Genomic DNA, 56,970 nt, shown 5'->3' with positions numbered 1-56,970 from the left:
CTCTCGGGGCCGGGCACAGCCCTGGGGGTGGCAGTGCCGGGGCTGCAGCAGGGACAGGCCATGGGCACTGCTGGGGCAGCGCTGACGCCTCAGGCCAGGCCCTGGGGGCTCCAGGCTCCTTGCCCAGGCTCTCTCAAGAGCACGGCCAGGCCAATGCTCAGCACAGAAACCCCCGTGAGCAGCCCCAGGCTGGCCGTGGGCAGGCTGGGGGCAAACAGCATGGCTGGGGCTCTGCAAGGGCCCTGGGGCAGATGGGAAGGAGCAGCAGAGCAGGGGCTGATCCATCCCCAGTGCACTGCACAGCCCAGGGCAGCGTCCCAGAGCCTCCTCATGCAGCTGCCAACAACATCCCCCCTCTGCAGCCCTGGCCTCTCCCCCAGCTCACACAGGTGCCCCATCCTTGCAGGCACAGACACGGCAGCACTGGCTCAGCAGCCCCTGTTTGCATTGCACACAGCAGGGGCAGCACCCCCATGCTGTTGCTGTGGGGACATGAACCTGAGGGAGCACAAATGCCATCAGCCCCTGGGGCCAGCAAGGGCTGGGCGACACCAGGGAAACCACTCAGCTTTGTCCTGGCCTCTGCACTCAGCCAGAAAGTTTGTTCCCATCAGCTGGGAGTTTCCTGTGCCACTGCAGACGCTGTTGCTCAGAGCCAGGGCTGCCTGGCAGCCACCCCCAAACTGCCCTGAGCATTTCCTTGGCTTCACCTTTGCTTTCTTTCCTCTTCCTGATCCAGATTTCTTCCTATTTCCCATCACTGTCCCCTCCCCTGCAAACAGCCCATCCCTGTTTGCCCTTTCCTCTCTGGCCCCACTCTCCATTGCAGTTCCTGACTTGGCCCCATGGGAACGTCCCTTGGGCAGCAGGATCATCCTACAAGTGCTGCAGGAATTGTCTGCAGGCTCCTGCAGTGCCTGCTGCTGCTCCCTTGCCAGAGGCACCCCAGGCCAGGGGGGCACATTGGGGCTGCTGTGTCTGGCTCTGGGGCTCCCTGTTCTGGGCAGTGAGGAGGGGCTGCAGAGGCTCTGCAGGACTGATAGGATGGGCTTTGGGGCTGCCAGGAGAAGCTGAGGGACCTGGGCTGCTGGAGCTGCTGAAGAGGAGGCCCAGGGCTCCTCCTGCACCTGCTCCAAGGGTGGTTCCAGAGAATCACAGAATCAGCAAGGTTGGAAAAAACCTTGGAGATCATCAAGTCCAACCTGAGCCCTGACACCACCTTGTCTCCCTGAGCCTCCTCTTTTCCAGGATAAACAACCCCAGCTCCCTCAGCCGCTCCTCACAGGACTTGTGTTCCAGACCCCTCCCCAGCCTTGTTGCCCTTCTCTGGACACGCTCCAGCCCCTCCATGGCCTTCCTAAATTGGGGGCCCAGAACTGGACACAGCACTCAAGGTGTGGCCTCACCAGTGCTCAGTACAGGGGAAAAATCCCTGCCCTGCTCCTGCTGGCCACACCATTCCTGATCCAGGCCAGGAGCCATTGGCCTTCTTGCCCACCTGGGCACACTGCTGCCTCATGTCCAGCCTGCTGTCCATCAGTGTCCCCAGGTCCCTTTCTGCCTGGCTGCTCTCCAGCCCCTCTGTCCCCAGCCTGTAGCGCTGCAGGAGTTGTTGTGGCCAAAGTGCAGGACCCAGCACTTGGTCTTGTTCAATCTCACCTTGTTGGATTTGGGCCCTGGATCCAGCCTGTCCAGGTCCCTCTGCAGAGCCCTCCTACCCTCCAGCAGATCCACACTCACACCCAGCTTGGTGTCATCTGCAGATTTGCTGATGCTGGACTCAGTCCCCTCATGCAGATCATCAGTGCAGAGATTGAAATCCACGCTGGCTGGCTCTGATCCCTGGGCCATCCTGTGGGTGCCCTGTGATGGCACTCAAGGTGATCTGTTCCATAACCTTGCCGGGCACCCAGGTCAGGCTGACAGGCCTGGAGTTCCCCAGCTCCTCCTTCCAGCCCTTCTTGGGGACGGGCTCACATTGGCACCTCCAGTGCTCTGGGACCTCCCTGCTGAGCCAGGACTGATGGTAAATGATGGAGAGCAGCTTGGGGAGCTCATCCACAGCTCCCTCATCCCCCTGGGAAGGATCCCATCTGCTCCCAGAGACACCTGTGAGCATCTGAGTGGCTCAGCAGGTCCCCAGCTGCTTCCTCCTGGATTATAGGGGGGCTGTTCTGCTCCCTGTGCCCATCTACAGCTCAGGAAAACACTTGTCCTGAGGACTACCTGTCTTATTGTTGAAAATTGAAATACACAAGCTGTTAATCAGCTCAGCCTTTTCCTTATCTTTAGTTACTCTGTTCCCCACTGCATCCACTATCGAGTAGAGATTCTCCTTATTCCTCCTTTTGCTATTAGTTTATTTATAAAAACTTTTCTTTATTACTTTTTACAGAAGTGGCCAGGTGAAGCTCGAATTGAGCTTTCATCTCTCTACTTTTCTTTCTGCATGACCCAACAACATCCTTAAACACTTCCTGAGTTGCCTGACCTATTTTTTCTGAGTTCCCACAAAAAGCTCATGCCCAGACAGGACAGTCATTTTCCTCTCTGGTTAAACTTTGTCACAGAGGCACAGTCTGCTCCTTCCCCTTTAAGTTTTCTTTCTTGAGGTGTGTCCATCCTTCCTGGACACCTTTTTTTTAAGGGCTGTTTCCCTTTAAAAAATCAGTACCTGATTCAGTACTCTCCTAATCTGCATCCTGAATAGGACAAGGTCTGCCCTTCCTGATTCCAGGGTAGACATTTTGTTTGTGCTCTTCCTTCATTCACAGGATATTGAAAACAATTATTTCATGGTGGCTGTGCCCCAGGCAGCCTCCAACCACCACATCTCCCACCAGCCCTTCTCTGTTTGTGAACAGCAGCAGACAGAGCTTTCCTTGGAAGTGGGATTGTTACCAAAAATGCAGTAAAATAAAAACTCCTTAACACCAATGTAGCATTAAGAAGCAGCATTCTTTATTTGGCCAGATGCACAGGGGGATAGCTCCTCCCAAAGCTGTGCATGCTGAGTACAGGAAAGTTTCTGTTTACATTCTGTATTTTGCATACATATTCATTGATTGTCCCGGACTAAACATACATATGTGTGGAGTTGGCCCAGCTGTGACTCAGACTCAACTGGATTTTACTCCAAAAGCACTGAGCGTGAGCTTCAAGCCCTGAGAATCATTTGTTTAACTTGGGGTGAGCTTGAGAGTTCCCCCAGAAGCCTTTGGTGTTGTTATGCTAAGTTGTCCCAGTTCTGCCCCCCTATTGGTTACCTGTTTGCCCTAGATGGTTGTTGTTCTAGAGTGTTCCACCCCCAAGTGTATATATTGTTGTTTCCCCTTTGTCTCAGGTCTTTGGATCCTGTCCCTCGTACTGTGGTCGTCTTCTCCACATTTGTTGTTTTTCACCCTGTTATTAAAGTTCTTTTTAGACAACTCCATCGAATCCGCTCCTTTTCATTTTCGCCACCCTTGCCCTGAAGTCAGAGAACCAGAGAGGTTTGTCATAGCTGCACTCACTGTGATGCATATGATAATCATTTCCCCAGAATCATTAACTCATTTCCCCTCCCCTTTATCCATGTGTTCTTCTGTCCTGGGGGTCTCTCTGGTGGTCCCTGGTGCTCGTGGACCCCAATGTTCCAGTGGGCCTGGCTGAGCTGGCAGGACACTGAGGCTGGTGAATTTCAGTTCCCCTTCTCACACAATGGGCATTGTGGGGTTTCCATAGGCCTGGGGTTTTGGAGAACAAGCTTCAGGTGTCAGCTCAGCTGGTGTAGGCAATTTATCATCTGGTAACATGAGGTCACAGAGTGGGCTATGACACCACAGAGTGGGGGATGTGAGGTCACTGAGCAGCTATGGCATCATAGGCTGTCTCTGTGACATCACATGGCCAGGTGTGACATCACAGGGCAGAGGACTGACATCACAGAGCAGAGGACTGACATCACAGAGCAGACTATGACATCACAGAGTCGGCTGTGACATCAGAGACCGCTGTGTGACATTAGAAAATGGGTTGTGACATCACAGAGCAGGCTGTGACATCACAGGGGGAGGGGTGGCTGTGTGACATCACAGGAGGGCTGTGTGACTTCACAGAGTGGGTTGTGGCATCAAAGACCAGCATAGTGATATCAGAGAATAAGCTATGACATCACAGAGCAGGCTGTGACATCACAGGAGGGCTGTGTCAGGTCACTGGGTTGGTCACTCTGCCCCAGACCCCACTCACAGATTTCCCCCGAGAAGTCCAAAGCTGTTCATGCCCAGCAGGGTCCCTGTCCCCTGGTATCCCCCTGGTCCACCTGGAGCTGCAGCCTCCCCCAAGGATGTTCCACAGGAGCCACCCCAAAACCTGACTCAGGGACAAGGGGCTGGGCTGTGTGACCAGGACAGCAAGGACGGGGATTATCCAGGCCACTGTGGCCTGGGTTGGTTTCCCAGGGCAGGAAAGATGTCTGGCAGCTGGAGCAGGGTCTGGGAAGGGCCTCCAAGGTGGGGCTGGAGCCCTTGGGCTGTGAGCAGAGGCTGAGGGAGCTGGGCTTGTCCAGCCCAGAGCAGGGAAGGCTGAGGGGCTCCTCATCCCAGCCTGGCAGTGCCAGCGAGGAGGGGATGGAGAACTCAGAGCCAGGCTCTTCACTGGGGGGCCTGGGGGGAGACAAAAGCCAATGGGTGGAAGGGGAAAAAGAGGGGAGATCAGCCAGGACAGGAGGAGATGAAATGAGTCAGGCTGGTTTCAGCATTTCCTCAACACACCAAAAGCAGCCTGACCCCCTTCTCTGTCCACCACTGAAAGCTTAAAAAAATGGGAATTGTTCAGGCTGTTTTATCCCCACTCGAGGATGGGCATCCTGATACAAGAGTTTAAGTGTGTTTATATCTATCACAGAACCATATTTTTCTAAAATTAATTTTAGTATGGAAATCACTTGTGGATGGTGGACATGTCAGAGGCTTCTGGGACGTTGCACATGGCTCAGGGAAGAGCGTGATTGTTACTGAATTGTGTCCTGTTCAACCATGGTCTGTTGGCCATGAAGAGAAACTTCCTGTGCCTCTGAGTCCCACCAGTTCCTGACCCCCAAAGGACACAAACCTGGTGAGTTCTGGTTCCCACTCCAGCGGTGGCACCTGCACCTCCCTCCGTACCCAGAGCAGAGCTCCCTTGTCCCAGAAAGTCCCTGGCAGTGCAGGGATGAAGGAAACAGGGCAGGCTGTGGGGATCAGGGGCAGGGCACAGCCAGGGATTTGGGGTGGTTGTGAGCCCAGGGCAGGACCCGGCCCTTGGCCCTGGTGAACCTCATCCCATTGTCCTGGGCCCATGGCTCCAGCCTGGCCAGATCCCTCTGCAGAGCTTCCTGCCCTCCAGCACAGCCACACTGCCACCCAGCTTGGGCTCACCTGGGAACTGACTGAGGGTGCCCTCCATGGCCTCGTCCAGATCAGCAATAAAGAGATTTCACTGACCTGGCCCCAATCCTGAGCCCTGGGGACACCCCTGGATGTGACTCCATTCCTCAGCTGCTCTGAGTGCCAGGGGTTGGATGGGGGAAATGGTGGGGAGGGGGTAGGGACAAAGTGGGATTGATTGGCAGCCATGAAGGGTCTTGATTTTCATATCTGTTCAAACTGCATAAGGAGGTGCTGGGGATCAATATCAACTGGGGATTGCTGATGTCAATCTATAAACAGGGAAAGAAAACTAAACAGGACAGAGCAATTCTCTCTTCATTATTTTGACTATAGCAGATTCACTTTGAATACACTTCTGAAATTTGTCGAATTAACCACCGAAGAATTAAGACTTGAATTATTCCCATGGGCTTGTCTTGTTTGGGTGTTTTGAACAAATGTGAATGAGCCTTTGTCACTGAGTTTCTCAACTGAAGAGCTCAAGAAAGAAGAGGCCTCTGGAAAAGTAAAATTCATCACCAACCTCCAAGGTGCTGAGGATCCATCCTGATCAGAGCAGCAATGAACAGAAATGGGCACAGCTTTGTGGCTGGCCCAGCTTTGGGATGGGCCCTGGGCCTGGAGCAGGAGCAGCTCTTGAGGGCCCCAAGGCCGGGGCTCTTGTGCTGCCCTGGGCAGATGGGATGGCAGCAGGGGCTGCAGAGCTCTCAGCATCTCCTGCAGAGGACAGCAGGGCAGCCAGGGAGCCTCCTTTCCCTTGGCCAGGCACCTTCCCCCATGGTGGGGCTGAGTCCTGTGGCAGCTGCAGCTGCTGCTGTGCCCTTGGCAGGGGCTGAGGCCGTGGGGCAGTGCCCAGAGCAGCCTGGCCTGAGCAGAGCTGTGGGGCCAGAGCCGGCTGGGCTGGGCTGGGCTCAGAGAGGCCCTTGGTGCTGCCCAGAGCTCAGGGCAGCTGGCAGAGCTTGCAGGGAGCTGGGCTGGGCTCCGAGAGCCTGGCCCAGAAACCATCAGTGTCCATCTCAGCCTGGCTGAGCGTGCAGGGGCCAAGAAGAGCAGCCCAGGGTCTGCAAGTTCTCTGGGTGGGAGCTGAGCTTGTGAGCCCCTGAGCCCTGCCCAGTGCTGGGGCTGCACCTCCAGCTCCAGAGGAGATGGGACAGATGGGAGCAGGGACAAATCATTCCTGCTGCATTCTTTCTTGTGTTTGCCTTTACAGGTGACCTGGATCCATATGTAGAGGAGGTGTTTTGTGTCAGATAACACTGATAGAGTGAGAAGAATAATATTATGTAACTGAAAATATTATTTCATGCATAATACACAATGAGGAAATAAAGACTCAAATGATCAGGAGAGCATCTGAATTTTTCAGAGGAGGAGAGACTCATTGATGTTCCAGTAGTGAAATCTGTTCAAATACTTTCCTCAGGGCTTCCTTGAGATGAGAGGTGACCACCAGAAGCCAAGGCCAGCCAGAGCTCCCTGTCCTGGCAGCTTTTGTCTGGGAGAATCTTGCATACAGGGAATTTTTCAGGGGGAGTATCAATTTTGGCTGTGGGCACCTGGAAAGGTGGGTGGTTCTTTTCCATAGTGCTGCTTCACACTGGCCCCTTGGAACCATGCAGCCCAACAGTGCCACAACGATTGCCTTGATTCCATGGGGTCCCCACAGTGTCACAATGGCCCCTTGGTTCCTTGATGCCCTAATTTTTTTTTGTTACCATGATCTCCACATGAAGGAAAGCACAGAGCCCCAGTGTTTCAGGGGCTGATGAACAGCAGCCACCAGAGGCCAAGGCCAGCCTGAGCTGTCTGTTCTGGCAGATTTCATCTAGGAGCAACCGAATAAATATCTTGGATTCTGTATCTCAGATTTACAGAATTTTGGGGACAGAATCCTGATTTTAGACATGAGCACCTGGAGGAGAGCCAGTTCATTCCCACAGGAAGGAAAGCCCAGAGCCCCAGTGTTTCAGGGGCACATGGGAACAGACCCTCAACATGCCAAGGGCAGTTCAGCCAGTCAGGCCAAGCCAACCAGACCTGTTCCCTGTTCCCTTGGATCCACAGAGCCCCACAGTTTCAAAATGCTGGTGTCACATTAGATCCTTGGCTACATGAGGCTCTGCTGTGTCACACTGGCCTCTTGCTTCCATTGGGCTCTGCAGTGTCACAATGGTCCCTTGCTTCCCATGAGGCCTTGCAGTGTCAAAACGGTTTCCTTGGTTCCATGGAGCTGCACAATGGCACAATGGCCTCCTTGGTTTCATGAGGCTGCAGAGTGTCACAATGGCCTCTTGGTTCTTTTGGGTTACTCAGGATCCCAGTGGCCCCTTGGCTGCATGAGGCCCAGCTGTGTCACACTGGCCTCTTGCTTCCATTGGGCCCTGTAGCATCACAATTGTCCCCCCTTGCTTCCATGAGGCCCAGCAGTGTCACAGTGCTCCCCTTGGTACCGCTGTATCACAATAGAGACTTGTTCAATGAAGCCCTGCCATGTCAAAATGGTGTCCTGTATTTCATGGGGTGTCACAACCTCACAATGGACCTTTGGTTCCATGAGTCCCACATTGTTCCATGAATCCTTAGTTCCATGGGGCCCTGTAGGGTCACAATTGTCCCTTGGTTCCATGGTGCCACACAGGGCCAAAATTGCCCTTTGGCCCAACAGGGCCTCATAGTGTCACAATGGACTCCTTGATTCCATGGAGACACAAAGTGCCACAGTGGCCCTTTGGTTTCACCAGGCCTCAAAGTGTGAAAATGGCCTCCATGGTTTCATGCAGTCATGCTGTGTCAAAATGGACCTGTGGTTCCATGATGCCCCATAGTGTCACAATGGCCTCCTTGGTTCTGCACTTTAAGAATGCCCCCTTGGTCCCATGGAGCCCCACAGTGTCACTACTGTGCCCTTGGTTCAATGAGGCCTTGCTGTGTCACAATGGCCCCCTTGGTTCCATGATGTCCCATAGCAGAGCAATGGTCTCCTTGGTTCCACAGTGTCAGAATGTCCCCTTTGTCCCATGGAGCCCCACAGTGTCACTGTAGTCCCCTTGATTTCATGACACCCTCTAGAGTCACAATGGTTCCTCGGTTCCAATGGGTTCTGAAGGTCAGAATGTTCTCCATGGTTCCATGAGGCCCTGCAATCTCCCAATGGACCCTTGGTTCCAAGGGCCCCGCAGTGTCACAAGGCTGCCTTAGTTCCACAAGGCCCTGCAGTGTCATGGTGGCCCCTTGGCTCCATGAGGCAAAGCAGAATCAGAATGGCCCCTTGGTTCCATGGAGCACCACGGTGTCACCATGGTCCCATTGGTTCCACAGGGCCCCTCAGTGTAACAATGGACCTTCGGTTCCATGAGGTTCCTCTGTGTCTCAGTGGCCCCTTGGCTCCATGTGGCCCCGCTGTGTCACAGTGCCAGGTGGCTCCATGAGGCCCCACAGTGTCCAAATGGTCTCCTTGGTTCTGGGAAGCCCCACAGAGCCACAAGGGACCCTTGGTTCCAGGAGGCCTTGCTGTGTCACAATGGACTTATGGTTCCAGGAGCTTTCACACTGTCAACAATGGTCTGAGCACTGCAGTGTCACCATGGATCCTTTGTTCCATGACGTTCCAGAGCATAACATGATCCCCTTGATTCCAGAAGGTTCTGCAGTGTCCCAATGGACCATTGGTTCCATGCAGCCCCACACTGTCACAATGACCCCATGGCTCCAGGAGCTTCCACATGGTCAGCAATGCTCTCCTTGGTTCCCTGAGGCCTTGCTCTGATACAATGGACTTTTGGTTCCATGGGGTTCCACTGCATCACAATGGACCCTTTCTTCCATGGGGTTCCACAGTGTCACAGCTGACTCCTTGGTTCTGTCAGCCTCTGCTGTCACCAAATGTCCAAAATATCAGAATAAGGCTCCATAACACTTATTTGGTGTTTGAGAAGGTATCATTTATTAAGACGTGAGTTCCAACATGGGATAACTCCTAACCTTACGTGGAAATGTAATTCTACCAGTGTGTTGCTAATACACACTCACTAAATGCAAATTACAATTTATCCGTTTCCATAAAACCCACGCCAAGTTCCCAGATTCACTCCTTGTTTTCTCTATCCCTGCACCCTTGAGCCAGATGTCTTCTTCTTCTCTTCCAAGCATCCTTGCTGGGAAAGCAGCCCCTGCATGCCTTGTTCCTGTGCTGAAAGTTCCCAGGCAGGGTAAAAATGGAATGAACCCTTTTGGTATCAGCCCCAGGCTCTGTGTGGGCAGGCAGAGGCAGGCAGGAGGCAGAGCTATCAGCAAAGGAAGGGCCCAGCCAGGTGGGGCAGCCGGGGGATGCCGACAGCCTGCAGGGACAGAGGCGCAGGGCAGGGACACCGTAGGACAGCCTGGGCTGCACAGGGCACAGGCATGGGCAGCAGCTGCAAGACAGCCCTGCCAGAGCCAACTTGGGCAGCACTTTGGCCATGGCTGCTGGGCCTGGGCCTGAGGCAGGAGCAGGAGACAAGTGACCCTTGCAGGCCTGGGGCCTCATGGCCTCCTTGTCCCTGCTCAGCAGCCTGGCAGGGGCCGCCCCATGCTCCTGCCCTTGGCATTGCACATCCCCACATGCCAGTGCCCATCCCGGCAAGAGCCCTGAGCAAGGAGGGAGGGACAGCATCTGCCTGGCCAGGCCCTGGGGCTCAGGCCTTGGCCCTTGGCATTCCTCAAACACATCCAGCTTTGCTCAGCACCAGAGACACCTTGGCCTTGTTTGTCCCCAGCTGTCATCACTGCCTCCAGTGCTCTGCTCTACCTGGAACCTGGGGACTCTTTCTCAGTCGTGTCCCTCAGTGGGACCCATTAAAACTTCAAGGAACTTTGGAGTCTAAATTTATCTTTGAGTTCTTGAGATGTTTTCAAACAGTATCTCAGGGACTGAGTCTGATGTAAACAACACCAAAGCCCTGAGAGGGTCATTAGAGTTTTCCTAGTCCAGTGATGGAGAAAGATTTCAAAGAACTTGTCAGAAACAGACATTCCTATTTTAAATGATGTATTTTTATTTTATTTCTTTTTAGACCAGAGGTAGTTTCAGCATTCTGTGATTGATATTGACCCAGGGTCTCTCCTCAGCAGCTCTGGCCTGCTCACAGAAGCTGTGCCTGGAGCTCTGACCCAGTGTGGACAACCTTGCTCCACAGTGCCCAGCCCCATCCTGTCTGTCCTCACTCCCCTGGGACCTGCTGTGCTTGGAGAGCTGGCTGCACCCAGCCTAAGAGGGGTTTTCCCTTTTTGTATTTTTTGAAGCAATCTGAAACTCCTGAGTTTCCCCACTGCAAACAGACACACTGCTCAGGTGTGTGCCAGCCCCAGGTGCCACCAAAGCCACTGCAGAGCTGCCCTGGGCCAGCTGTGAGGGTGGATCATCAGCCCAAGCTGCACTGGGCCACTGCAAGGGGCTGTGGCCATGGGCACTGCACTGACCCCACTGCTGGGTTTGGCTGCCACGGCCACCGTGAGAAATTAAACTGTCCTTGGAAACACTGGGGAGGACTGGGACATACTGGGGAATACTGGGAACACTGTGGGAGACACTGGGACATCCTGGGAGTGATACTGGGGACTACTGGTGCAAACTGGGGTGACTGGGGACATTGTGGGGAAGACTTGGAGACACTGGGGCATCCTGTGGATGACATTGGGGAGGAACTGGGAGGGACTGGGAATGGACTCAGGTGTATTGGGAGGGACTGGGCTGTACTGGGAGGGATTGGAGGGACACTGGGGTTGTACTGGGTTCTACTTGGGATGAACGGGGTTGTACTGGGGATGAACTGGTCTGTACTGGGAGGGACTGGAGAGGTTGAATGGGCTCTTCCCGTATCCATTTTTGAGTCTCCCGCCTGTCACTGCCCGCAGCCAATCAGCACCGGGATGGGTGTCTCGGGGGCGGTGCCTGGTGGGGCCGCCATTTTTCTTTTTGCCTACAACTCCCATCATGCCCCGCGGCCCGATCGATCCCCATTGGAGCTGGGACTGCAACGCCCGTCATGCCCCGCGCTCCACAGAACCCCGGGATCCGCCCCCATCTGTCCCATAAGTGTCCCCCAGACCCTGAAGGATCCCTCAGTGCCCCCTCAGCGCCCATTCGGGACGATCCAAAAGCGTCCCCGTACCCCCTGAGTGCTCCCAACCCCACAGATGCCCGGTACACCCACTTCTGGAAATTCATCTCCTCTTATTCCCCGCGGCCCCAGAGCCCCTCAGAACACAGTCCCGCGCCTAAAACTCCTGCCGTTCCCGTGCCCTTAAGAGCTCGGTTAGAACTCTCCGAACTCCCCCCAAGGGCTCCCGAACCGTTTACGTTCCCCCGAGGACCTCAAGTCGCGGCTCGGACGCAAAAGTGTCCCCCAAGAGCCTTCCCGGACCCCCAAACGCCGCGTTCCAACCACTTCCGGGACTACAGCTCCCACCATGCTCCGCGGCTCACGTCCAGCGCTATTCCAGCCGGGACTTCATCTCCCGTCATGCCCCGCGCCCCTCCGAGAGCCATTGCAGCTGCGCCAAGAACTCCTGTGATGCTCTGCGGCCCTGTTAAACCGTATGATACCCGCGCCTACAACTCCCATCACCCCCCGCGGCCCAGAGAGCCCCGTTCGAGCCCCCCAAGGGCCCGCCTGGACCCCGAAGGGCCCGAAATTCCCCTCCCTGACCTCCAAGGGCCCCCCTGGACCCCGAACTGTCCCTCAGAATCCCTGAGTGCCCCTCCAAGTGCCCACCCGGCTCCCCCAAGTGTCCTCCAGACCCTCAAGTTCTCTCTGAATTCCCTCCCCAGACCCAAAACTGCCCCAAATGAGCCCCAGAAAGGGCTCCATGGACCCCAAAGTTCCCCCTCTTGACTATATCGAAGAAAAAGATGATAAAAAAGATGACAAAAAGACTACAAATATAACTAGTTAGCATAAAGAGGAAGAAATAAATAGCCTATAGATATTAATTAATTAATGAAGGCAATTGTGAAAAGTGCCTATTATATGGCTCTACACAGATATTTACCATCTGTATTTTGATGTATTGATTAGTAGTGATGAATATATATTTTGATGTATTGATTAGTAGTGCTGTATTGGCATTTTAATAATAAATGTAGTTTTGCAATTAGAAGGTATCTTTGGCATTTAAAATAAGAACTATGTTAGTGGTTTTTTTTAAGAAAGGAATGAGGCACTCACACCAGACAGCAGCCACAGGACACCTAAATCTTTCAAGGAAAAGAATTTATTGCCTTCTTATCAGAAGAAATGAACTTCTTCCCACCTTGAAGGCGCTGTTGGGATTAGAAGGAAGAAGTTGACAATGACCAGACAGAATCCTGTATTTGAATGGAATTTATGCATCATGTATGAAGTGTATGAATATGCAACGGGCTATTGTTCTTAAGGGTTAATCCTTTGTTAACTTTATTACCTTTTCTGGTTTCTTCAGGTTAATTTCTTCAGAGATCCCTAGGTTGGTCTGCATGGCAGATATTACCATTTTTAATTAAGCAGGGAAGTAAGCAGGATAAAAAGAGCAAACCAGCAAGTGTACACACAGTGAAGAAAGCTACCTTTTTCCACCAATCTCTTTGAAAGTCCATAGGTTGTCCCACCAAGTGGAATCAAGTGTAGGAGTCTGTTCTTGGTTACTTACATATGCTAGTTCTTTTATTTCATTTGAGATGTTTCTAATGATTGCACTCTTCATCTCTAATACTGCCTGGAGCCTGATGATTCTGTTTAACATAGATATCAGGGTCCAATAAGCCCAGGACTCATCTTGAGCCCAGGTGGCTGGGCCATAAGTCTTGATAATTTTTCTTGGGGTCCGAACCTGGCTCTTACAATCTTGGATTCCCCCAATTTCTATTGCACTTTGCCTCCTCCTTTTGGTTTTTCTTAAATCATCATATATATGAACTCCTAAACTTGATCCAGATTCTTTGGGTAATAAAAAGAAAGCTGGTTTTATCATTCCAATGGTGCAACTGCCAGACCAGTCTCCCGGCAATTTAGTGTATGCTGTAGTACCACAGATCCAAAACAGGTGTTTAGGGGCCCCCCCAAAATGTATGCTTAGGTTCTGTTGGAGATTCCCAATATTTAGAAACGGCTTTCATTCCCCAAAAGGGGTTTATCCCTTCTTCAGTATACTCATAAAATTCATATGCTTCATGGTAGATATACACTTGTTCTGTTCTTTTCTTTCAACAGACCAAAATCTATTTGGATCTCTTGGGATCCACCGGGTAGCAGAGTTCTTTACTGCTAAATGCCTTTTACAGACCATTCTTTTTACTGGTGTACTGTACCCCTTAATACTAAATTAATACTAAATTCTGAGTTATTCTGTATCCAGTTACAGATTTCTAATAGCCTTAGATTAATCTTCTCCCATGGCCAAATTTTGGTCATCTGGGTACAAACTCGACAATCAGTTAAATTTAGTTTGTGGCTAACTTTTTTCACTGAATCTATGAATAGGTTCTTACCTCGGGGTATCTCTAAATGGTCTTGTTCTCTTATTGCTTTTACTGTCTCTTTCTCTTTGACCTGATGTACCAGGCTTGCTTCAGTAGCATCACATTCAAAGCACAACCAGGTTTCTCCTACAGGGCACTCTCCCAGGAGTTGCTGCCTAAAAGTGGTGGCATTCTGGACTATCCAATACATTGGGGGAGGTTAACACAATTTGGGTTAGAATTGGTGTGGACTCTAGACAAGGAGCTCACTTCTTCCTCCTCATAGAGGGGTTGGTAGCACTCACTGCATGGCTCTCTTGGGCTCCCCAGAGCACCACCAGCAATTAGAGCCATCATTACTGCTCTTCCCAAGAATCTGGTATGGGTCATCTGGCACGACCGGCCCACCCGGCCTTGCCTCTTGGGGAACTTTACCAAGAAGAAGCTTCCAAGCTCTTTAGAGTCCCTTCTCCCCGCTTCTCTGGTTAAACTTCTCTTGGTCCGTTCCTTACTCATTTTGGTTTCTCTTAGGGGAGTGGTCTGTAGAGGATTACCCTGGTGTCTTTGGAAGAAAACTGGGGGAACTTAACCAGAATTACTTATTAACAGTCTTTAACTTTTTACAAACTTATTTTAAACACAGAACTGTCTTATAACACTTTAAGATAAGGTATGGTTCTGATACCAAACTCTTTTCTTATTCAGTTCATCAGTCTTTTGGGCTCTTCCTTTTGAGAGTCAACTTTAAGTCTTTTGGTCTTTTTATAATGGTATACTCAGGTGAATTAACTCGTGATGTGGTTGACTCCTGTCCTGAGTTAGGGGGTGAGTCATGTGGAATCCAGTCCAGTGCTAGGGGGTGAAACTGACATTGAATCCGGCCCAGTGCCAGAGGGTGAGTGGTGTGGAGTCTGGTCCAATCCCAGAGGGAGAGTGGTGTGGAGTCTGGTCCAATGCCAGGGCGTGAAACTGATGTTGAATCTTGGTCCGATGCCAGTGGGTGAGAGTGGTGTGGAATCTGATGATGTGGGTCCAACGTTTTCCTCTGGTCCGCACAGTCGAATTAGCAATGAGGAGTACCTGAAAGGGGCTTTCAAATATAGGCATTAATGGTCTACTATGGTTTTATCAAAACCCAATTTCTTGGGTTAATGTTATGTATAATTTGTTAATTTCCCTTTTTCCATAGCTTGCATGTTTCTCACATCAATTTCTGCCTACTCTGTATTTTGCAAGGAGTTGTATTTCTGTTAGCTAACTTAACTCCCAAAGGGCTATCTTGGGGGTATCTTTTCTAGCATGCTTTTATTCTCCCATTTTTCTCGGCATCTAATTTACTGGTTTTCTGTTCAATTTTCAAGATCTTATCTATTCATACCCTGCCTCTGTTTCTCACTTTCACTAACAGCTTAAATACCACTTTTCTTTCAACCCCTTGCATCTAAAACAAAATTTTTCCCCACACTGCTTTTCAACACAATACACCTCCCTCCAAGGAGATGTGGTAAAACTTACAATGCACAATCCACATTACCTATACTTTAATTCATCTACATTCACTCACTTTTATTTCTCATTCACCTTCACACATTCCTTCACACCCTCAAGACACAAAGTGGATCTTTATTGCCAGAAAAAAATGGGTCCCTGTGGCCCCACCTGGCCTTGGGGTTGGCCTCCAGCTCTCAGTATCTCCCTGTATTCTTTTCTACTCTCCCTATGGAGGAAAAAAAATTGCCCATAAAACCTGTATGCAACAACTGCCTCAATCCAATGAAATGCAAGAGGAAACAAATGCCCAAAGAGCAGAAATCCCCAAACATGTCACATCCAGTCACAGAGAAGCTGATGGGACAGAGCCATGTGGCTGGAGTATGTGTATTGCACTCTGTATTGTTAATTGACTGATGCTGAGTATTTCAGCAGGTAACTTCCAGGGCTCCCAGGACTGTCCTGGTGGCTGTGATCCCAAATTACTCATCAGTAGCAAGTGAACAAGAACAGCCTCTAGGAACAAGGGCATTGCTGAGGCTCTTGCTTGCTGTGGCGGCAGGGTGGCCATGGTAAGGGTGCCACAACCTTCCTGAAGAGCCTCCTAAGAAGGACAGCTCAGGGGCACAGGCACATCCTCCTCCCAGAGCAGCGTGTGATGTTCAGCTTCCTTCTGCAGGTGACACGGAGAAAAAAGGCTGGAGCTCTGCATGGCATTCCACAGAGAAGAAGCCTTTATTAAGAGCAGGGCACTCTGCATAGGGAGCCAGGGACAGAAACTCTCAGAACCAGGGAAAAACGGGATTCTATAGGGAAGGCAAGGGGCGGGACAAAACTGGTAACCAATGGGATAAGGGCTCAGGGGCAGAACACAAAGGGAAGGACCAATGAGTACTGGGGGATCAACATAAAGTTGCAAAGGCATCTGGGGGTCATATTTGCTCACCCTGACTACAGAGTCAGTGGGTCAGGAGTTGGCCCTCCAGGGGAGCACAGCAAGCTCTTCTCTGGCTGGATCTCTGGCCCCCACAACTCCCCCTTCTTTATTTAATAAAAAATCTTCTCCTAGAGACCCTGCAAGTAACTTCTTAGAACAGCTGAACATGTGTAAGAAAATAACAACATTTAAAAGAACCCAAAAAACATTTCTTAGGAGATCTCAGGATCTCTAGCTGGTCAGAGTGACCCTGATATACGTTAGAAAGTCTCTTTTCCCAGCCCAGCGCTCGAAGAAGGAGTCAGAGCTCTTCCGCTCTTGGTCTCAAGGTTGTTTCTTGTATCTTATCTATAAAATTCTTTCTCCTGTCCTGACGAGGTCCGCTCAGCAAGACAGAGTCATTCTGCCTGCCCCAAGGTGGTGTTATCTTTTTATACTAAAAACTACATGTGTGATATTTACAATTATTTTCCAATACCTATTACCTATGTTAGACAGTGAGCTTCTACTCTAGACCAATCTAAAAGAGCCAACATCACAGCAGAAGATGGAGGCCAAAAAGAAGAAGAAGGAGAAAGGCTGGACACGCCCCGATTGCTCCATCTTGCCCCCTGAATCCCCATTCTAGAAACCCCAAAAATCTATTTTTCACCCCGTGATAAATTAATTTTCATTCTACCTAAAACTTTCATGGCTCACGATTCTTCATATAAGGTTGGTAATCGTTTTATCCAAGGGCTAAATCAAAGGCACAGGGGTCTTGGGCTCTGTGCCAAGGTCTCTGAGCCCCCTGGACAGGGGCTCGAGTCCTCCAGGGCAGCCAGAGGAATTTCCTGGGTTCTGACAAGTAGCCCTGTTGCAGTCCCTGCATACAAGAGTTTACTTGATCACTTTGATGCCAGGGAGCACCAAGAACTTGAACCTTCCTGGAGTCCAGCCCTGCCTGCCTATCACGGAGCAGAGGGAAAAGATGAAGAACCTGGGTGGTGGTTGAGCCAAATTGGCATTTTGCCATTTCTGATTTCCTCCCAGCTTCTGCAGCAGGGCGACAACCCCATCGCTGCAAAGCACTTCCTTTTGCAAGGCACATGCAGACCTCACTGGAAGGGGCTCTTGAAGGAGCTGCTGCAGTTGGCAACAGGAGCTGTTGTTGAATTCTTCACGTTGCTTAACCCCCCCTGCTAAATGCCATCAAGAGGCTGAGGAAGGACACAAAAAGATTACCCTGGAGAAAGGGAGGCCAAAAGCTTGGAAAAGGAGGAAAGAAATGCTCTGATGATGACGATGACAAAAAAAACCCAAACAAATTTATTTTGACAGCCAATGAACACTGGCTGCCCTCCAGCCCTCCCAGGCTGGCAGGCCGAGCGGTGCCGCTCCCATGGCATGAGGTGCTGGCAGCCTGCGGAGAGAAACCAGAGAGCCACGGTCAGTGGCAGCAGGCTCCTGTCCCCCTGTCCCGCCATGGCCTGTGCCCGGGCCAGGCTGCTGGCTCTGCTCAGAGCCCAAACCTCCCGACCCATTCTCTGTTTTTAGAGAAGGGCAGCGGGGCAGGCCACGTTCCACCTCCTCTGCTTAATCATGGCACAGCAACCTCCTCAGCAGCTGCAAGAGCGGGATGCCCGTGTGCCCGCTGCCGTCTGCCCGGAGCCCTTCTGCCAGCCGAGCTGTGGAGCCGGGTGCCCACCTCTGGAGAGCTGCTGCCAGGAGAGGAGCCGATCCCAAACCAGGTCCTCGTCCTTCTGGAAGGGGCTGTCCCTGCAGACCGTGGCCCCTGGGGCAGTGCTGGCACTGGACACGCTCCACGGACGCTGCAGGCGCTTCCCTGTCCAGTCTGGGCACCAGGTGTAATCCTCCTGGGAAAACAAAAGAACAATTGCATGAAAGTCAATTCAAAACAAGACCTGGAAACAAGAAAAAGCACAAAGCCTGTCACCGTTTCACAGGCCTGAGGAGGGTCTGACCACTCCATGTGAGAATTCAACCTGTCCAGGGGTGGGGAAAATCCCCACCTTTCCTGCCCGTAAACGCACCCCTTCCTCAAGGGCCTGCAGAGCAGAGCAGCTGGGGCACGGCTTCAGAACCCGTCCCCCCCTCTGCCACCCCCCATCCACATGGATGGATGCTTTTGTCTGGTTGGCTGCCCCCGCCTCAGCCTGTGCCAGGCTGGCTGGCAGAAGCTGTCAGCAAGGCCAGGAGCCGGCTCCCCTTCCACAACATCTGTCCCCTGTCCCGCCAAAAAGCAGCTCGGCGGCCGGCAGAAAAATTAATATTCCCCAGCGCTGCCGAGCAGGGAACCTCCGGCACGTGGCCAGGCCGAGCCCTGCCGTGCCTGGAAGCACCAGCATCCCCCCGCCCCTGCGCCGGCTGGGGACTCATCTTGATTCCATCGGAGTGCAGAGCGTGTCCTTCAGGCAGGGGCCGCAGCCAAAACCAATTGGCTCTGCCCCGCCAGCGGCCAGCTCCAGGATGGTGTTCCCAGCTCCACGTCGTGCTCCAGAAGAACACGCCAGCTGTGCCTCGGCTTGCGGGGACATCACGATGCCATTGAGCTGCAGGGGGATGTTTCCTCTGTCCCAGTCCATGTCACCTTCACTGCACTGCCACCACTTCTCCAATAGGACGGGCAGCACGAGCCGCTCCCCCCACAGCTCTCGCGGGGACCAGCGGAAGCAGCATCTCCTCGGCTGCGCTCTCTCCTCCGCGCCGCGGCCGCAGGGAAACGCTCCGGGGTTTTCTTCCAGTGCCACGAGACGCGTGCCGCTGCTGCTTGCTGGGCTCCTGGATCCTACTGTGCTCAGGGATGCATCTCTGCTGTCTCCTGGGCCAGGCAGGGCTCCTGCAGCCAAGAATGCTCAAAAAGGTCCTCCAAGCATGGCCTGTGTGTGGGGTCCATGGATAAACACCACCTGATGAGGTGCTGGCACTCTGCGGAGAGAAACCAGAAGGCTCCTGTCCATGCTCTCCCACATTCCACAGTGCCCAGGCAACACCAGGAGTGCTCAGAGCTGCACCCAAAAGCTTCCTATTGATCCTCTCATGCGGAGGACACCAGCACAGAGGCAAGGTGCCACCTCCTCCAGCTAAGCCCAGGAGATCCACCTCCTCACCAGCTGCAAGAGCAGGATGCTTATGTAACAGCTCCCCCTCCCAACCCCGTTCTTCCCCTCGTGCCTTGAAGGCGCATCCCCACCTTGAGACACCCGGGGCGGGAAGACGAGCTGGCCCCGGACGATGTCCTCGTTGGTGCGGAAAGGAAGGTGCCCGCAGACCAGCTCATAGAGCAGGATGCCCAGGGACCAGATAGTGGCTGGCTGGCCATGGTAGCAGCCAAAGAGGATCCACTCCGGTGGGCTGTACTCCGGCGTTCCTATGGGACACGGGCGCAGCTCATCAGGCCCATGCTGCTCCCTCCCGTCCTCCTTCCCTCCCTCCCAGCCAGCTCCCGTTCCACAGCAGCCAGGCCCTGCCCTGCCAAAAAGCAACTTGGCTGCAGCTGGCTGAAGAAGGATTCCCCCTCCTTCCTTCCCCCCTCTTCCCCCTCTGCCAGCAAAGCGGGGAACTCAGCTGCCCGGCTGGGCCTCGGCTTGGGCTCACCTGACATCCGGGTGTAGATCGTGTCCTGGAGGATCGCGCCGCAGCCGAAGTCGATGAGCTTGGCCTCGCCCGTGGCCAGGTCGACGAGGACGTTCTCGGCCTTGATGTCGCGGTGCAGGACGCCGCGGCTGCTGCAGTGCCGCACGGCCTCCAGCACCTGGCGGAACAGCCCCCGCGCCACGGGCTCCGTCAGGAAGCGCCGCTGGTGCAGGAAGTACCAGAGGTCCTGACAGCGCTGCGGACGCTCCATGACCAGCGCGAAGCCCTCGGGCACCTCGAACCAGTCCAGGAGCCGCACGACGCCGCGGAAGCCAGGCCGCGACACCATCCACAGCAGCGCCAGCTCCAGGGGCACAAGGGCGCCATTGCGCTGCGGGGGGACCGTGATGCCGTCAGCGGGGCCGATGCTGCGCCGCGCCTCGGGCAGCCCCTGCCCGGCCCCGCCGCGGCTCGCCATGGCCCGGCCCGGGGCGCTGCACGGCCCCCGCTCACTCCACGCTCGCTGCCCTCGCAGCGTTCCGGCTGCCGCCCTGCCGGGCCCCGCCTCAGCCCCGCCCGGCCCGCCCCGCCGGCTCCTCCCGCCGGCTCCTCCCGCCGGCTCCTCCCGCTGGCCCCGCTCACTCACCAGCCGTACCCACTCCGAGATGCGCTCCCGGGACACTCGCTTGATTGCCACCTGCGAGCCAAGGTGAGCGGCGGGCTGAGCTCGTCGCCCGCCGCCCGCCGCCCGCCGCCGCCCACCGAGCCGGCCCCGTCTCTTACCGGGGCGCCGTCGGCGAGCCGGGTCCCGGAGTAAACGCTGCCGCAGCCGCCGCTGCCCAGCAGTGGGCCCTGCCGGTAGAGCTGCTCCAGGGGAGGCTTCTCCGCCCGTGCGGGCGGCACCGCGCTGCCGCTCTTCTGCCCGGGGCACCCGCCCGCCCGGCGCGCTGCTGCTTGCCGAGCCGCCCCGGGCTGCGGCGGCTCGGGGCCGGCGGCCGAGCTGGCGAGCGGCGGAGCTCGGAGCGGGGAAGCTGCCGGCCACGCTCTCGGCCACGGGGCGGGAGCCGGGCGGCAGCGGAGCGGCTGCGGGCGGAACCGCGGCAGGGGCTTCGTTCGGGGCCGGGACCTAGGCCGGGGCTGGGCCAGAGCCCGCGCCAGGCCGAGCCAAAAGACCGCGATGCTCCGCCAGCACCAGAGCAAGCGGCTCTTCCAGCGGCGCCACAGCCGGTACGGAGAGAGCCCGGCCGAGGCGGAACCACGGCGGGCCGGGCAGGGGCGGGCACGGGGCGGCCCCGCCGAGGGGCGCCTTGCGGGACGCGGCATCAGCCGGGCTGGGAGAGGCGGAACACGGACGGCACGGCCCGGCACGGAACGGGAATACAGTGAGTGGGAGGGAGAAGGGGATGCGGAGCGAGTGAAAAGTGGAGCTGAAAACCGATCAAGAGAAGCGCTGCTGCTGCTGCTGCTGCTGCTGCTGCTGCTGCTGCTGCTGCTGCTGCTGCGGAGCCGCCGGAGCTCGCGGCCGTTCCTCCGTTGCCCCGCGAACCCAACGGAGGAGCCGCCGCGCGCCCCAAGGAACGAAAGAGAGAAACAAACAAATCACACCCCAAAGTCATTCCTATTAGAGAAGTAACCAAAGAAAACAGTGTAGCAATAAAGAAGAGTGTTGGCTTGTGGCTTCTTTCTTCTTTGCGTGAGACGCAACATTTCATGGGTGTGATAAACGAGTTCACTGGATTTAAGGATCATACAATTTTTATTTTTATTATTATTATTATGCAAGCAAGAATAAGCAAAGTTCAGCGCTGGGCGGCCGGGAGTCTCCGCTCCTCTAGGCTCGCACCGTTCCTATCCCCAACGTTCGCCTTTTATTGCCTTCTTCTCCCGGGTTCAGGGATGACGTGGTCTGTCTTTTGCTCTTGCTCGTTCAGTTGCTAGGGGGTCTTTTTCTGCCTTCTGGTGGTCGTGGGATGAAGGCTCCAAGTCTTCCTCTTTTAACCGCTGAGTGAACTTTCCCTTATAAGGCATATCTATACAGTGGAATTTTCAGAACACTATACGATTCCTGCAAGCCTAAGCAATTCTTGCGAGTTTAAGGATTGTTGTTACAGCCTTCCTCTGTGACCGCTGGGTGAACTTTTCCTTATAAGGTATATCTTTACCATGGAATTCCCAAAGCACTATACGATTCCTGCAAGCCAAGCAACCATATGTGGCTGCGCATTTAAGAATCAAGCGGTTTTAGCTATTTAGTTATTGCTTTGATATTGTATAATTTTTTAGCTATTGATTTAATTAATGAACAAACGTATTGCTACTTATTACAATCCCCCATTTCTTTTTTACCAATTTTGATCATTAAATCTTTTTAGTTCCTTCCTAGTGTGAAAAATGCATGTATTTTATGATTGCCTTTTCTCAAATATTAAAATGAATATTCTATGTGTTGTGTTAGAAAGTAATGCTGTATTAGTTTTCTTAAGTACTGTGTTAAATATAGTTTTAGGTTATAAAAATTGTTCAAATAGAAACGATGCTATGTAGGATACTTTTCTAAAAAGAAAGGACTCGCAGCGAGATAGCAGCCACAGGACACCTAAATCTTTCAGAGAAGAAGAATTTATGGCCCTCTTATCAGAAGAAACCAACTTCTTCCTGCCTCGAAGGCGCTGTTAGGACTTGGAGGAAGAAGTTGACGATGACCAGACAGAATCCTGTATTTGAATGGAATTGATGCATCATGTATGAAGTGTATGAATATGCAACAGGCTATTGTTTTTAAGGGTTAATCCTTTGTTAACAGGGGTCCTTTTTCGGGCTCGTGCTGCCCAGAAAAAGGTACCCGGATGTCCGTAACTCTTTGTCTTTATTGTCTCATATTGTCCTAATTCAGTTTGTCCAAATTATTATTACTCTAATTGCATTACTATTTTTATAACCATTTTATTATTATTAAACTTTTAAAATTTTGGAAACAAGTGATTGGCGTTTTTAACACTAGCAAGCGTTAACTGAGTTTCCTCATCAGTTAAGCTATGTGCACTAATTATAGATGCCAATTTCCTTAGCTTTTTCATCAGATTCCAATTCAGAACGAATAGAACTGCTGACAAAATAAAACCAAGCACAATCAGAATCAAAAGAACAGCAATGGGATGGCATATACTGTTTAGGACACCTTTGGTAGTAGGAGCCCACCCGAACAGGGTATCCCACCACCTGTGCTCGCCATCTTGCTTTACCCTCTCTATAACCCGGTGTATTTTTCCTACCTCATGATGAACAGTCACTAGGGTTTTCTGTCCGCTTTCCTTGATTTTCTCGAGGATTTGGATCAGGTCCTAATGGAGCATCTGTTGTCTCATTAGAGTGAAATTCATCCCAATCGGGGTGGGCATTAGCTTGTGAAGCAGTGTGTAGTTGGATTGTAATAGGTGGTGAGAGGTGACTTTAGCTTCATGAGTGATATCACACCCTGTAATCTTAGTGAAGTTACAAGCACAGAAGTTGGAGTGATTCTTTGTATCCACCACAATATCATCTACAAGCACAGAATCACAAATAGTTCTAAAACACGCACATCCATTGCCTATGCATGTAAAAACTGTTTTAGAAGTCTCGTTAGGACAAATCTCAAAATGACAGATGTTTTGCTCCGTGTCTAAACAGATATCTTGAGCTATAATTACATTGCCTTCACAGATGAACCCCAGTTGTTCTCGGATAATACAAGATTCCAAATCAACATTTGCCATGTGCCATCAAACTGACATAGGGCCCATCCCCTATGTTCTATAAGATAGAGAACAGCTCCGTCATGGTTTATTCCTAATGCAAGAACAGGAAAAACTAGATGTACAGAGGCATTGTGTATGGTCAAGACAAAAGCAGTAGCTGAATTTGAAATAGCATTATAGGTAAAATTCACCAGTTTCCACCAGGACTGGAATTCTCTTTCAAAATCGTTGGTATTGTCCCAGATTATTTTCCGAATTTCTGTGGGGAAAGTGCCTTCCTCGCCTTCTCTTATAATCGAGGCAGAAACTGACTGCATCCACAATTGTGCTTGGATACAGCTGAGGGCTAAGGAAACATTATTTTGTGCAGCACTGAGTGCATCAATCACCAATTTGTGATCGTTCACATTTACTCTTTCCCACTTTGGCAAAATGTTTGACAGCATCCACTGGTGTGTCCCCAAGGCTAACAGAGATGACTTCAGTGGTTGCTGTAATTTGGACAGATCTCTAGTCGTAGCAGCCAATTTGTTCATTAGTACTTGCGAATCAATGCTATTCAGAATTCCCAATCCTGTGCCTAGAACACCGGTCTCATCTCTAGGTTTCCTTGTTTTAAAAGAGCTGCGTTTCCAGAGCCAAATGGTTCAGCCTTCAAAGGATATTTGTAAAAACGAAGAACAAGCTGGCTGGATGTCTGAAACATTGGTCTGCATCAGCATTTCGACCAGTTTGAGAGACCATGCTGGATTGAATAATATTTGTTGTTGACCAGTTTTCCTGATTATATCAAGTCCAATTTCGAAAATTTTTGGGGTGAGTATGACTGGTGGTGCAGGTGGAGTGGTGATATTGTGAGGTTCAGCAGTGGTAGAGTGGTTTTAGTATCTATTATAAATTTAAAAGAAAGGCCCTGTGTATCTTTCGACCAGAGACAAACTACCTCTGCAGTGTGAGTTAATGTGAAGTTTTGCCAGCAGTCTCGTATTATTGGGTATGCACAATCTGCTATTTGTTTATCCTCCTGACCCATGGAAACACTGATTGCAATTGTGTTAGTATAGTCAGACCCATTAACCATTCGACATCCAATATTAATTTGTTCTCCCACTACTCCTTGAAGCTGCCAGGTTTTCTGCTTCTTCCATTCGTGTCTAGCGTACTGTCATGCAGTACTAATGTTAGTAAACTTAAACCTGTGGTATTCCCCATAGATCCGGTAGATTGCAAAAAGGCCTGAGACCAGTCAGGGGTCAGGGTCCATTTATTTAGGGGGATCATGTTCTCTTTGTAAGGCTGATGAGGGTTTCCCCAGGCAGCCGGGAGGCTCAGGGTTATAATAATTAAGGTAGCTCGCCAAGCAGGGCAGGGTCCTAGCAACAAAATTCTTTCTCCTTTCGTTCTCATATCTCTTTTACCTGGGGCTTTCCTGCGCTCCATTCCTGTTCCTGTGCTCCGTTGCTCTCCCCCACTACTCCTCACCTCTCTGCCTCGCCTGCCAGCCCGGGTGCGTCGCTCTGCAGGGATCATTATCTTCTCGGCAGCAGGGGTAGTCTTCAGGGGGTGCATTATTTGGGCTTCCTCCTTAACTCCTGCCCCCACTCCTAAGGGCAGGCTGTCAGGCCTCCAGGCAAAGGGTCTCCTGCAAAGGATTTCTTTGATTTTATGACGGACTCTCTGCCGTCCCTAGCGAGCTTTACAGGGCCTGAGTCCCACACCTACTTAGGGTTCACCCTCTGCCTTTTATTCCCTTTCTCCTGTCTTCCTAGAGTTACATTGTTCTTCCCTACGTTCTCTACATTTTTGTTGTTTATAGACTCGGGAATAGTGGCGAATCGTGCTATTCCACTCTTCAGGCCTCACTTGCCACCCCAGAGGAACGTGGATTCCCTTCTTACACAAGGTAGTTAATATGACTGTCTGGTTTTGGCGTGTGATCCTATGCAATTGGTGTTGGAATTCCCATGCCAGGGCCCAATCTCTTCTCTGTTCTAGATTTTCAACTAGTGACGCTGCTTCTCTGTCAGGGATCTCCCGCTCTCCAGGGATCCTTATAAATTCTCTTAAGGCTCTTAATGGATTTGCTCTTCTCCAATCCCAATCACAAGACACCATGCACTCCCCACCAAATGTGACTGGAGAATCCGCCATTTGTCTCTACAGCCCCCACAAAAGATTTTTACCCATGCCCGACAAGAAGATTCCCGACATTTAAGACACTCGATGTAATTGAATAATTCTCGCCTCACTTCAGCCACTACTGAAAGAGCAAGCGTCAGTTCATTCCAGGTTTTCCATGGCAGAGGGCACTTGAACTCCTGTTCCAGTTCCTGTAGGGGTTTTCTTACCAAGAGTCTCAGTCGGTATAGCTCTCTGTCCCCTAATTCAGTCATTCACGTTCCCAGCTGGCGCAGGTCCCTGTGCCTTCCAAAGGGTTGGCCATAGATCTCCAGGGCGACTGGTCACCTCCCAGGGGGTGTCTGCAGTGATGGGTCCTTTCACTCGACTGGCATGTGTCCAGCCTTTTTCAGCAGTTGGGATGGCTGTTTCTGTGGTAAACAGGACAACACAGGGACCTTCCCATTGGGGTGTTAGGGATGTCTCTTTCCAAGTCTTAATTAGGAGCCTATCTCCGGGTTTAAGCTTATGCATTATTATATCCAAAGGGAGTCTTTGTCCCAATAGCCCTTTTCGTTTTAATTCCTCCCTCCATTTCATTAACTGTTGTATGTAACCCTGAATTTGACTATCTTGGATGCAAGGATGGTTCCCCGGGAGTTCTAAGTCGTAAGGCATTCCAGAAAGCATTTCAAAGGGAGAGATTCCCATATCTGTCCTAGGTTGGGTTCTCATGTTTAGCAATGCCATGGGTAAACATCTGACCCAAGACATTTTAGTTTCTACCATGAGCTTGGTGAGTTGCTTCTTGATTTCTCCATTTGCCCTTTCCACCCTCCCTGAGCTTTGAGGGTGCCAAGGGGTGTGATATTGCCATTTAGTGCCTAAGGCCATGGTTACCTCTCTCAGTACTTTGTTTGCAAAATGGGGACCTCTATCAGAGTCTAATATTTCTACTAGTCCATACCTAGGGATTATTTCTTCCAGCAGGGTTTTAATCACCACATTTGCAGTAGCCCGCGATGTAGGATATGCTTCTACAAAGTGGGTTAGATGATCTACCAGTACCAAGAAGTACTTGTATCTCCCTACTTTCGGTAGCTTGGTGAAATCTATTTGTACATGTGAAGAAGGTCGGTGTGCTAATTCCCTTCCTCCTGGAATCCTTTCTCGAGCCTGATGTCTGTTAACTTTTTGGCATGTTATACATCCCCTAACTACTTGTTTTGCTCTATCGTAAATTCCTATACACATGTACTTAATGGTAAACTGATCTACTAAGGCTTGGGTTCCCCAATGAGTCTGGTCATGCAGCTGCTGCACTATTCTTGGGCCATAGATTTTGGCAGTACCTCCCTATCATCTGGCAATTTTCGAATATCCCCATTCTCTTTTATTCCCATTTTGTCTAATTTCTCCTTTTCCTGGGCTGTGAAGCTCAGGACTCGAACTTTCTCATCCTCTCGCGTTCTCCTTATCCCCTGATCCTGGAATTTTCTGAGAGCAGCTTCCTTTGCCTCTCTGTCTGCTGTGTTATTTCCTCTGATCAAATGGGAGAGACCCTTTTGATGTCCTTTAACATGTACAATTGCTATTTTCTTTGGGCCTCTTAAAGCTTGTAGTACCTGAGTAATTAGTTCCTGATGTATTAATTCTCTTCCTCGGGAGTTTATTAACCCTCTTTCTTCCCAAATTTTCCCAAAAGTATGTACCACTCCAAAGGTGTATTTTGAGTCTATGTAGATGGCCCCAACCTTAGCTTCCAAGAATTTTAGAGCCTGCAATACTGCATACAGCTCCCATGCCTGGGCTGACCAACTAGGACTCAAAGGTCCAGATTGTATTATTTCCAAATTTTCACCTTCCACAATCGCATATCCAGAGATTCGCTTTCCCTCAACAACTCTAGAGGACCCATCCACAAATAACCTTTCTCCCCCTTCCAGTTCTTCCTCTTCAAGGTCCGGCCTAATTTTTGTTTGTTTTTCTATGCTATGTAAGCAGTCATGAGTTCAATTCTCCTGTGGATCTCCAAAAAAGAATTCAGCAGGGTTTTGCAGAGAGGTGGTTTCAAGTATCAACTGAGGGGATGACAGTAAAATGTCCTGGTATTTCAAAAGTCTTGAGTCTGTTATCCATTTTTCTGCCTTTTGTTGCCATACTGCCTGTATGTTATGGGGGGTAAAGACTTTCAGTTCTCCTCCATAGGTAATTTTGAGAGCTTCTTCCACTAAGAGGGCTGTTGCCACTATAATCTGCAAACATGTTGGCCATCCTCTACTTACGGGGTCTAGTATTTTAGAAATAAATGCTACTGGTTTTCGACTTCCAGCCCAGTCCTGAGCCAGTACCCCAAATGCTGCTCCTGCCTCAGTGTTAACAAACAAATAAAAGGGTCTCCTAACATCCGGGAGGCTTAGCACCGGGGCATTAGCCAATTCCTCTTTTAATTGTTCAAATAATTCATCATCCTTCTCAGTCCATTTCATCAAACCTTCAGCAGTTAGTTTTTCATACAAAAATTTTACTTTACCACGAAAGTTTTCAATCCATTGTCTGCAGTATCCTACAAGACCCAATAGCTGCCTGATTTGCCTCTTATTTCTTGGGGGAGGAAGGGAGAGGATTCCCTTAACCCTCCCTGGGTCTAGTGTTTTAGTTCCTTTACTAAGTCGGTGTCCTAGGTACTTCACTTCTTCTTCTACGAATTGTAATTTACTTTTGGACACCTTCAGCCCCTGGATGCTTAAAAAGTTCAGAAGCTTAATGCTTTCTTCTCTAACTGATTCCTCGCTTTTTCCAGCAATTAAAAGGTCATCTACATATTGAACAATGGTTATTCCTTGGTCCGGGGTATAGGATTTCATTATTTGCTCTAGTGCCTGCCCAAACAAATTCGGGGATTCTGTGAATCCCTGTGGGAGCACTGTCCACCTCAGTTGTTGCTTTTGGTGGGTATCGGGATCTTCCCATTCAAATGCAAAATAATCTCTACATTCTTCTTTTCAAGGGGCATGCCCAAAAGGCCTCTTTCAAATCTATAACACTATACCAGTGATCATCTGGTTTCAATTGACTGAGCAATGTATGGGGGTTTGCTACTACAGGGAACCGGGCAATGGTTCTCTTATTTATTTCCCTTAGATCATGTACTAATCGGTATTTTCCGTCTGGTTTCTGTACAGGTAAGATGGGGGTGTTGAAGGGAGACATGCAAGGTTCCAAGAGCCCTTGTTGTATTAACCGTTCTACCTCTGGTTTTAGTCCCCTTCGCCCCTCATCTGACATGGGATATTGTTTTATCCTTACTGGGATTTCTGGGTTTTGAATGTTGACTGTGAAGGGCTCTATATTCAATCTTCCTGCTGTATCAGGGGTATACCAGACTTCTGGGTTGATTTTCTCTTCGTCAGTGACCCGTAAGGGGCACAACCTGACTTTCAGCTGTTTTTCTTCAATATTTATATTTATCCCTAATTCCACCATTAAATCTCTTCCTAATAAATTGTAATCAGCTTCAGGGACCAATAGCAGTGATCCTACCCCTATTTTTTTCCCTGATTCTATAAAACATCTTTAATTACAGGAACCTTGAAGGGTTCTCCTTTTGCCCCAATAACCTGCACTGTGGAAGGTGAAATCTTACATCCCGGGGGCAAAGACTGAACTGTTGATCTCTCAGCCCCTGTATCTACAAGGAAGGTTATGGGGGTTTGCTGGGGACCCACCTTAAGTTTTACCAAGGGCTCTGATAACATTTGGGTCCCCAATAGATAGAGCCCTTGACCCCCCTAATCCTCTTTGAACATTTTCTCATCCCTAAGCCTCTTTCGGCATTCCCTCTTCACGTGTCCTTTTCCACCACAATAGTAACACACGGTTCCTTCTCTCCCTCCAGTTGGGGGTCCTCCTAAATCCCGGGGACCTCTCCTCATGCCATTTCTTTCTCATGGTGGAGGGTTGTTTTGCTGTCCCTCCCTGACTGCCGCCACCATCATCCGAACTTGTCTTTTGTGTGCCTCATCCTCCCGTCTAACATATACCTTCTGAGCCTCCCTGAGCAATTCATCAAGTCCTCTGTCCTGCCAATCCTCTAACTTTTCTAATTTCTTTTGAACATCCTCCCATGATTTGGCTACAAACTGTGTTTTAAGGAGCGCTTGCCCCATTGGCATCTCTGGGTCCACCCCTGAGTATAACTGAAAACTCTTCCTTAATCTTTCCAACCATTCAGTGGGGGTCTCATCTTTTCCTTGGCACTCTTTGAATGCCTTGCTTATATTTTGTCCCTGGGGCACAGCCTCTCGTATGCCCTGGATTATGATGGTTCTTAAGTCCTGCATATGACCACGATGGTTGGGGTCCTGATTGTTCCAGTTGCGATTTTGCAAGGGCCATTTCACATCAGCCGCGGGACCTTGAACATGTTGGGTGTCCCAAATCCTCATTCCTGCCCTTCTAATCATCCCTCTCTCCTCTGTTGTAAATAGGATGCCTAGAATGGATTGCATCTCCACCCAAGTATATATGTTTGGCCCTAGGAACTGATCCACTCTTTCTGCTACTCCTATAGGCTCTTCTAATAATTTTCCCATCTCTTTCTTAAACTCGTGGACATCTCCTGAGTTCAAGGGGAGAGTGACAAACCCCATCCCAGCTTGAGGTCCTCCTAATGCTATTTCCCTGAGAGGGAACAACCCACTGCTCTCTCCTTCCTCAATTACTGTCCTCATCTGACTCCGAGTACGCCTCCTGCAATCCGGGGAGTCCGTGACCTGCTGTCTATTAGGGGCCTATGCCGGGGGTGCGTTTGGGGGGGTTCAGGGGGAGCTGGTGGTATATACGGGGGAGGATAAATAGGAACATATTCCTCCGGTCGAGACTTTTTGTCTTCCTCCCCTTGACTTCCCTTAAGGGGGAACAACCTAGCTGTTTGCTCATTACTTCCTACCAACCATAATTTAGCATGTGCACTCTCCTCCAGGTTCACCGGCTCTTTAGAATTCACATAAATGTTCAGGGCTTGACAGGCCCAATCCTCGACGGATCTGAAAACGGGCCAGTATATACTTCCTGAATCCAGATTCTTACCTCCCCACACTACCATGCAATAATTTATCATTTTTGCCTTATCCTTCCCCTTTCTGGAGGGAAAGTCATCCCAATACTTGATCATTAATCCTAACGGACTGTCCTTAGGTATTGGGGGTAACTGGGGACCCTCCCCCATGGGATCAGAAGGCTTGCTCTTCTTCTGCCCCATCTTCCAAGGCACCTCCACACACACACACACACAAAACCCCTCGGTCGTGGCTCACTCCCTCGCGGGCTACGAGAACTGCACTACGAGAGGGTCCCTCTCACGTCGTCCGCAGGTGGACGTCTCATTCACCGTGCCCTGGGATCCCAACCCCAACCGAGCGGTTCACCTCGTATACTCACGCGTCCTGCGTCGTCGCTCGGATCTTCGTGCACAAAGTTTACAGGGTTACCCGTGTTTTCCTTGCTTATTCCCGAATTTAGGTTTGTCAGTCCAGATGAGGGGTCGGGTGAGAAGGCCAGGGCCACCAGGTGGTGGGGCGCTCCCCCAGGATTCTCGAACCAACCCCATTTTCTGGATCTGAGTCACGGCACCAAATTGTGATAAATGAATTCACTGGATTTAAGGATCATACAATTTTAATTTTTTTTTTTTTATTATGCATACAAGAATAAGCAAAGTTCAGTGTGGGGTGGCCTGGAGTCTCTGCTCCTCTAGGCTTGCGCCATTCCTATCCCCAAAGTTCAGCTTTTATTGCCTTCTTCTCCTGGGTTCAGGGATGACGTGGTCTGTCTTTTGCTCTTGCTTGTTCAGTTGCTAGGGGGGCTTTTTCTGCCTTCTGGTGGTCGTAGGATGAAGGCTCCAAGTCTTCCTCTTTTAACCGCTGAGTGAACTTTTCTTCATAAGGCATATCTATACAGTGGAATTTTCAGAACACTGTAAGATTCCTGCAAGCCTAAGCAATTCTTGTGAGTTTAGGGATTGTTGTTACAGCTCTCCTCTGAGACTGCTGGGTGAACTTTTCCTTATAAGGTATATCTTTACCATGGAATTCCCAAAGCACTATACGATTCCTGCAAGCCAAGCAACCATGTGTGGCTGCACATTTAAGAATCAAGCGGTATTAGCTATGTAGTTATTGCTTTGATATTGTATAATTAATTCGCTATTGATTTATTAATAAACGAACATATTGCTACTTATTACAGTTCTATCCCTGTCTCTTTCAGCCCTTCAACACCTGACAGAGGACACCAGCAGTGCCGTGTCAGACGTGGCACTTGCAACATTGCATGTCCTCCAGGCACTGCAGAGTGAGCCATATTCCGTCTTCCAGAGGCTGCAGGATCAGGATCAGCTCCACAGGGCATGGAGGACTCGGCCTGGTCTCTCGGTGCTCGGCTGGCTGCGCTGCTGCAGCTCTGCAGAGAGCTGATGCCAGAGGCTCTGTCTGCTGGGACCACCTGAGCCAGCGGGAATTTTCCATTTCTTTCAGATTGTTCTTTTCTTCCTTTTGGTTTTTCTTTAGTATATGAAACTAGAGTTTGTTATAATACACAGACTCCCAGGAGCTTTCTTTTGCCACCCAGGCTGTGCAGGGCTTAGGGGAAGAAGGGGACAAGGGTGCCTGGGCTGGGCCAGCTGCCCAGGCGTGCAGTGTTGCAGGGAAAATGGCCAGAAGCCCCTTGGCCTTTGATGGTTCTGTGGAAGCCTTTGTGCTGGTGACAGAGCGGCTGGGCAGGGGCCGGAGCTGCGGGGATCCCTGTGAGAGCGGTGCCTGGAGATGGCCACAAGCCCTGGGCCAGGCAGGAAGCGCCCTCTGTGTCCCCCTGCCCGTGTGCTGCTGGCTGGATTGCTGAGGGCACCCGGCTGCCTCTGGATGGGGCTCCTCTGGAGCTGCTGTGGGGCTGCGGCGCTGCTGCCGGGCAGCTTGGCTGGGCTGGGGCAGCCCCTGAGGGGCTGGGGCGCTGGCAAGCCCTGAGCAATGGGGCTGTCAGAGGCCACAAGCAGCCCCCTGGCAGCCGCCTTCTTCCTGCCAGAGTTGACTTGCAAGAGGGATCCTGGGCACTCTGCAACTAACAGCATCGGTGCTGCTGGAAAGCCAAACGCAGGGAAATCTCAGGCCTTTGGACTTGTCAGCAAAGCTTAGAATCAAACACAGCATTTGATCGGAGACCTTGGAAAGGGCTTCCAAACGTAGGTGCTAGAAGCCAGCATGCGGATTTCTAGTTGATTAGAGCAGAGACATGGGGAGGAAAGTTGAAGTGGAGGAAAGTTGAGAATTTTAGGGCTGAAGATCTAGAAAAAATCCAAGTAGTTCCAATGGGAAACAAGAAGCTTAGGATGCAGTGCTGTAGGTTTGTGTGTCCTAACATGATTGGCTAAGGAAGCTTCTACTGTAGCGTGAGGCCAGAAGAGGAAATATCGAAGCATTGGCTCCAAAACAGAAATATCCTTGTTGGCAGTGTCTTCTTGGCCAAGAAATCCTTCAAAGCTCTTGGAACTACAAGTCTTGCGGCCTTGTGAGTCATGCAGTGGAGATGTGAGCCAAAGTCACCCTTCTTGGCTATGTAGAAGAGAAGTAAAAGCAATGGCATCCTTTAAAAAACTCAGAGGTCCACTCTCTAGCTCCTTCCAAACTCCTTCAAATCCCCCAAAGTGGCATTCAGCTCCAAATAGATGACAAGGATTCCTCTTAGTGCTGGCTCTTTGACTCCAGAGCAGCTGCTTTAGGATCTTTCCCATACGGCTGTGTAGTTCTGTGCCAGCAATGGATCATTTGAAGAAACTTTCCCAAGTGACTTGCATGGAGGTTTGTTTGAAGGGTGTTTGAGGAGAAAGGCTCCCAGCAGAGGTCTGGCCTTTGGCCTAGCTGTGTCCCCTGCTGATTGTCAAGTGTGCCATCAGATGCAGGGCTTTCTGGGCTAAAAATATCATCAAGTCGCTTGGACTTGCTCTTTGTGGCCTCTAAGAGCTGGACCCAATTTTGGGGCAAATTTGGAGAGCTCATCTACGGCTGGATGGAGCAGCTAGGATTTTCCCAATTGCTGGCAATGGTTCTCCAGGTCCCTGGTGTAAAACGGGGCTCCCCAGCAACTGCGGATCTGCAAGATGATAAACAATTGCCTTGCTCTGAAGAGAGAGGCGTCTGCTAATGAAGGCAGAAGGCTTCTCTGAAATGGAAAATGAACATGCCCTCCCTTCAAATGATTCTAATTTAGAAATTCAAATGCTCTCAGGGAAAGATATGGGGATAGGAGTGAGCCCGCAGAGCCGGGCAGCGTTTGCTGATGCTCTGAGCCCTTGCTAAAGATCCTGTGCGGGCTGTCTTAGACACCTGGGGCCAGGGACTCCTTCCAAGCTGGGCCACTTGGGCTGGGCTGTGGGCGGCCCCAGGGCAGAAGGCAGTGTGTGCAAGGGCCCTGGCTGGCACGCTGCAGCACGGTCACCGTGCCATGGAACGGAACCTGGTGACCAAGGGCCCTTTGTGACACGTGGGAAATAGAAGCTTGCCCGGCTGCTGGGAACAGGCCACGGGGCACAACAGGACAGAGCGGTGCCATGAGGAGCCCCTGCACAGCGCACTCGTTCCTGTCTGACCCGCAGCCTTTCCCAGGTGTTATTCCTGCAGCTGAGCTCGAGGCCAGGCCACAGGACTTGGTGACCCGTGGCCTTGCCGAGGCTTCTCTTCTGCAGGTGCTCTGGAGGGCAGAGCGTGGCACTTGGTGCCCCAGAGGCATCTCCCATCCCTGCCACCAGTGCCCTCGAGGCCCGACCACAATCCTTGACAGGAGTCTCCTGTCCTTGTGGCAGGAGCCCTGGAGACCAGAGTGCAGGACTTGCTGTCCTGTAGCCTTCCCCAGGCTTCTGTCTTGAAGGTGCCTTCCAGGCACAACGGCAGGACTTGCTGACTCGGAGCTTTTCCCAGGCATCTCTCCTGCAAGGAGCCACAAATCCAGTCACTAACATGGAGCAGACACCCCTGAGAGCGACCAAGGTGGCCTGGGGGGTAGAAGAGGAGGAAGAAGGCCCTGCAGCTGCCCCAGCACAGGAAACCAAAGAGGTGGTGCCGTTTGAGCAGCCGCAGGAGGGTGAGTGCCAGAGCTGGGCCACAGGGTGGGTGCCTGCAGCCAGCTTGGCACCTTTGCATCCCATCCCATCCCATCCCATCCCATCCCATCCCATCCCATCCCATCCCATCCCATCCCATCCCATCCCATCCCATCCCATCCCATCCCATTGCATCCCACTGCATCCCATCCCATCACATCCCATTGCATTTCATCCCAACCCATCCCATCTCCTGGGGATGTTCCCATGGACAGAATGGAATAGGGATGAAGAAGACATGGAGCAGAGAGACCCAAGAGTGCCCAAGCTGCCCTGGGTGGAGGAGGAGGAAGAAGGCCGTGGACCTGCTCCAACACAGGAAACCAAAGAGGTGGTGACACTCGGGCCGCCACAGGAGGGTGAGTGCCAGAGCTGGGCCACAGGGTGGGTGCCTGCAGCCAGCTTGGCACGTTTGCATCCCATCCCATCCCATCCCATCCCATCCCATCCCATCCCATCCCATCCCATCCCATCCCATCCCATCCCATCCCATCCCCTGGGCCATGCCCATGGACAGGACAGAAGAGGGGCCGGGCAGACACCCCGCAAGGGCCATGCTCCATTCCCTGGGGCATCCCAGGGCTCTCCCTGCCTGGGGAGCGCAGGGCTGGGCCGTGTTCTCCGGCCTCTCCCGCAGCCCCTCAGCTCTGGCTGCGCTCGCTCTTTGCCAGGTGCAGCCCTGGAGCGCACACAAGAGCAGGAGCCCGCCCGTGGCCTCTTCCGCAGAACAGCGCAGGTACCTGCAGCCATCCCCACCTGGGCTGGGCCTGCTGGCACTGCGCTTGCAGCATTCCCTGCAACATCCCTGGCTTCTTGCCCTTCTCCTACAGCTGGTTTGCAAATTCATGAGGAGAATTAGGGAGGAAGAGACCAGCCCCATGGGCACTGGGCTCAGAGCGTATTCGCACATCTTCAAAACTCAGACCAGTGCTGCCCTGCTGGATATGCTGGTAGAGGAGGGCTTTTCCAACCCAAAGCAAGTAAGCAGCCTGTGGCCAGGCTTTGATCCTCCCAGGAATTGCTTGCTCTCCCAAGCCATGCCTGCTGCTCACTGGAACTCTTGGAGGCCGTGGCAGCGTGGTGGCAAGGGAAGCACTTGTCTGGAGAAGCTGGGCACATTCCTCCCTCTGGCCGCTTTCCAAGTGTCCCCGTGCCTTCTCCAGGTGCCCGCCCTGGTCAGGTACATCCACCAGTGGCTCCTGGCCAATCAGTTTGCTGAGCACAGGCTGAACAGGAGCCTGCTGGATCTGACGGAAGCACAGCCCGCTGACGTAGTCGTGACGCTCCTGCGTGTGGCCCCGTCCTGTGACAGGTATGGGGCCCACCTGCCCAGAGGGCTCAGGGCTCCCCAGCCCATCAGCCTGTCCAGCCTGGCCCAGGTGTCCGAGCAACAGAGAGCTCCAGGGCCCTCTGGCTGCTCCCTTTGCAAGCCCTGGCACGTCAGGCCTCGAGCCTGCTGCCATGCTCCCTCGCTGCCCCTCAGGGGCCTGTCCCCACAGGCCTGGGCTGCCTGGCTGCTGCTGGCCAGTGGCAGTGGGCAGAGGCAGAGCTGGCAGCCAGCTCAGGTCCCCACTGCTGCCCAGGCCCCTGTGCTGTGTCTGAGACCCCCCTGAGACAGAGCTCTAACCCCACAGAGCTGCTTTCACCATGTGGAAGAGCATCATGTGCTCGCCCAGGACTGCAGAGCTGGCGCTGCTGATCCTCCTGCATGTGCTGGGCAGCTGGCCCAAGCACAGCACGTGCACCTCCGACGGGGACAAAACGGGTGTCTTTGTCCTGGCTGTGAGTTTCTCTATCTGGCCTTTGCTGGCCCCAAGGCCGCCTCTCCAGCAGCTCTCCATCCCCCTTCCCCCCCTGCATCTCCCTGCCTCAGGTGCTGGCCTGAAACCTGGCCCAGGGGCAGCTCCAGGCCCAGCAGGCCCCATGCTCCCCTGCGTCTCTCCAGGCCTCTCCCTGCCAAGCTCGGGCCCTGCCACACGGACACCTGGGCACTGAGCGCTCTCTCGGGGGGCTTTGTCCTTTGCAGGCAACTGTGGTGATGTGGAAGATCCTCCAGGTGCCCTGTGTCCCACATATGGTGACCGTCTATTTCCCTCGCTTCTTCATACATCTGCTCTTCCAAGTGTTCCTCAGCACTCTGGATATGCCAGAGGAGGTTGATGCCTTCTGGAAGGGATGCCAGGAGCAATACGGCCTTGCCACCAGCCCCAACAGGTGCTCCATCCCACTCCTCCTGTCCCTGCCATGTCCCTGGCCAGGAGCCAGTACTCCCAGCGTCACCTGGGCTTTGCTGTGCACGCAGGTTTGCGGTGCGGACCCTGAAGTCCCTGCTCTGCCGAATGCAGCACGAGGATGTGGTGGTGGCAATTGAACGCAAACATGGCTGGGACACACTGTTGTGTGCTGACACCCACCACTATGCCGTGGGTCTGCTGGCCAGGTGAGAGCCCCTTCTCCCCACAGCCTCTGACATTTGTGCTCCGGGCCCAGGGAGCTCCACACAGTCCCCGAGTCGTGGGCCAGAGGGCCTTGTCACCGAGGGATGGCCAAGCAGACTGGAAAAGGCTGGCAGAGGAGGGTGCCCAGCAGGAGCTGCCTCCCAAATAGCCCAGGGCCCCTTGCAGGATGCTGGGCATAGAGCAGAGCTCTGTGCGTCAGTCCTGGCAGAGCTTTGTCCCCCTGGCCCACAGGCTTGGCTCCTTTTTCTCCTGCCAGGGAGATGTGCTGTGTCTCCATCCCCTTGTGCTCCCGCATCGCTCGCTACCTGCTGCGGCTGCTCAGCACACAGGAGCCACGCTGGGAGCTGCCCGCCCTGGCCTTCCTTGTGGAGGTGAGCCTGATGGCCAGCGCTGCCTGGCTCAGCTGCCTCCCAGCTCTCTGCCTTCTGGGAGCCGCAGCTGCCTGGGACGGTGCCCGCGCCCTGTGCTGCTGCCCGGGCCCAGGCCTGTGCGGCTCCGGGCTGCTGCTGGCCGGCTCCCCTGTCACTGGCCTGTGCCTTTCAGGTCCTCGAGTTCCTGGACTTGAGTCAACGTGGTGCTAACAGAGTCCTGCAAATCTTGTCGAGGCAGCTGCAGAGCGAGTGCAGAGAGAGGCGTCGCCTGGCGCTCAGGGCCCTTCTCGAGCTCATTGAGGAGCCCTTCATGGTGAGAAAGGGGCAGCGGCTGAGGCTGAGCTGGGCAATGCAGTCGCTTGGGCTTGGCAGGGCTTTGGGCGCTGGGGCAGCTGCTCCCAGCTCTCCTGCCTCCCATTTCAGCTGCCCGAGTGCTTGGGGACAGGCCTTTGGCCTCTGGGCCCTGCGGCAGCAGGATGGCATTTCACAAACTTGTGTTCCGCACAGACCAAAAAAATGTGGAGCCTGACTGAAAGTCTTGTGGAGCTCCTGTGGGATGCAGATGGAGAGATAGTTAGCATGACAGTCATGCTACTCAGCTTTATCATCTTGGACAACGACACGCTGATGCCCGGCCCCATCACACTGCAGCTGCTTGAGGCGCTCCTGCCACTCTTTGACCACGTAAGGCTCACTGCCCCCAGCCACAGCCACTGGCTGCTGCCCGCACACTGTGTCCTGTGCATTTGCAGGCCTGCGCCAAGCTGAGCCCCGTGCAGCCACAATGCTGAGGTCTTTTTTTCTTCCTTCCATACAGAACAATAGCCAGGTGCAGCTGCTCTCCATACTGCTCTTCCGAACACTGGTGACTCTTCCAGAAAGGGAAAATGAAAAAAAGGCCCTGAAGACACCCCTGCACCAGAGCCTGCTGCCCCTCTTCTTCCACTGCCATGATGACAATCAGCTTGTGGCACAGGTGAGGACTCTTGGGCTGCTGCTGTCCCCCTGGCAGGGGGCTCGGCTGCCTCCTGCAGGCCTTGGCACAGGGATGCGGGTCCTGCACCGTGGGCTGTGGGGCCATCTCCGCGTCTCTGCTGCTCTCCAGGCTTCTCAGGAATCGCTGCTTTGTGTGGCCAAGTTCCTGACGAGGAGGGATCTTGAAAGACTGGTGAAGAGCCAGAATCTGTGGAAGTTCAGCGAGTGCCTGGTAAGGAGCGCCTGCAAGCCCCAGCCTCAGCCCAGAGAAGCCCCCTGAGGGAGGTGCTCAGAGTGGGGGGCCGTCAGCTGTGCCCCTGCCCACTGCTGCAGCCAGAGGCCTCGCAGGCTCTTCTCCAGGCTCCCAAGGGCCCGAGCCGAGGCCGATGGAGCCCCGGCCCGGCAGGGCTTCGGGGCGGGCCGGCACCGCGGCTCCCCGGGCAGCAGCCGGCCCCTTCTAGCCCCCTCCCCTCGGGAGCCCGGTGCCGGCGGCTGCTGGCCGCGCCTCAGGGCTGTGCGGGCAGGGGAGGCCGGGGCTGGGAGCAGGCAGCGCCCGGCCCAGGGGCTGAGCCCGCGCCAAGCCTTCCCTCCTGCCACTCTCTCCAGCTGGCAGAGGACAGCAGCAGAGTGGCCGAGCACCTGCGCCGGGCCCTGCCCTACCTGCAGAGCCCACAGGAGTCCCTGAGAGCGGCGGCCATCAGGTTCATGGGTGAGCCACGAGCCCAGGCTCCCTCCCCGGCCCGGCCCGCCGCAGCTCGGCCCCAGCCCCGCCTGCTGCCCCGGCAGCGCCAGCCGGGCCCAGCGCTCTGGAGCCCCGCCTGGCCTGGGCATTGCTGCTGCCGCCCTCTGGCAGCCGTGCCCTGGGGCGGCAGCGTGCGCCAAGGGCCGGGCTGAGCCCTGCCGGGCCAGCAGCCCGTGTGGCCACAGCGCCGGCAGCGCCGCTGGCAGGGAGCTGTGCCGCTGGCGCCCTCACAGGCTCTGTGTTCACAGGGATGGCTGCGCGGCACCTGAGGGGGAAGAAGGAAGAGCTCCGGCTCATCTGCAACGGTGAGTGAGGCCAGCGGGGGCTGCCGGGGGAGCTGCAAGCCCTGCCCTGGCTGCCGAGGGCTCTGCTCCCTGTGCGCACCAGGGCCGGCGTGGGCAGAGCACACAGAGATTTCAGGGCCACCCGGGGCATTCGTGGCCAGCAGCTTCGGGCTGGTCCCGTTGGTGCCTGCTCCCTCCTGGCCATGGCTGGAGCCGGCTGCGATGGCCCTGCCAGGGCGCTCTCCTCGGCTCCCCGCAGATGCGGCATCTGACCATGGCTCCGTCCCTCTCTCTTTCAGCCCTTCAACACCTGACAGAGGACACCAGCAGTGCTGTGTCAGACGTGGCATTTGAAACATTGTATGTCCTCCAGGCACTGCAGAGTGAGCCATATTCTGTCTTCCAGAGGCTGCAAGATCAGCTCCGCAGGGCATGGAGGACTCGGCCTCATCTCTCAGGGCTCGGCTGGCTGTGCTGCTGCAGCTCTGCAGAGAGCTGATGCCAGAGGCTCTGTCTGCTGGGACCACCTGAGCCAGGGGGAATTTTCCAATTTCTTTCAGATTGTTCTTTTTTTCTTTTTGGTTTTTCTTTTTTATATGAATATAGAGTTTGTTATAATACACAGACTCCCAGGAGCTTTCTTTTGCTACCCAGGCTCTGCAGGGCTTAGGGGAGGAGGGGAAGAAAGGTGCCTGGGCTCGGCCAGCTGCCCAGGCGTGCAGTGTTGCAGGGAAAATGGCCAGAAGTCCCTTGGCCTTTGGTGGTTCTGTGGAAGCCTTTGTGCTGGTGACAGAGCGGCTGGGCAGGGGCCAGAGCTGCGGGGATCCCTGTGAGAGCGGTGCCTGGAGATGGCCACAAGCCCTGTGCCAGGCAGGAAGCGCCCTCTGTGTCCTCCTGCCCGTGTGCTGCTGTCTGGATTGCTGAGGGCTCCCAGGTGCCTCTGGATGGGGCTCCTCTGGAGCTGCTGTGGGGCTGCGGCGCTGCTGCCGGGCAGCTTGGCCGGGCTGGGGCAGCCCCTGAGGGGCTGGGGCCATGAAGGGATGAGGGGCTTGGAAGCCCTGACAGGACACGGCAGTGGGAAGGCACGAGGGGGATGTGTGAGGGAGTGGGTGGCTGTCACGTTAGCTCGAGGGGGAGTGGGTTGGAGACAGAGAGAGCACTCACCCTGATGTTCATGTGGCAAACAGAGAGCATTTATTCTCAAGCCCTTCCTTCTAAAGGGCCTTTGAAATACCCAGTCTGGGTAATTTCATTGCTCTGATCTCTATGCCTTGTCAGATTCTGGCCAGTGAAATGCTGCAGCCCTGCATGAGATGTGACTGGGCGAGGCCCCTGGCAGTCAAACCAGGGCTGGTACATTCACACAGCACGAGCCAGCCTTCACTGTGACACACGGCAACAGAGTTCCAGGCACAGCTCCGGGTGCTCCCCAGGAACCTCAGCTCTGGGAGCACTGTCTGCCCCAAGCTCCAGGGGCTGCAGTGGGAGCCCGGCTGGGCTCTGCCCTGGGGCCATCCTGCAGGGACAGCTGGACACAGGGAGCATTTCCTTGCCACAAACAGCCAAGCCAGGGCTGCAGGGCAGCTGCTGCAGCCCGGACTGCACTGTTGTGTGCTGTGCTCTGGGGCTGGGGCTCCCCGCACAGGGCACTGGGCTGGTGTGCCACAGGAGACACAGAAGCTTCAGCTTCAGCCTAACTGAGGTGGGTGTTGTCATGGTTTGACACTGGCACAATGCCAGTGCCCCCATGAAAATACCTTCTCCCTGGTTTCTGCTGTGAGATGTGACCAGGAATAAGCAAAGCAGGCTCCTACTTAGGGAAAAAAGAACCAGAACTTTATTAAGTACTCTACAACTACAGATAAAATAAAACACACACATAGGGAAAATGAAAACTTCACAAATGCATTTCCTCCTCCCCCCACCAAATTTCCAACACAATACATTTGTTTCTCAAATCACCAACTCTCGGTCCAGCACCACCCTTCAAACAATCAATCCTCAGTTCATCAAGAGGAGAGGAGTCCTTCTTGTGCCATGGGCTTCCCCTGGAAACACAGTCGAAGCCTCGTGTGTTTCCGTGTCACTCGTGGCACCGCCCGGAGAACATCTGCCGTGGTGACTTCTTCCTTTCCATGTCCAGTGCTCTCACCACTGAACATGGACCAGAGCTGCTTCTAGGGTTGTCTTTTAAGGATGCTCTGTCCCGATCCAAAAAAAGGCACAGTCTCTCCTTTGGGACACCTGTCCCCACAATCTCTCCTTTGGGACACCTGTCCCCCCCATATTTTTCACCCCCTGGGGCCGAGGGGCATCAACACTGAACCCTCTTGGTTCTGAGGCCATTGCCTCCCCCTAGAATGCAGTCTCTGTGTCACAAGGAACTTGGGTCTGTCCATCTCTCTTCTGGGACACTTGTCCCCACAATCCCTCCTTTGGGACACCTGTCCCCCCCATATTTTCACCCCCTGGGGCCGAGGGGCATCAACACTGAACCCTCTTGGTTCCGAGGCCGGCATCTCTCTTTTGGGACACCTGTCCCCACAATCTCTCCTTTGGGACACCTGTCCCCCCCATATTTTTCACCCCCTGGGGCCGAGGGGCATCAACACTTAACCCTCTTGGTTCCGAGGCCGGCATCTCTCTTTTGGGACACCTGTCCCCACAATCTCTCCTTTGGGAAACCTGTCCCCCCCATATTTTTCACCCCCTGGGGCCGAGGGGCATCAACACTGAACCCTCTTGGTTCTGAGGCCGTCATCTCTCTTTTGGGACACCTGTCCCCACAATCTCTCCTTTGGGACAGCTGTCCCCCCCATATTTTCCCACCCCCTGGGGCCGAGGGGCATCAACCCTGAACCCTCTTGGTTCTGTCCATGGCTATACAAAAAGAGTCCAGCAAAAGCCACTCCATCATCTCTTCCCACTAGGATTCTTCTCTATTCTTCTACTATCTCTCGCTTGCCCAGACCTCTCTCACACTGGCCCATTTTCTTCCTCATCTTCCACTCTATCTTCTAGGAAAGGTCAATGTTCTGTGAAGTTCTCATTTTCCAAAAAGGGGTTAAAAGCTCCTACAAGCGGCCGGCAGACCCCCCCCCTCTTCTCCTTCCCAGCCGTGCTGCCGGCACAGGCCCATGTTTATCAAGCTTCAAGGTCACAGTCTCAGGCAGCGGCTCTTTCTCTCTCTCTCTCTCTGTGTCTCTCAGGGGGGGCTGCCCGATGCCTCCCGGTGTCTCTCTCTCTCTTTCTCTCTTCCACCCTTCCACCCCGGGGCTCAGGCCTACCTCTCTCGGCCACATGGCTTTCCCCTCCCCCTGCCCAGCCAGCAGCTGGGCCGGGGCAGAGACCCGAACTCTTTCCCGCCGGAAACCCAAGAGGGCCTCCCAGGGGAGAGCTCTGCTTTTAACCCCGTGTTCTCAGAGGCGTGTCCATGTCCCAATGGCCAGGTTAAATGCCAATATTAAAGTCTGGATATCCATTGGCCAAAAACACAGCATCCCAAAAAACACATTTCCTGTCAAACCACCACAGGTGTGTGGGCTGGGAAGAGTGGGGAGGCTCAAGGGGATTCACAGAGCTCATCCTGCTGCAAGGACAAGGAAAAGGGAGAGGGAGCTCAGCAGTCAGGAGAGCTGAGGGCTGGAGAGCAGCTCTGAATGACACTAAAATCCCACTGGACCTCTGAGACATTGCTGCTCCTCAGGCAGTGACAGGATGAGGCCCTAAACCTGGGGCTCTGCCTTCCTCATGGTGAGGGGCACCAAGGAAGGCAACAGTGTGATGGAGACTGCAATGGGCTGGGAACTCACTGGGGGAAAAGAGGGAGCAGTTGGGAAGTAAAAGGCAGGTGGAGGAGAGAACTGTTCAGAGAAGGGCTGAGCTACAACTTGAGCAAGATGAAAAATGTCATTTGGGGTCATCCCAGATTGATTTCATTTCAGAAGTTACTGAACAAGTTTATTTTCTGGGGGTGTCATGTTTTCCCTTGGAGGTGTACACTCTGCAAACTTGAGCTGTGCTGCCAAAATGCTCAAGCAAGTCTGTGCTGCAGGTCACACCATTTCTTCTTTGGCTGATTCCGGCCCGGTGCTGAGCTCCAGCAGAGCCCTGGCAGAGCCCAGAGCAGCCTCAGCAGCCGCAGAGCCCGGCTGCAAGGAGAGAAAGCTGAAACTGCCCGTCAGCTGAAGGCTCCTGTGCCCTTGTCCCAGCCGCCCGCGGTGCCCAGGCCATGCTGGCCGTGCTCAGAGCGGTGCCCAGAGCTGCCCATCCCTGCGGCCTTTGGCACAGAGCAGGAGGGCAGGACATGTGCCCAGCCTGAAGCCAGCCAGGGCACATCCAGCCCTCAGCAGCTGCCCAGAGCAGGATGCTCCTGTGCTCGCTGCCATCTCCCAAAAGCTCTGATCCCACCCTGCCAAGCACACAGGGACCCACCTCACGCCATCCCCCACTGGAAGAAAAGCTGGTCCCAAACGATGTCCTCAGCCTTCTCCAAGGGCACGGCCCATCCACGCTGCAGCTGCTCCCAAGCACTTCCCCATCCAGACTGGAGCCCACCTGGAACGCTTCCTCTAGGAAAACATACAACAAATTATTGAAAATAAATTACAGACAAAGGGGCAAACAAGAAAAAAGGTGAAAAATCTTATCTCTGCCAGGGGCTTGAGGAAGGCCCAACCCCTGCATGCCAGGGAAAAACCCACCCACGGGTGAGGGAAGCCCAGGCTTTCTCCCTTCCCCCTGCACTGCCCCCCACAATAACGGTGACCCCAAAGCAAACAAGGGCAGTGGAGCAGCCCAAGCCCTTCCTTGCCTGCACAGCAAAGCAGCCCCTGCACAGCTTCTGGAGTCCCACCTCTGCTCCCACCATGGGGCTTTGTTTGTGTCGGCCTGGCTGCCCCAGCCCCAGCCCCAGCCCCAGTCCGGGGCACGGTGGCTGCTGGGGGCTGTTGGCAGGGCCAGGAGCCCACTCCCATTTTGTACCCACCCCAGCCCATGCCCCAGCCCTGCCAAAAGCAGCTGGGCAGCGGCTGAAGGATCAGCTGCACCCGCCCCAGCAAAGGGGGAACCTTTGGTTCCTGGCCAGGCTGTGCAATGCCCAAATCTGGGAGCATCCCCCTGCGTGTGGACTCATCTGCAAATTCCCTGTGCAGCCTGGCTTTGGAGAAGATGCTCCAATCAAAGTCCAGCATCTTCAGCTGGCCAGTGGGCAGGTCCAGGAAGAGGTTGTCATCCTTGGTGTCGTCCTCGCTGTCTCCAGCAGCAGCAGCCCCACCTGGTACAGCTTCTCCAGGGGCTCCTTCTCCTTCCCTGGGCTGAGACCAGGCTCTCAGGGCTCTGCCCAGGGCCCCAGCTGTCAGGGAACCAGGACAAGCAAAACCAGCTCAGATGGCAGAACCAGTGCTGGGCAGAGCAGCTCAGCTCCAGCACAAGGGCTGTGTGTTCCCATCTGATGAGCCCTGGGCAGTGACACGGGCAGGACAAAAAGTCTGGGTTCCTTTGTACTCATTGCCAAGGCATGTGTGGAACTGTAACTTACCAGGGCCCTGCATCAAAGTGTGCCTGTGGCTCTCTCCCTTCTTCTAGGGCAGATGAATATCCTGCATCCAAGGATGACAGAGCAGCTCTTCCAATGAGGGCCTTTCCAAGTCCAGCATGGATAAACACCGCCTGATCAGATCTTGGCACTCTGGGCACAGAAACCAGAAACCGCCGGGCAGTTGGAGAAGGCTCCTGTTGGCTTTGCCCCACTATTGCCATGCCCAGGCCATGCTGGATGTGCTCAGAGCTGGGCCTAAACTTTCCCATCAATTCCCTGTTTTGGAGGAGAGCAGGACATGTGCCACCTCCTCAGCAGCTGCCAGAGCGGGATGCCCACGAGCCCGCTGCTGTCTCCCAGCACTGGGATTCCCCCCATGGCCAGAGATGAGGATCCACCTTGAGAGAGCCCTTGTGGCAGTGAGAGCTGATGGTCCCAGCTGATGTTCTGGCCCCTCCTGAAAGGGTGCTCCCCGCAGACCATCTGGTGCAGCAGGATGCCCAGGGACCAGATGGTAGCTGGCTTGCCATAGTACCAGCCAAAGTGGCTCCATTCCGGGGGGCTGTATGACCGTGTTCCTATGGAATACAGATGGAGTTCAGCAGGGGGATGCTGCTGCACCCAGAGCCTGGCCCCAGCATCCCTGGGTGTGCGGGGGCTGCCCCAGTGGCACACGGGGTGACCACTGCCCTCTCGCCAGCACCTGGGACTTGTGTACAGACTTGGGGTTGGGAAAGAAGCCACTGGTGTTGGAAGAGGGCAATGGAAACCCTGGCAAGGCCCAACCATGACAAAGAAAAACCCACTCAGTGCTGGTGAAAAACCATGCTGTTATGAATTGGAACGAGGCCAGATTTTGAGAAGGAAATAGGCTCTCATTTATCAAAACAAACTACAGAGGACAGGGAGTTTGAGATAAACCCAAACTCCCACGCAACAACCCAAAGATAACAACATGTCCCAAACACGCTCGGTTCCCCCCCATACAGTACATCCCTCAGAAGGAGAAGAACCCCAACCCATCCAAACCCTCATAAGCCTTCTCGGGTCCAGGATTGGTAGAGTTTGGATCCGCACGTTGATTGGTCATTTTCCGGTGCTCTCATTGATCCTTATTGATATTCATTCTGGACCAATCATTTTCTCAGGGTGTCGAATGATTGGTCAAGTCCCCTGTCCAATCACCTCCCGCCCCCCTTTGACTATCGCCCCCACCAAACCCTGGACCTCCCCTCCCCAGGACCCACAACAAACACCCATCAACTCACCCCAAAACAACAATTCCCAACCCAGCCCCAATTCAACACAAATTGAACACCATTTATAACCATGCCCTCATCCTCCCTGCCTTCATTGCCCCAGAAACATTATGAACAAAAGCAAACCAGGTGAGTGGAGCAGTCCAAGCCCTTTCTCACCTGAACACCAAAGTGGCTGGGGCTCAGGTTCTGCCCCCCCTCTCTGCTACCCCCACCCACGGGTGTTTTTGTTGGGCTGGCTGCCCCAGCCCCAGCCCCAGTCCTGGGCAGAGTGGTGGGCAAAAGCTGCCAGCAGGGCTGGAAGCTGGCTCCCCACTCAGCCCTGCTCAAAAGCAACTCAGCTGAAATCTCAGTGCCATGAAGGGCAGCAAAAGGGAGAATCCCTGCTGCCACACCCAGCTTGGGCTGTGAGATGTTGGGCCTTGAGACACTAGGACCAGGAGCACACCCCTGCGTGGGCTCACCTGCAAAGTGAGTGTAGGCTGTGTCTTGCAGGTAGGTGCCACAGCCAAAGTCGATCAATTTGGCCTGCCCGGTGTGCAGGTCAAGCACGATGTTCTCTGGTTTGATGTCCCTGTGCAGAACCCCGCAGCTGGTGCAGTGCTGCACGCCCTCCAGCACCTGGCGGAACAGCTCCCGCGCCACCTCCTCGGGCAGGAACCCCCGTGCCCCAATGAAATGCTGCAGGTCCTGACACCGCTCCAGGCGCTTCAGCAGCATCAAGATGACCTCTCGGGTCCAGGATTCGTGGGTTTTGGATCCACGCCTTGATTCGTCGTTTCCGGTGTTCTCATTGCTCCTTATCAATATTCATTCTGGACCAATCATTTTCTCAGGGCATCGAATGATTGGTCAAGTCCCCTGTCCAATCACCTCCCGCCCCCCTTCAACTATCACCCCCACCAAACCCTGGACCTCCCCTCCCGAGGACCCACAACAAACACCCATCAACTCTCCCCAAAACAACAATTCCCAACCCAGCCCCAATGCAACACAAATTGAATGTAATAAGTAGCAATACATTTGTTCATTAATTAAATCAATAGCTAAATAATTATACAATGTAAAAGCAATAACTAAATAGCTAATACCGCTTGATTCTTAAATGTGCAGCCACACATGGTTGCTTGGCTTGCAGGAATCGTATAGTGCTTTGGGAATTCCATGCTAAAGATATACCTTATAAGGAAAAGTTCACCCAGCGGTCACAGAGGAAGGCTGTAACAACAATCCTTAAACTCACAAGAATTGCTTAGGCTTGCAGGAATCGTATAGTGTTCTGAAAATTCCACTGTATAGATATGCCTTACAAGGAAAAGTTCACTCAGTGGTTAAAGAGGAAGACTTGGAGCCTTCATCCCACGACCACCAGAAGGCAGAAAAAGACCCCCCAGCAACTGAACGAGCAAGTGCAAAAGACAGACCACGTCATCCCTGGACCCAGGAGAAGAAGGCAATAAAAGGCGAACCTTGGGGATAGGAACGGTGCGAGCCTAGAGGAGCGGAGACTCCCGGCTGCCCAGCGCTGAACTTTGCTTATTGTTGCTTGCATAATAATAATAAAAAAGTTATAATGGTATGAGCCTTAAATCCAGTGAATTCATTTATCACAATTTGGTGCCGTGACTCAGATCCAGAAAACAGGGTTGGTTCGAGAATCCTGGGGGGGCGCCCCAGCACCTGGTGGCCCTGGCCTTCTCGCCCGACCCCTCATCTGGACTGACAAACCTAAATTCGGGAATAAGCAAGGAAAACACTGGTAACCCTGTAAACTTTGTGCACGAAGATCTGAGCGACAACGCAGGACGTGTGAGTACACGAGGTGAACCGCTCGGTTGGGGTTGGGATCCCAGGGCACGGTGAATGAGACGTCCACCTGCAGACGATGTGAGAGGGACCCTCTAGTAGTGCGGTTCTCGTAGCCCGCGAGGGAGCGAGCCATGACCGAGGGGTTTTGTGTGTGTGTGTGTGTGGAGGTGCCTTGGAAGATGGGGCAGAAGAAGAGCAAGCCTTCTGATCCCATGGGGGAGCGTCCCCAGTTACCCCCAATACCTAAGGACAGTCCGTTAGGATTAATGATTAAGTATTGGGATGACTTTCCCTCCAGAAAGGGGAAGGATAAGGCAAAAATGATAAATTACTGCATGGTAGTATGGGGAGGCAAGAATCTGGATTCAGGAAGTATATACTGGCCCGTTTTCGGATCCTTCGAGGATTGGGTCTGTCAAGCCCTGAACATTTATGTGAATTCTAAACAGCTGGTGAACCCGGAGGAGAGTGCACATGCTAAATTATGGTTGGTAGGAAGTAATGAGCAACCAGCTAGGTTGTTCCCCCTTAAGAGAAGTCAAGGGGAGGAAGACAAAAAGTCTCGACCGGAGGAATATGTTCCTATTTATCCTCCCCCGTATATACCACCAGCTCCCCCTGAACCCCCCCAAACACACCCCCGGCATCGGCCCCTAATAGACAGCAGGTCACAGACTCCCCGGATTGCAGGAGGCGTACTCGGAGTCAGATGAGGACAGTAATTGAGGAAGGAGAGAGCAGTGGGTTGTTCCCTCTCAGGGAAATAGCATTAGGAGGACCTCAAGCTGGGATGGGGTTTGTCCCTGTCCCCTTGAACTCGGGAGATGCCTGTGAGTTTAAGAAAGAGATGGGAAAATTATTAGAAGACCCTATAGGAGCAGCAGAAAGAGTGGATCAGTTCCTAGGGCCAAACATATATACTTGGGTAGAGATGCAATCCATTCTAGGCATCCTATTTACAACAGAGGAGAGAGGGATGATTAGAAGGGCAGGAATGAGGATTTGGGACACCCAAAATGTTCAAGGTTCCGCGGCTGATGTGAAATGGCCCTTGCAAAATCCCAGCTGGAACAATCAGGACCCCAACCATCGTGGTCATATGCAGACTTAAGAACCATCATAATCCAGGGCATATGAGAGGCTGTGCCCCGGGGACAAAATATAAGCAAGGCATTCAAAGAGTGCCAAGGGAAAGATGAGACCCCCAATGAATGGTTGGAAAGATTAAGGAAGAGTTTTCAGTTATACTCAGGGGTGGACCCAGAGATGCCAATGGGGCAAGCGCTCCTTAAAACACAGTTTGTAGCCAAATCATGGGAGGATGTTCAAAAGAAATTAGAAAAGTTAGAGGATTGGCAGGACAGAGGGCTTGATGAATTGCTCAGGGAGGCTCAGAAGGTATATGTTAGACGGGAGGATGAGGCACACAAAAGACAAGTTCGGATGATGGTGGCGGCAGTCAGGGAGGGACAGCGAAACAACCCTCCACCACAAGAAAGAAATGGCATGAGGAGATGTCCCCGGGATTTAGGAGGACCTCCAACTGGAGGGAGAGAAGGAACAGTGTGTTACTATTGTGGTGGAAAAGGACACGTGAAGAGGGAATGTTGAAAGAGGCTTAGGGATGAGAAAATGTTAAAAGAGGATTAGGGGGGTCAAGGGCTCTATCTATTGGGGACCCAAATGTTATCGGAGCCTTTGGTAAAACTTAAGATGGGTCCACAGCAAACCCCCATAACCTTCCTTGTAGATACAGGGGCTGAGAGATCAACAGTTCAATCTTTGTCCCCAGGATGTCAGATTTCACCTTCCACAGTACAGGTTATTGGGGCAAAAGGAGAACCCTTCAAGGTTCCTGTAATTAAAGATGTCTAAATAGAATCAGAGAAGAAAATAGGGGTAGGATCACTGCTACTTATCCCCGAAGCTAATTACAATTTATTAGGAAGAGATTTAATGGTGGAATTAGAGATAAATATAAATATTGAAGAAAAACAGCTGAAAGTCAGGTTGTGCCCTTTATGGGTCACTGACGAAGAGAAAATCAACCCAGAAGTCTGGTATACCCCTGATACAGCAGGAAGATTGAATATAGAGCCCTTCACAGTCAACATTCAAAACCCAGAAATCCCAGTAAGGATAAAACAATATCCCATGTCAGATGAGGGGCGAAGGGGACCAAAACCAGAGGTAGAACAGTTAATACAACAAGGGCTCTTGGAACCTTGCATGCCTCTCTTCAACACCCCCATCTTACCTGTAAAGAAACCAGACGGAAAATACCGATTAGTACATGATCTAAGGGAAATAAATAAGAGAACCATTGCCCGGTTCCCTGTAGTAGCAAACCCCCATACATTGCTCAGTCAATTGAAACCAGATGATCACTGGTATAGTGTTATAGATTTGAAAGATGCCTTTTGGGCGTGCCCCTTAAAAGAAGATTGTAGAGATTATTTTGCATTTGAATGAGAAGATCCTGATACCCACCGAAAGCAACAACTAAGGTGGACAGTGCTCCCACAGGGATTCACAGAATCCCCGAATTTGTTTGGGCAGGCACTAGAGCAAATAATGAAATCCTATACCCCAAACCAAGGAATAACCATTGTTCAATATGTAGATGACCTTTTGATTGCTGGAAAAAGCGAGGAATAAGTTAGAGAAGAAAGCATTAAGCTTCTGAACTTTTTAAGCATCCAGGGGCTGAAGGTGTCCAAAAGTAAATTGCAATTCATAGAAGAAGTGAAGTGCCTGGGGCACCGACTTAGTAAAGGAACTAAAACACCAGACCAAGGGAGGGTTAAGGGAATCCTCTCCCTTCCTCCCCCAAGAAATAAGAGACAAATCAGGCAGCCATTGGGTCTTGTAGGATGCTGCAGACAATGGATTGAAAACTTTAGTGGTAAAGTAAAATTTTTGTATGAAAAACTAACTGCTGAAGGTTTGATGAAATGGACTGAGAAGGATGATGAATCATTAGAACAATTAAAAGAGGAATTGGCTAATGCCCCGGTGCTAAGCCTCCCGGATGTTAGGAGACCCTTTTATTTGTTTGTTAACACTGAGGCAGGGGTAGCATTTGGGGTACTGGCTCAGGACTGGGCTGGCAGTCGAAAACCAGTAGCATTTATTTCTAAAAACTAGATCCTGTAAGCAGAGGATGGCCAACATGTTTGCAGATTATAGTGGCAACAGCCCTCTTAGTGGAAGAAGCTCTCAAAATTACCTATGGAGGAGAACTGAAAGTCTTTACCCCCCATAACATACAGGCAGTATTGCAACAAAAGGCAGAAAAATGGATAACAGACTCAAGACTTTTGAAATACGAGGGCATTTTACTGTCATCCTCTCAGTTGATACTTGAAACCACCTCTCTGCAAAACCCTGCTGAATTCTTTTTTGGAGATCCACAGGAGAATTGAACTCATGACTGCTTACATAGCATAGAAAAACAAACAAAAATTAGGCCGGACCTTGAAGAGGAAGAACTGGAAGGGGGAGAAAGGTTATTTGTGGATGGGTCCTCTAGAGTTGTTGAGGGAAAGCGAATCTCTGGATATGTGATTGTAGGAGGTAAAAATTTGGAAATAATAGAATCTGGACCCATGAGTCCTAGTTGGTCAGCCCAGGCCTGTGAGCTGTATGCAGTATTGCGGGCTCTAAAATTCTTGGAAGCTGAGGTTGGGACCATCTACACAGACTCAAAATACGCCTTTGGAGTGGTACATACTTTTGGGAAAATTTGGGAAGAAAGAGGGTTAATAAACTCCCAAGGAAGAGAATTAATACATCAGGAACTAATTACTCAGGTACTACAAGCTTTAAGAGGCCCAAAGAAAATAGCAATAGTACATGTTAAAGGACATCAAAAGGGTCTCTCCCATTTGATCAGAGGAAACAACACAGCAGACAGAGAGGCAAAGGAAGCTGCTCTCAGAAAATTCTGGGATCAGGGGATAAGGAGAATGCGAGATGATGAGAAAGTTCGAGTCCTGAGCTTCACAGCCCAGGAAAAGGAGAAATTAGACAAAATGGGAATAAAAGAGAATGGGGGTATTCGAAAATTGCCAGATGATAGGGAGGTACTGCCAAAATCTATGGCCCAAGAATAGTGCAGCAGCTGCATGACCAGACTCATTGGGGAACCCAAGCCTTAGTAGATCAGTTTACTATTAAGTACATGTGTATAGGAATTTACGATAGAGCAAAACAAGTAGTTAGGGGATGTATAACATGCCAAAGAGTTAACAGACATCAGGCTCGAGAAAGGATTCCAGGAGGAAGGGAATTAGCACAACGACCTTTCTCACATGTACAAATAGATTTCACCGAGCTACCGAAAGTAGGGAGATACAAGTACTTCTTGGTACTGGTAGATCATCTAACCCACTTTGTAGAAGCACATCCTACATCGCGGGCTACTGCAAATGAGGTGATTAAAACCCTGCTGGAAGAAATAATCCCTAGGTATGGACTAGTAGAAATATTAGACTCTGATAGAGGTCCCCATTTTGCAAACAAAGTACTGAGAGAGGTTACCAGGGCCTTAGGCACTAAATGGCAATATCACACCCCTTACGGCACCCTCAAAGCTCAGGGAGGGTGGAAAGGGCAAATGGAGAAATCAAGAAGCAACTCACCAAGCTCATGGTAGAAACTAAAATGTCTTGGGTCAGATGTTTACCCATGGCATTGCTAAACATGAGAACCCAACCTAGGACGGATGTGGGAATCTCTCCCTTTGAAATGCTTTATGGAATGCCTTACGACTTAGAACTCCCGGGGAACCATCCTTGCATGCAAGATAGTCAAATTCAGGGTTACATACAACAGTTAATGAAATGGAGGGAGGAATTAAAACGAAAAGGGCTATTGGGACAAATACCCCCTTTGGATATAATAAGGCATAAGCTTAAACCCAGAGATAGGCTCCTAATTAAGATTTGGAAAGAGACATCCCTAACACCCCACTGGGAAGGTCCCTATGTTGTCCTGTTTACCACAGAAACAGCCATCCCAACTGCTGAAAAAGGCTGGACACATGCCAGTCGAGTGAAAGGACCCACCACTGCAGACACCCCTGGGAGGTGACCAGTCGCCCTGGAGATCTACGGCCAACCCTTCGGAAGGCACAGGGACCTGCGCCAGCTGGGAACGTGAATGACTGAATTAGGGGTCAGAGAACTATACCGACTGAGACTCTTGGTAAGAAAACCCCTACAGGAACTGGAACAGGAGTTAAAGTGCCCTCTGCCGTGGAAAACCTGGAATGAACTGACGCTTGCTCTTTCAGTAGTGGCTGAAGTGAGGTGAGAATTATGCAATTAGACCGAGTGTCTTAAATGTCGGGAATCTTCTTGTCGGGCGTGGGTAAAAATCTTTTGCGGGGGCTGTAAAGACAAATGGTGGATTCTGCAGTCACATTTGGTGGGGAGTGCATGGTGTCTTACTTGTGATTGGGATTGGAGAAGAGCAAATCCATTAAGAGCCTTAAGAGAATTTATAAGGATCCCTGGAGAGCAGGAGATCCCCGACAGAGAAGCAGCGTCACTAGTTGAAAATGTAGAACAGAAGAGATTGGGCCCTGGCATGGGAATTCCAACACCAATTGCATAGGATCACACGCCAAAACCAGACAGTCATATTAACTACCTTGTGTAAGAAGGGAATCCACGTTCCTCTGGGGTGGCAAGTGAGGCCTGACAAGTGGAATAGCACGATTCGCCGCTATTCCCAAGTGTATAAACAACAAAAACGTAGGGAGCGTAGGGAAGAACGACGTAACTCTAGGAAGACAGGAGAAAGGGAATAAAAGGCAAAGGGTAGACCCTAAGTAGGTGTGGGACTCAGGCCCTGTAAAGCTCGCTAGGGACGGCAGAGAGTCCATCGTAAAATCAAAGAAATCCTTTGCAGGAGACCCTTTGCCTGGAGGCCTGACAGCCTGCCCTTAGGAGTGGGGGCAGGAGTTAAGGAGAAAGCCCAAATAATGCACCCCCTGGAGCCTACCCCTGCTGCCGAGAAGATAATGATCCCTGCAGAGCGACGCACCCGGGCTGGCAGGCGAGGCAGAGAGGTGAGGAGTAGTGGGGGAGAGCAACGGAGCACAGGAACAGGAACGGAGCACAGGAAAGCCCCAGGTAAAAGAGATATGAGTACAAAAGGAGAAAGAATTTTGTTGCTAGGACCCTGCTCTGCTTGGCGAGCTCCCTTAATTATTATAACCCTGAGCCTCCCGGCTGCCTGGGGAAACCCTCATCAGCCTTACAAAGAGAACATGATCCCCCTAAATAAATGGACCTGATCCCTGACTCATCTCAGGCCTTTTTGCAATCTACTGGATCTATGGGGAATACCACAGGTTTAAGTTTACTAACATTAGTACTGCATGACAGGCTGCCATACGCTAGACACGAATGGAAGAAGCAGAAAACCTGGCAGCTTCAAGGAGTAGTGGGAGAACAAATTAATATTGGATGTCGAATGGTTAGTGGGTCTGACTATACTAACACAATTGCAATCAGTGTTTCCATGGGTCAGGAGGATAAACAAATAGCAGATTGTGCATACCCAATCAGACGAGACTGCTGGCAAAACTTCACATGAACTCACACTGCAGAGGTAGACTGTCTCTGGTCGAAAGATACACAGGGCCTTTCTTTTAAATTTATAATAGATACTAAAACACACTCTACCACTGCTGAACCTCACAATATCACTACTCCACCTGCACCACCAGTTATACTCACCCCAAAAATTTTCCGAATTGGACCTTATATAATCAGGAAAACTGGTCAACAACAAATATTCTTCAATCCAGCATGGTCTCTCAAACAGGTCGAACTGCTGATGCAGACCAATGTTTCAGACATCCAGCCAGCTTGTTCTCCGTTTTTGCAAACATCCTTTGAAGGCTGGACCATTTGGCTCTGGAAACGCAGCTCTTTTAAAACAAGGAAACCTAGAGATGTGACCGGTGTTCTAGGCACAGGATTGGGAATTCTGAATAGCATTGATTCGGAAGTACTAATGAACAAATTGGCTGCTACGACTAGAGATCTGTCCAAATTACAGCAACCAGTGAAGGCATCTCTGTTAGCCTTGGGGACACACCAGTGGATGCTGTCAAACATTTTGCCAAATTGGGAAAGAGTAAATGTGAATGATCACAAATTGGTGATTGATGCACTCAGTGCTGCACAAAATAATGTTTCCTTAGCCCTCAGCTGTATCCAAGCACAATTGTGGATGCAGTCAGTTTCTGCCTCAATTATAAGAGAAGGCGAGGAAGGCACTTTCCCCACAGAAATTCGGAAAATAATCTGGGACAATGCCAACGATTTTGAAAGAGAATTCCAGTCCTGGTGGAAACTGGTAAATTTTACCTATAATGCTATTTCAAATACAGCTACTGCTTTTGTCTTGACCATACACAATGCCTCTGTACATCTAGTTTTTCCTGTTATTGCATTAGGAATAAACCATGACGGAGCTGTTTTGTATCCTATAGAACATAGGGGATGGGCCCTATGTCAGTTTGATGACACATGGCAAAGTGTTGATTTGGAATCTTGTATTATCCGAGAACAACTGGGGTTCATCTGTGAAGGCAATGTAATTATAGCCCAAGATATCTGTTTAGACATGGAGCAAAACATTTGTCATTTTGAGATTCGTCCTAATGAGACTTCTAAAACAGTTCTTACATCCATAGGCAATGGATGTGCGTGTTTTAGAACTATTTGTGATTCTGTGCTTGTAGATGATATTGTGGTGGATACAAAGAATCACTCCAACTTCTGTGCTTGTAACTTCACTAAGATTACAGGGTGTGATATCGCTTATGAAGCTAAAGTCACCTCTCACCACCTATTCCAATCCAACTACACACTGCTTCACAAGCTAATGCCCACCCCGATTGGGATAAACTTCACTCTAGTGAGACAACTGATGCTCCATCAAGACCTGATCCAAATCCTTGAGAAAATCAAGGAAAGCGGACAGAAAACCCTAGTGACTGTTCATCATGATGTAGGAAAAATAACACCGGGTTATAGAGAGGGTAAAGCAAGATGGCGAGCACAGGTGGTGGGATGCCCTGTTCGGGTGGGCTCCTACTACCACAGGTGTCCTAAACAGTATATGCCATCCCATTGTTGTTCTTTTGATTCTGATTGTGCTTGGTTTTATTTTGTCAGCAGTTCTATTCATTATGAATTGGAATCTGATGAAAAAGCTAAGGAAATTGGCATCTATAATTAGTGCACATAGCTTAACTGATGAGGAAACTCAGTTAACGCTTGCTAGGAAGGAACTAAAAGGATTTAATGATCAAAATTGGTAAAAAAAAATGGGGGATTGTAATAAGTAGCAATATGCTTGTTCATTAATTAAATCAATAGCTAAATAATTATACAATATAAAAGCAATAACTAAATAGCTAAAACCGCTTGATTCTTAAACGTGCAGCCACACATGGTTGCTTGACTTGCAGGAATCGTATAGTGCTTTGGGAATTCCATGGTAAAGATATACCTTTTAAGGAAAAGTTCACCCAGATTTCACAGAGGAAGGCTGTAACAACAATCCTTAAACTCACAAGAATTGCTTAGGCTTGCAGGAATCGTATAGTGTTCTG

The 56,970-nt window shown here is 52.0% G+C and overlaps 1 protein-coding gene and 1 long non-coding RNA gene across 2 annotated transcripts; both read right to left on the bottom strand.

The window, feature by feature from the left end:
• Positions 1-17,599: 17,599 nt before the first annotated feature.
• Positions 17,600-18,081, bottom strand: LOC143696356 (uncharacterized). The gene is made up of 2 exons (XR_013185755.1): positions 18,000-18,081; positions 17,600-17,714 (listed from the first exon to the last, which is right to left on the bottom strand). It is a non-coding gene; the product is annotated as an uncharacterized LOC143696356 (long non-coding RNA).
• A 56-nt stretch (positions 18,082-18,137) lies between these two features.
• On the bottom strand, positions 18,138-48,465 carry LOC143696317 (serine/threonine-protein kinase pim-1-like). Its single transcript, XM_077192433.1, is given in 8 exon segments — positions 18,138-19,114; positions 19,116-19,240; positions 19,506-19,682; positions 19,910-20,279; positions 20,535-20,585; positions 20,672-20,806; positions 21,120-21,219; positions 48,341-48,465. Coding segments are annotated over 8 exon segments (1,293 nt in total). The 3' UTR covers positions 18,138-18,904.
• Between the last annotated feature and the right edge of the window lie 8,505 nt (positions 48,466-56,970).

The sequence above is a fragment of the Agelaius phoeniceus genome, chromosome 33, assembly GCF_051311805.1.
Source record: "Agelaius phoeniceus isolate bAgePho1 chromosome 33, bAgePho1.hap1, whole genome shotgun sequence".
Classification (NCBI taxonomy): domain Eukaryota; kingdom Metazoa; phylum Chordata; class Aves; order Passeriformes; family Icteridae; genus Agelaius; species Agelaius phoeniceus.
The sequence above is the reverse complement of the archived record's forward strand: the minus strand, read 5'-3'. Positions and strand labels throughout refer to the sequence as shown.